The following is a 72,089-nucleotide window of genomic DNA, read 5'->3' on the forward strand; positions in this document are numbered from 1 at the left end:
TCCGCTGTGCATTATCTCGTACTAAGGATACTACTTGAGGCCATTAAGGACTTATATCATAAGGCGTTGCATTTGAGTCATTGAAGTTCATAGAGACTATTATTAAGTAAATGGCGGTTTAGGTCATTTGGATATTATGAAATGTCAGGCGAATATGTCAATTATGGATGTAACTATAGATTGCCTTTTAAGAATAAATGCAACGTTTGTAAGATGTATCATATAGAGGGCAAGTACCTCGCAATGTTATCAACTATTGTAATTCGTTTGTAATCAATATGGACAACGTCCGGATGATTAGTTTCGGATCCTTTCAGTTGGTATCAGAGCGTTGGTCTTAGCGAACCAGGCCTTGCATTAGTGTGTCTAACTAGTAGTTGTTAGGATACATTAAGTGAGTCTGGACTTTGACCGTGTCTGCCTGTCAAAAGTTTTGCTTATCAATCCTAGTCGGAAATCATCTGCTTATCATTCTTAGGGAACTGCCTGCTTATCATTCTTAAGTCTACACATGTCTTACTGCATTTAGTGCATCGATAGTGTATAGACAAAATTCATATCCTAGCGTATCTGTTACGATAGACATTGCCTGACGTATTTCAAAGATTCTCCGTAATTCATGGGATTTTGATATTATATATACATATGTAAATTATGTATTGAAGAGTACCAAACCCAACTCCTATAATCTATTCCAAACCAAAAATTCATTTCTCCGACCATACAAGATGGATTCTTCATCCAGCTCAAATTCCTCCGACTTCGATAGCTTCGCTGATATGGATTTCCATTCGAGCTCCGAGAACAGCGTTACCGGAATGGATCAACCAATTTCCCATCATCTATTCTGGATGAATTGGGGATGGGTTCGTAATATACTAAATTTCTGGAGGCAAGAAGAAGGTGATCCATTCCATCCACCAAATTGTCCTCTTAACGATGAACCTGAAGCACTTACCGGCGAACCTATTCGAAACACCATTTTCTCGCTCATTTCTAGAGTATCTCGTCATGATTACATACTATCCCATATTTCAAATCTTGTTCATTCGCTCGTTCCAACCGTCAATCATCCCGGTATAATAGAAGAAGTCAACGAACTCCGTGCTCGGGTAGTGGTTTTGGAGAATATGGTGCGAAGGTTACAAACACCAACAGCAGCACCAGCAGCATAATCCGTACTACCATCGTCAACGCCGACAGTACCTTTATCACCCCAATCACAACCGCGCCTTAAATCTCAACATCACAATCTGTATCTCGAATATCAACATCACACGACTCAATATCTGTACTTCGAGTATGATCTTCGTTCTATATATCGTTCTACATCGATTATCTTCGCTTTACGTATCGTATGCCGATTATGTAATTTCTAAAGTCTTAGAGATTATGTAATCTAGAATTAACGATAAATCAAATGAGTTTAATATCTTATTGACTCATTAAATCTATGATTATCTCTGAAGAAAATATATATGCAAGTATATTTTCATAAAGATAGTAATTAAAAATTCCTTCGTACAAACTATTAATGATGAAAATATTTTAACGGGTGGGTAGTACCTGAGGAATATTTAGAATTCACATTAATAAGTTATATTGTACATTCTTGAATCTGATTCAACGGTTATCTATTATCTTACTTACAACCACCGATATTCGTATCCGCTCACCCCAGAATAACCATTTTCAATCAAATTTCATATTCGGATTTTGACCTACCAGAATCCAACAAGTGGCATAAAGAAGAAAACATTGGACAAAATAAAAAAAAATTGTTAGAAACACACGATTTAACTAATTAAAAATCTATTAAGGATTCCACGCTAACTGTTCCGGCTAACTCTGGACAATTAAAATGAATTAAAATGTTGATTGTAACATATGAAGCTAAACAATTCTTCAAGCTTGCCACTTGATTTTATCTTAAACCTCATTCGTAACTTGACGATTACAATTCGCATTCAAATCCTTGCATGATTCCTGAAAACACCTCGACCGAGAAGTTGAACCCGCCGCACCTCGCCTACGGAATGAAGATTTATACATACAGTTATACACCTGAAGAACTCTCGAACCCAAATTCATAATTTAACACATAACGTATTGAATCCTTTGCCATTTATTAGCAAGAACAACCCTACAATTCCTTTTCAAGAAGTTAATTTTGTCACAGCTCCACTTCGACTTTTCAGTGAGATTATTTCTATTATAATCATGATATTTATACCTTGTCCTTTCGCCGTCATTACCGGAAAACCTTTTATATCCCTCGACAACATCAACAGGTGCACCAGCAGATCGTTATCCTTTTGGCGAAATCAACAATCAGTATTTTGAAAATCTCGCGGAACTTCTTCCATCATATCTATAATGTCTATCCCTAAGAATTTCATAATCTGAACGTGAAGTTTCTAAAAAACACCCGGGACTATGAAATAGTTCTTGAAATGCTAACGAAGCAGCAAAAACTGTAAACGACTTTAACGGTCAAAAGTTTGATGACAAAGAATAGTAAGGTGGTAAAGCTGGAAAAAAAAAGTTTGGAACTAGAAAACGGATGAAGCAAAGTATGAAAGAGGCTGTGGATAAATCACAGGGACTGAACCTGCTCTCAAAGAATACAAACGATTCCGTACCTGCTGAAACCGTCAGTAAGAACCCTACTCTTTATTCAAAACCTTGCCCGGATGATATTTTTCATCATCATCTTATCTTAGATATTATAAGATATCTTCATATCATTCGTTATACATATTTTTCATATTTCTGGAGATATTTTTACAACTATTCCTATCTGCGATCATTTATCTCTCCGTAACATCTGCGTTACAATATAAAAGAAACTGTGTTAATTTCTAAATTCTGAAACCTCTGAGATTAAAATATAAATGATTTGAAGTAGTGTTGGGAACTGATGCATGAATTAGAATAATATAATGAAACTTGATCAACTTCATTATATTACAGTAAGTCATGTTAAGTTTCTAATGGAATGTGATGATTCACAGTACCGTCATCATGTGCCATGTTACACGGCTCTTACATTCTATCAAGTCTCCAAACATATTAGAACGTATCACCTTGATAGTTCTATTTTTCCGGAATATTCGAGTAATTTAACGAATCAAGATAGTGCCATTACAATTTCATTCTAAAACCAATAGCTAGGTTCATTCCAAATTTCCTACCTACGAATTTCGGACCATTGTTCGCTTGGCTCGAGGACGGGAAGAAGAAACGAAGGGACAAAACCTCAGAATAGAAATAGGAATATAAACCACAGCAAATAAGAGAGAGCATTAACTGTGGATGACAATGATTTTAAGGGACGGGAGTAGGAACATCGAAATATAAGGGAAGGTATAAAACCTAACAACAACCCCGAAACTACAAACCGTGCATATCAATACGTATTGCAACGTAAAGGCACGGGAGAATTAAAAACATTATAATTCCAAGGAAAGGATAAAAGAGAATAGATTCTTCTGGTGATAGATGAAAAAGAAGAATAAAAGATATGAAAGTTAGAAATATAACAAGGATTAGAATGGGATGGAGCATATTAGCGAATGTCTTAAAGTAGGAACTAAAGAGAAAGAATAGAAGATGTGGGAAGAAAGAAAGGGAAGGAGGTAAATTTATAGTGAAATATTCGACAAAGAAATCAAAACAGATTGCCACGTTAAATCAAAGAAGATCCTGATCGCCGCAAAACTAAATCTTATTACATAAGATTTTCTTTAAAACCCTTAAATCCCGGAAATCGATCATAATCACGTCATCGGTTACAACAATTCTATATTTACTCATTTCACTCTTTTGTGATAGCTTCGCTCGTGCGTCTCACATAACCGAATCGTTTTATCTAAATCTTTCAATAATGATAAAATTTCATTATTACCTCATATTCGTCATGAAAACATTCCTATTGTTATTTATGACAACCTCTACCAAATTTCGAGGACGAAATTTCTTTAACGGGTGGGTACTGTAACGACCCGGAAATTTCCGACCAAATTTAAACTCTAATCTCTATATGGTTCCGACACGATAAGCAAAAACCCTAAAGTTGACCCGCACTTTTTCGATCGTTCTATACTTATAAGATTAATATTTACATAAATTAAACCTTACCAACATGATAAGCAATCCAAATTGTTGAGACTTATGTTTTCGAAAAGAGTTTTACACAACGTTTGACCGTCTAGTTTGACCGATGATATCACGAACTATACAATATATGATAATTATACGTTTGTGTATATATATGTATATATACATATTTAACATGATCTAAGAATGTTTTAATATCTCATTTTGTATTAATAACAATAAGTTATAAGTATATTTTGAAACTACTAACTTAAGTTTTCAAAACGATAACCATACGTAACGTTATTTGACTTAAATACTTATGACCTATAATGTTTATACATATATCGTATAAGTAATGTATTTAATCACTTTTAAAGACTTAAATACATAAAACAATATAAGTATATTTACAAAATATAGCTATATTTGAATCCTCGTTCTGTTTTCTCAAAGATTTCTATACGTATACCTAGGGTATATGTACCCGTATCATACGCAGCTTCTAGATGTATTTACTATTGGTATATACCAATAAAAATCTGCTCCTTAGCAGCCTTAAATGATTAAGAAACATGTGGAACCAACCATTTGTCAAGTAGCATGAATTATTTAGCAAGAAAACAAAGTTAGGTATCTTTTTTTTTCCTTTATAACCTAAAAACGTTTTTATGCATGCACACCATTTCTTCACCCCATTTTCTCATACTTACACTTCCATTTCTCTCTCAAAATACTCTTAACTTCATACTTGATCATCTCCAAGCATTTTCCCCATCATTTAGCTTCAAAAACCTTACTTAAACACCATTAGAAAACCATACAAAAACACTTCAAGAAATCCTTCCAAGAACACAAACTTACTTCCAATCTTTCATCCAATTCCATCACCCTTTTGGTTCTAGCTTTTTACTCCTCTTTTACAGCAACCTTATCCAAGGAACTTGAGGTAGTATCTATGTTCATAACCTTATTCGATTCATATATATATAGCTATCATATTTTGTGGTATACAATTTTAACAACAAGAACATAGTTTGAAAGTTTTCAAACTTGTTTGCAAACTAAATAGATCCTTCTAACTTAACTTTTAAAATACTTCAAGGCCTGTAATATAACTTAAATATATGCTAACTTAACAAGGTATAACTTGGTTTTTCAAAGAATATCTTAAAAACTGTTTTTACGACGTCGGAGTGTAACCGGGGACTGTTTTGGGTTGGATAATTAAAAACTATCTTAAACTTTGAATTGGAGGTTTATGTTCTGGAAAAATGATTTTTACTATAAATATGTTAACACATAAAAATTTCATGATTTAATTCAAAGTATAAGTATTTTTAGAAAAATGGTCATTAAGTGTTATTTTTTTGTAACAAAAATGTTTAACTTCATAAGTTTCACTAAAGTTTCACCTATGCCGTGTGATTTTGAATACAAACCAAGGTATTTTCAGTTCATAGTCTTAAAGAGGGACTCGATCCAAGGAGATGGCAAGTTGAATCAACGAAAACGGATTTGTAACGAAGAAACTATGACCGAAACAAAATTGGTTATCCTAGACTTGTTTAACTTCGGGATTAATTGGGAAAAATTAAATAAATCACATATTTCTAAGATAACATGATATTTTATATATATGTACTTATAATTCAATTTTATATGGTTCAGGATCACCCGTAAACAACACGAGAAGATTAATCATAAGATCCCATGTTTGTACGCAACACGTCATTTGACAACACCGGTACTTTATGTACGCAACACGTCATTTGACAACACCGGTACCGTGGGTCAAGATTAATCTCGACCAATACATATACGATTGGGTTTTATTTATTTCGTTGGGGGTTTTATTTATTTCATTGCGGGTATATTAAACATCTAAAAATGAACCATTAAAATTGAATTACTAACAACGAGCTGCTAACTACGGACTAAGGAATTATTCAAAGTATTAAAAGTATAACAAGTATATATATGTGACGTTTGTTTAAAAAGAAAAGGTATTGATATATTATATATGGATAGGTTCGTGATATCAACCGGAGACCAAGTCAAATTATATATATCTTCAAGACGAAAGTGAGTATATAGTCCCACTTTTAAACTCTAAATATTTCGGGATGAGAATACATGTATTTTATGTTTTACGTTATGGACACAAGTAACTGAAAAATATATTCTACGTTGAGTTGTACCACTGGCATACTTCCCTGTAGCTTGGTAACTAATATTTACAGCGGTATTGTAAACGCGAATCCTGTTGATAGATCTATCGGGCCTGACAACCCCAACCGGACTGGACGACCAGTATTCAACGGTTGCACAGTACTTCGTTTCGTGACTACACTTGGTACAGTGTAGTAAGATTTCATATTAAAGGGAATATGCGACGTGATTAATTGTTAAGTATGGTTACCAAGTGCTCAACCACTTAGAATATTTTTATTAAAATGTTTATATATGAAATCTTGTGGTCTATATTTATATCGCTGTCGACATTAAACCTATATCTCACCAACTTTATGTTGACATTTTAAAGCATGTTATTCTCAGGTATGAATTAAGTCTTCCGCTGTGCATTATCTCGTACTAAGGATACTACTTGAGGCCATTAAGGACTTATATCATAAGGCGTTGCATTTGAGTCATTGAAGTTCATAGAGACTATTATTAAGTAAATGGCGGTTTAGGTCATTTGGATATTATGAAATGTCAGGCGAATATGTCAATTATGGATGTAACTATAGATTGCCTTTTAAGAATAAATGCAACTTTTGTAAGATGTATCATATAGAGGGCAAGTACCTCGCAATGTTATCAACTATTGTAATTCGTTTGTAATCAATATGGACAACGTCCGGATGATTAGTTTCGGATCCTTTCACAATATGATATTAATCTCATTTGATTTACCGTTAGAGCTAGAATATATAACCTCTAAAACATTAGAAATTACATAATCGTCATGCAGAACGAAGATAAATGATGTTGAATGATTAGTAGAACAATTCATAGAACGATGATTAAGTTCGAGGTACATAATGAGATGTTGAGACGTGTGATGTTGAAACTTGGGTTGTTGGTGGTACTGGTGTTGATGTTGGTAGTACGGTTAGTGCCGGTGATATTGCTGAAGCTAGTACGTTTTGCACCATATTTTCCAAGGCTACAACTCAGGCGCGAAGCTCGTTAACTTTTTACTCCAGGATGATTGTCGGTAGGAACGAGCGAATGAATAAGGTTTAGAATCTGAGTTATGATATAGTCATGATGAGATACTCTGGAAATGAGAGAAAATGATGTTTCGAACAGGTTTGTCGGTAAGTGATTCAGGTTCTTCGCCAAGAGGTGAATTCGGTTGGTGGAAAGGATCGCCTTCTTCTCGTCTCCATTGATTAAGTTGACTACGAACCCATCAGATGAATTGGGGATGGTTGATTCATTCTGTTGACGCTGCCTCTGGAGCTTAGGTGAACATCCATGTCGAAATAGCTGTCGGGTTCCGAAGAACTTGAACTAGTGACGAGTCCCATTTCGTACTTTCGAATAAAGGATTTTTCAATATGAAATGATTTTTGGCTGTCGGATGGTATTCTAATTATATAGAATATCTATATATATAGAACAAAGATTTCGTAGATTACGGAGGAATTTAAGGCATATGTCAGGCAAATCTACAGTAATAGATACGCTAGGATATGAATTATCAGATACGCTAAGATATGAATTTTGTCTATACACTATTTATGCAATCAATGCAGTAAGATGTGTTTAGACTAGGAATGATAAGCAGGTAATTTCCTAAGGATGATAAGTAGATGATTTTCGACACGAAATGATAAGCAAAGCTTTTGACATGCAGACACGGTCGAAGTCCAGACTCACTAATGCATTTTAACAACTATCAGTTACACACACTAATGCAAGACCTGGTTTGCTAAGACCACCGCTCTGATACCAACTGAAAGGACCCATCCTAATCCATCTGGACGAATACATTACATTTGGTTACATCGCGAGGTACTTGACCTCTATATGATACATTATACAAACATTGCATTTGTTTTTAAAAGACAAACTTTCATTACATCGAAAGTTGACGGCATGCATACCATTTCATAATATTTCCAACTATAATTGACTTAGTATTAATTTTGATGAACTCGACGACTCGAATGCAACGTCTTTTGAAATATGTCATGAATGACTCCAAGTAATATCTCTAATATGAGCAAATGCACAACGGAAGATTTCTTTCATACCTGAGAATAAACATGCTTTAAAGTGTCAACCAAAAGGTTGGTGAGTTCATTAGTTTATCATAAACAATCATTTCCAATAATCTAATAGACCACAAGATACTCATATTTCGAAAACAATCTGTGCAGGTCTGCTCACTTATGTAAAATCATTAATACGATATATTAACACCTGGTAATCGACCTTAACAAGATGCATATAGAATATCCCCCGCATACCGACATTCCGCACGGTCATGCAAAAAGCATACAAACAGGCCACTCTTTAAAATATGATGGTTGTGTACACCTCACAAATAGATCATATCTTTTAAAGCTGGCGGTGTTATACCTATATCGAAGTACTAAAGCAGTTCAAATTCTCTGACTGGGGCTTGTTAGTGCGCATAGATCTATCTTTAGGATTCGCGTCAATTAGGGGTTCGGTTCCCTAATTCTTAGATTACCAGACTATAAAGGGGTGATATCCGGTGTACACGTAACTCAATCGTAGAATGTTTTTAAGTACTTGTGTTTATTTCATCAAACATTTATAAAAATAGCGCATGTATTCTCAGTCCCAAAAATATATATTGCAAAAACATTTAAAAATGGAGTAATGAAACTCACAATCCAATATTTTGTAGTAAAAATATTAATACGACGATACTGAACAATGCAAAGTTGGCCTCGGATTCACGAACCTATATCAATTATATATATTAATTCATAGAATCAAATAATTCTATCTATATAATATTTATATATTATTGTTGTGATTATATATAAAAATTTTACTAAATCTTAATTAAAGTATATATATTTTATTTACATTTTATATCTTAAATTATATGTTATCTATATTTATCTTGTATACTTTAAATAAATAATTTATAAAAATATTAATATAGTGGTAATAATAATATTAATGGTACTAGAAGTAAAAATGATAATAATAATAATAATAATAATAATAATAATATTGTTAAAAATAATAATATTAATGTTTAAAATAATAATAATCATACTTAATTGTTTAATAAAAATAATAATTTTGATAATAATAATAAAAATAATAATAATAATAATAATAATAATAATAATAGTAAAAATAATAATAATAATAATAATAATAATAATAATAATAATAATAATAATAATAATAATAATAATAATAATAATAATAATAATAATAATAATAATAATAATAATGATAATAGTGTTAAAGATGGTACTTTTAATTTTAATGATAATTCTAATAATAATCTTAATAATAATTCTAATACAAATGTTAATAATAATAATAATAATAATGATAATAGTAATAATATTAACAATAATAATATTCATATCAAATGTGATAATTATAACAATAATAACAGTAATTTTAATGATATTAGTAATAATAATAATAATATTAATAATATTAGTAACAATAAAATAAACATTATACCTTAAATAATAAGAGGATCTTGAAAGTCCATTAACATGTATAAGGAAGCCCAATTTCAATTAAATCTGGATTTAATTGGCCCAGATTGTATCAAACATATTAGCCAATGGTTTGTATGTGATAAACTCGTTCGGTCCAGACGAAAGAAGCAGCAACAACTTAATCGATTCTAGGTTTCTGGTTCAGCAATCGATCGATCAATCAGGAATAGAAGAGGGTAGCTGCAACAAATTTCGAACAAAGGAGCAACAGTCTTTAACAAGTGGTGTTCGATCCTCTGTTTCAATCGATGTATCCAACCATGGATCTATGTATGAAATTCGATTCACTTTTAATTTATTCGTATACTAGGGATCTGATTAGTTCCGATTGAATTGTTTATGCTAAATTTTATGTACATAATTACAATTTTGTTGCTTTTTGTTGAATTATAAAAATTGATTGAATTTTAGAGATTTTGTTGGTTTTATTATGTTCAAATGTTAATAGGGAGTAGCAGGTCTTCGATCATCACCAGTATTAGTTCGAATACTTAACCTGTAGGTGAGGGTATAATGGTGTTTATATATAGGTTCGTTATTTGAGTTAGAGATAAGGATATAGTAGCAACAAAATTGTAGGAAAAAATATAGTTTGTTTGTGAGGTACTCAAATGTTGCAGGTGTTTACAAGAACCATTTTAGCAACAACCACGATCTATAACAGCAGTAAACATTACTGATAACATAGAAACAACTGGACTGTAGCAGTAAAATGAAGAGGAGGAAAAATATAAAGTGCAGCAGCTTACAAGTATTTGATTGTTGTCAATGATGGTAGTTTATGGTGGTAGTAGGCAGGTGTTTGGTGATCGAAAACAATTTTGGTGGGTCTTTGAAGTCGAAACATAAACGGGTAATGGTATTGGGTATGATTTAAAAGTCAATGATGGTGGTGGTAACCGTGGTAATGGAGGTAGTACTATAGTGGTTTTATGTGATTCACTATTGGGTTTAGGTCATGGTAGTGGTGGTGTTAATGGTTGGTGGTTTAATGGGTCTGATTAGACAGGAAAACCGCAGTCTTCGAGTAGCAGGCAATTTGGGTTTGAACTTATTTGGACAGAAATAGTAACGAGTAGGTAGTACGTGATGGTTTTTGTAGGTTGACCATCATCCGAAGTATAAACAGAAAGTGATCAAGATGGGTTCCCTGTGTTAACACTAACAAAAAGGGTTCGAATTAGAATAAACAGACGAGCAGTAGTAGACATTTCTGCGTGGGTTTTGTCCTCGGTTAACCAACAGAAACAGAAAATAAGAGGTGAGTAGCAGTAGCCTGAGTGCTCGATTGGTGGTTTGTGGTGATGATAAGGTGTTAAGGATGGTTGTTCATGGTGGTTTCGATGGATGATTCTGAGTATGGGTTCGTAACTGAACAGAAGACATGATCGGTGCAATATGCAAGGGATGATGATGAAGTTGAAGCAAAAACAGAAAGAGTTATAGAGAGAGAAATGAAATGATGGTGATTATGGTTGTGTTAGTTCAATGTATCTCATTATGCATGTGTATTGTATAAAGAAAGGGTGGGTCTTTGTGATAAAGTGGTGAGGATGTCGGTACATTAAACACAAAGGAAGAACTAATATCAAACAAGTGGTTTTTGTGTTGGTTGATTTCATGTGCTTATGTATATATCATATATGTGCTCTGTAAAGTTAATTTAGAAGAAAGGAAAATAACAAAGACAGTTAGAGAATAATATGATAATAATTATTATTTCCATTCATTGAATCAATCAGAGAAAGAAACAAAAATGTGCCATCAAATTTATTAATGAAAAGAATTATTAGCAGCCATTAAGTTGTTTGATTGTGCCGTCAGTTTATACGGAGTATTAAAACTTAACTCAGGGTATTTAATTTTATTTTTAACAAATTTAAAATTGATAAAACTTAATTATGGACCAACGTTTAATTTCAACTTCTCATAATTTCGAGTTTAAACTCATTTCAGGTTGATCATGAAAATTGATCTGTCATTCGAGCTCAAGCCCAACTAAAATATACAAATTAATTAAAATTCAAAATAAGATAGTAAATGTATTTTCAACTAGTCTGAAGTTTACATAGTCTATTAATGAACTTTCATTTATTTTAAAAATCACATAAGTTTGAATCACTTATTCAAATACCAACGAATCGACAACAAGTATTACTATTATTTAATAATTTAATATACTTTATATAGATAGATTCATTTTAATAATAAACTTTATTATATCATTTATTATTTTATTATCTTAATTTCAACAATTAATAATTTATTAATATAATTATTTATATATACATATCGATTGTTCGCGAATCGTTAAAAATGAAGGGTAATTGCATATATGAAAGCAGTTAAAAAATTTTAAGACTCAACATTACAGAGTTTGCTTATCGTGTTGAAATCATATAAAGATTAAATTTAAATTTTGGTCGAAAATTTCCGGATCGTCATAAAGAAACTATCCAGGAGACTTGATGTTAGGGTCGTTTTAGGGTGATCTCGAGAATTTCAGCACAATCTGAAACCAAAGATTATGCGCCGCCAAATGGTACTCCATCTGGCAGTGCATATTAATGATTTAAAAAAGCGTGTTTAATGAAGTGACATTAGATTCAAATTTATATGTATTATACATAATTACTTTGCGAGTGAAATAATAGGCCTTAAAATAATATGTACCATGCTAAGTCATGCATACACAAAAGGAATAATATGAATGAAATTCAAAACGGTCAAAATATAAAAAGGCAAAATTGAAGGCTTTCGAGGTTCTGTTTCGAAAAATATTTGGGAGAAACCGCCAACGGAAGTTTGCCAACGGATAGATCCCTAAAAAATACACGATTTGAAAAAAACAGTGACTAAATCAGAGCTACGAGTCAAAAGATACGATAGATCGAATATTTTGGTAAAAGACACAAAACACCTAGCACCACGAACCGACAGTGGTGTTTGGTGTGATTTTGGAAGGAAAGATGTATTTTTCGGGATCTAGACCACTTCGAATGGAAAGTACGTTCAGAGAGTCTTGCTCGTTCGGCCGTTTTAGGGTGATCTTGACAATTTCAGCACAATCTGAAACCGAATGTTATGCGCTGCCGAATGGTACTCCATCTGGCGGCGCATACTAATGATTTATAAAAACCTGTTTAATGAAATGATATTAGATTCAAATTTATACCAATTTTACATAATTACATTGGGAGTGAAATAATAGGCCTTAAAATGATACATACCATGCTAAGTCATACATACACAAAACTAATAATAAGATATAAATTGAAAACTTTCAAAGAGAACATTAAAAATGAGTTAAATGTCTTTTTTCGGCACCCTGACGACCTCAATGTCAAGACACTATCCAGGAGTCTTGATGTTAGGGTTGTTTTAAGTTGATCTAGAGAATTTCAGCACAATCTGAATCCGAAGGTTATGCGCCGCCAAATGGTACTCCATCTGGCGGCGCATATTAATGAGATAAAAAAGCATGTTTAATGAAGTGGCATTAGATTCAAATTTATATGCGTTATATATAATTACATTGCTAGTGAAATAATAGGCCTTAAAACAATCTGTACCATGCTTAGTCATGCATACACACAAGGAATAATATGAATGAAATTCAAAACAGTCAAAATCGAAAAAGGCAAAATGGAAGGCTTTTGAGGTCTCGTTTCAAAAAATATTTGGGACAAACCGCCTATGGAAGTTTGCCAATGGATAGATCCCGAAAAAATACACGATTTAAAAAAAAAGTTGATTAAATCGGAGCTACGAGTCAAAATATATGATAGATCGAACATTTTGGCTAAAGACACAAAACACCAAGCACCACGAACCATCAGTGGTGTTTGGTGCGTGGTGCGATTTTGGGAGGAAATATGTATTTTTCGAGATCTAGACCACTTCGGATGGAAAGCACGTTCAGAGTGTCTTGCTCGTTAAGCCGTTTTAGGGGGATCTTGAGAATTTCAGCACAATCTGAAACCGAAGGTTATGCGCCGCCGAATGGTACTCCATCTGGCGGCACATACTAATGATTTAAATAAACGTGTTTAATGAAGTGACATTAGATTCAAATTGATACCCGTTATGCATAATTACATTGGGAGTGAAATAATAGGCCTTAAAACGATACATACCATGCTAAGTCATGCATACACAAAACTAATAATAAGATATAAATTGAAAACGTTCAAAGAGAACATTAAAAATGAGTAAAATGTCTTTTTCGGCATCCTGACGACCTCGATGTCAAGTCACTATCCAGGAGTCTTGATGTTAGGGTCGTTTTAGGGTGATCTCGAGAATTTCAGCACAATCTGAAAATGAAGGTTATGCGCCGCCAAATGGTACTCCATCTGGCGGCGCATATTAATGATTTAAAAAAGCGTGTTTAATGAAATGACATTAGATTTAAATTTATATTCATTATACATAATTACATTGCGAGTGAAATAATAGGCCTTAAAACAATATGTACATTGCTAAGTCATGCATACACAAAAGGAATAATATGAATGAAATTCAAAACGGTCAAAATCGAAAATAGTCAAAATTGAAGGCTTTCGATGTCTCATTTCGAAAAATATTTGCGACAAACCTCCTACGGCAGTTTACCAACGGATAGATCCAGAAAAAAATTACACGATTTGAAAAAAAATGGTGACTAAATCAGAGCTACGAGTCAAAAGGTAGGATAGATCGAACATTTTGGCCAAAGCATAAAACACCAAGCACCACGAACCGTCGGTGGTGTTTGATGCGTGGCGTATTTTGGCAAGCACGTTCAGAGAGTCTTGCTTGTTCGGCCGTTTTTGGGTGATATTGAGAATTTCAGCACAATCTGAAATCGAAGTTATGTGCTGCCAAATAGTACTCCATCTGGCGGCGCATACTAATGATTTAAAAAAACGAGTTTAATGAATTGACAATAGATTCAAATTTATACCTTTTATACATAATTATATTGCGAGTGAAACAATAGGCCTTAAAACGATACATATCATGCTAAGTCATGCATACAGAAAAATAATTATAAGATATAAATTGAAAACGTTTAAAGAGAACATTAAAAATGAGTAAAATGTCTTTTTCGGCATCCTGACGACCTCGATGTCAAGACACTATCCAGGAGTCTTGATATTATGGTCGTTTTAGAGTGATCTCTAGAATTTCAGCACAATCTGAAACCGAAGGTTATGCGCCGCCAAATGGTACTCCATCTGGTAGCGCATATAAATTATTTAAAAAGCCTGTTTAATGAAGTGACATTAGATTCAAATTTATATGCGTTATACATAATTACATTGCGAGTGACATAAAGGCCTTAAAACAATATGTATCATGCTAAGACATGCATACACAAAAATAATAATATGAATGAAATTCAAAACGGTCAAAATTGAAAAAAGCCAAATTGAAGGCTTTCGAGGTCTCGTTTCGAAAAATCTTTGGGACAAACTGCCTACGGCAGTTTGCCAACGGATAGATCCTGAAAAAAATACACAATTTGGAAAAAATGGTGACTAAATCGGAGTTACGAGTAAAAATATACGATAGATCGAACATTTTGGCCAAAGACACAAAACACCAAGCACCACGAACCGTCGGTTGTGTTTGCTGCGTGGTGGGATTTTGGGAGGAAATATGTCTTTTTCAGAATCTAGCCCCCTTCGAATAGCAAGCACGTCCAGAGAATCTTGCTCGTTCGACCATTTTAGGGTGATCTTGAGAATTTTTGCACAATCTCAAACCGAAGGTTATGCGCTGCCAAATGGTTCTCCATCTGACGGCGCATATTAATGATTAAAAAAATGTGTTTATTGAAGTGACATCAGATTCAAATTTATACCCGTTATACATAATTACATAGCAATTGAAATAATAGGCCTTAAAACGATATATACCATGTTAAGTCATGCATACACAAAACTAATAATAAGATATAAATTGAGAACGTTCAAAGAGAACATTAAAAATGAGTAAAATGACTTTTTCGGCATCCTGACAACCTCGAATATCAAGACACTATCCAGGAGTCTTGAGGTTAGCGTCGTCTTAAGGTGATCTAGAGAATTTCAGCACAATCTGAAACCGAAGGTTATGCCCCGCCAAATGGTACTCCATCTGGTGACGCATATTAATGATTTAAAACAGCGTGTTTAATGAAGTGACATTAGATTCAAATTTATAAGCGTTATACATAATTACATTGCGAGTGAAATAATAGGCCTTAAAACAATATGTACCATGCTAAGCCATGCATACACAAAACTAATAATAAGATATAAATTGAAAATGTTCTAAGAGAACATTAAAAATGAGTAAAATGTCTTTTTCGGTATCCTGACGACCTCGATGTCAAGACACTATCCAGGAGTCTTGATGTTAGGGTTGTTTTAGGGTGATCTCGGGAATTTCAGCACAATCTGAACTGAAGGTTATGGGCCGCCAAATGGTACTCCATCTGGCGGTGCATATTAATGATTTAAAAAAGCGTGTTTAATGAAATGACATTAGATTCAAATTTATATGCGTTATACATAATTACATTGCGAATGAAATAATAGTCCTTAAAACAATATATACCATGCTAAGTCATGCATACACAAAAGGAATAATATGAATGAAATTCAAAACGGTCAAAATCGAAAAAAGGCAAAATTGAAGGCTTTCGATGTCTCGTTTCGAAAAATATTTGCGAAAAACTGCCTACGACAGTTTACCAATGGATAGATGATGAAAAAAATTACAAGATCTGAAAAAAATGGTGTTTTGGCCAAAGCACAAAACACCAGGCACCACGAACCGTCGGTGGTGTTTGGTGCGTGGTGTGATTTTGGGAGGAAAGATGTCTTTTTTCGGAATCTAGACGACCTTGAATGGCAAGCACGTTCAGAGAGTCTTGCTTGTTCAGCCATTTTAGGGTGATATTGAGAATTTTAGCACAATCTGAAACCGAAGGTCATGCGCTGCCAAACAGTACTCCATCTGGCTACGCATACTAATGATTTAAAAAAACGTGTTTAATGAAGTGACATTAGATTCAAATGTATACCTTTTATACATAATTACATTGCGAATGAAACAATAGGCCTTAAAATGATACATACCATGCTAAGTCATGCATACATAAAAATAATTATAAGATATAAATTGAAAACGTTCAAAGAGAACATTAAAAATGAGTAAAATGTCTTTTTTCGGCATCCTGACGACCTTGATGTCAAGACACTATACAGGAGTCTTGATATTATGATCGTTTTAGAGTGATCTCGAGAATTTCAGCACAATCTGAAATCGAAGGTTAGGCGCCGCCAAATGGTACTCCATCTGGCAGCGCATATAAATTATTTAAAAAAGCCTGTTTAATGAAGTGACATTAGATTCAAATTTATATGCGTTATACATAATTACATTGCGAGTGAAATAATAGGCCTTAAAACAATATGTATCATGCTAAGTCATGCATACACAAAAAGAATAATATGAATGAAATTCAAAACGGTCAAAATTGAAAAAAAGCAAAATTGAAGGCTTTTGAGGTCTGGTTTCGAAAAATATTTGGGACACACTACCTACAGTAGTTTGCCAATGGATAGATCCCGAAAAAATACACGATTAGAAAAAAACGGTGACTAAATCGGAGCTACGCGTCAAAGATACGATAGATCGAACATTTTGGCCAAAGACACAAAACACCAAGCACCACGAACCGTCGATTGTGTTTGGTGCGTGGTGGGATTTTGGGAGGAAAGATGTCTTTTTCAGAATCTAGCCCACTTCGAATAGCAAGCACGTCCAGAGAGTCTTGCTCGTTCAACTATTTTAGTGTGATCTTGAGAATTTCATCACAATCTCAAACCGAAGGTTATGCACCGCCAAATGGTACTCCATCTGACAGCGCATATTAATGATTAAAAAACGTGTTTATTGAAGTGACATCAAATTCAAATTTATACCCGTTATACATAATTACATAGCGATTTAAACAATAGGCCTTAAAACGATATATACCATGTTAAGTCATGCATACACAAAACTAATAATAAGATATAAATTGAGAACGTTCAAAGAGAACATTAAAAATGAGTAAAATGACTTTTTTCGGCATCCTGACAACCACGAATATCAAGACACTATCCAGGAGTCTTGATGTTAGCGTCGTCTTAAGGTGATCTCGAGGATTTCAGCACAATCTGAAATCGAAGGTTATGCCCCGCCAAATGGTACTCCATCTGGCGACGCATATTAATGATTTAAAACAGCGTGTTTAATGAAGTGACATTAGATTCAAATTTATAAGCGTTATACATAATTACATTGTGAGTGAAATAATAGGCCTTAAAATAATATGTACCATGCTAAGCCATGCATACACAAATGGAATAATATGAATGAAATTCAAAACGGTCAAAATCGAAAAAAGACAAAACTCAAGGCTTTCGAGGTCTCGTTTCGAAAAATATTTTCGACAAATCGCCTACGGCAATTTGCCAACAGATAGATCCCGAAAAAATAAACGATTTGAAAAAAACGGTGACTAAATCAGAGCTACAAGTCAAAAGATACGATAGATCGAACATTTTGGCCAAAGCACAAAACTCTAAGCACCACGAACCGTCGGTTGTGTTTGGTGCGTGGTGCGATTTTGGGAGGAAAGATGTCTTTTTTGGAATCTAGACGACCTCGAATGGCAAGTACGTTCAGAGAGTCTTGCTCGTTCGGCCATTTTAGGGCGATATTAAGAATTTCAGCACAATTTGAAACCGAAAGTTATGCGCCGCCACATGGTACTCCATCTGGCGGTGCATACTAATGATTTAAAAAAACGTGTTTAATGAAGTGACATTAGATTCAAATTTATACCCGTTATACATAATTACATTAGAAGTGAAATAGTAGGCCTTAAAACGATATATACCATGCTTAGTCATGCATACACAAAACTAATAATAAGATATAAATTGAAAAATTTCAAAAAGAACATTAAAAATGAGAAAAACGTCTTTTTCGGCATCCTGACGACCTTGATGTCAAGACAATATCCATGAGTCTTGATGTTAGGGTCGTTTTAGGGTGATCTCAAGAATTTCAGATCAATCTAAAACCGAAGGTTATGCGCTGCCAAATGGTATTCCATCTGGCGGCGCATATTAATTATTTAAAAAACGTGTTTAATGGAGTGACATTAGATTCAAATTTATATGTGTTATACATATTTACATTGCGAGTAAAATAATAGGCCTTAAAACAATATGTATCATGCTAAGCCATGCATACACAAAAGGGATAATATGAATGAAATTCAAAACGGTCAAAATCGAAAAACGCAAACTTGAAGGCTTTCATGGTCTCGTTTTGAAAAAAATTTGAAACAAACATCCTGCGATAGTTTGCCAATGGATAGATCCCGAACAAATACACGATTTGAAAATAAGTGGCGACTAAATCGGAGATACGTGTCAAAAGATACGATAGATCGAACATTATGGCCAAAGACACAAAACACCAAGAACCCCGAAACGTCGGTGGTGTTTGGTGCAGGGTGCGATTTTGGGAGGAAATATGTCTTTTTAAGAATCTAGACCACATTGAATAGCATGCACGTCTAGAAAGTCTTGCTCGTTCGGCTGTTTTAGGGTGATCTTGAGAATTTCAGCATAATCTGAAATCGAAGGTTATGCGCCGCCAAATGGTACTCCATCTGGCGGTGCATATTAATGATTTAAAAAACGTCTTTAATGAAGTGACATTAGATTCAAATTTATACCCGTTATACATAATTACATTGCGAGTGAAATAATAGGCCTTAAAACGATATATACCATGCTAAGTCATGCATACACAAAACTAATTATAAGGTATAAATTGAACACGTTCAAAGAGAACATTAAAAATGAGTAAAATGTCTTTTTTCGGCATCCTGACGACCTCGATGTCAAGACACTATCCAGGATTCTTGATGTTATGGTCGTTTTAGAGTGATCTTGAGAATTTTAGCACAATCTGAAACCGAAGGTTATCGCCGCCAAATGGTACTCCATCTGGCAGCGCATATAAATTATTTAAATAATCCTGTTTAATGAAGTGACATTAGATTCAAATTTATATGCGTTATACATAATTACATTTCGAATGAAACAAAAGGCCTTAAAAAATATGTATTATAACGACCCGTCCTAATCTATCTGGACGAATACATTACATTTGGTTACATCGCGAGGTATTTGACCTCTATATGATACATTTTACAAACATTGCATTCGTTTTTAAAAGAAAAACTTTCATTACAATAAAAGTTAACGGCATGCCTATCATTTCATAATATAACCAGCTATAATTGACTTAATAATAATCTTGATGAACTCAACGACTCGAATGCAACGTCTTTTGAAATATGTCATGAATGACTCCAAGTAATGTCTTTAAAATGAGCAATTGCATAGCGGAAGGTTTTTTTCATACCTGAGAATAAACATGCTTTCAAGTGTCAATCAAAAGGTTGATGAGTTCATTAGTTTATCATAATCATTCATTTTTATCATTTTAATAGACCACAAGATTTTCATTTCCATTTCTCATAAATATACGTCTCATGCATAGAGACAAAAATCATTCATATGGATTGAACACCTGGTAACCGACATTAACAAGATGCATATAAGAATATCCCCATCATTCCGGGACATCCATCGGACATGATATAAAAACTCGAAGTACTAAAGCATCCACTACAACGGATGGGGTTTATTGGGCCCAATAGATCTATCTTTAGGATTCGCGTCTATTAGTAGACTGGTTTACTAATTCTTAGGTTACCAAGCAAAAAGGGGCATATTCGGCTTCGATCATTCAACCATATAATGTAGTTTCGATTACTTGTGTCTATTTCGTAAAACATTTATAAAAGCAGCGCATGTATTCTCAGTTCCAAAAATATATATTGCAAAAGCATTTAAAAAGGGAGTAATGAAACTCACTCTACAATATTTTGTAGTAAAAATATTCATACGACGAAACTGAACAATGCAAGGTTGGCCTCGGATTCACGAACCTATATCATTTATGTATATATTAACACATATAATAACAATTAAATAAGTTTTATATATATAAATATTAATATACTTAACAATTTGTATATCATATTAATAAATATTTTAATTATAACTATTTTATATGTTTTAGATAAATAATTAATATTCTTATTTCTATGATTATATTAAATTATGTTTATCTATTATATATAACTTAGTTAATATGTTATAATAATAACATTTTATTCTAATCCATATGTAATATTAGTATTGTTAGGATATATAAAAATATTTTTTTTATATAGAAAATCTTTATTTGATATATTAATTAATAATACTAATAATAATAATGATAAAAATAATAATATTAGTGTTAGAAATAATAATAAAAATGATAATAAAAATAATAATGATAAAAATAAGGATAATCCTAATAATAACAATAATGATAGTTTTAATAATAAAAATGATAATTTTGGTAAAAATGTTAGTTTCAATAATAATACTACTTACATTAATAATGAAAATAATATTAATAATAAACATGATAAAATTAATAATAATAATAATAATAATAATAATAATAATAATAATAATAATAATAATAATAATAATAATAATATAATAATAATAATAATAATAATAATAATAATAATAATAATAATAATAATAATAATAATAATAATAAATAAATAAATAAATAAATAATAACCAAAATAATAGAAATGCTACCTTAGTGAAACAAGCTTTAAAAAAATTAAACACCCCTGCCCGGGCTCGAACCCACGACCTCTCTTCAAACCCCAATACTCCAAACCAACGAACTATTGATATCTTTCTGTAATAATTGGTTCATTTAAATACCTAAACTATAATAACTGGTTATCATCTTCTAAACATCATCAAAATCTCCATTAACCTATTATCTAATCATCATCATCATCTAATCATCATACGCGTATCATCATTGATCATCATTTACAACATCAACAACGGGTTTCGTCATCTTCACCATATCCTCAACATCAGGACATCACGTTTTCTTTAACATCATCATCGTGCTCATCAAACATCATAATCATTATCATAATAATTATCATAATCGCCATCCATATTATCAAATTCATCACAATCACTATCATCATCACTATTATTTATCATCGGCATCTTCTCTACTCATCATCCTCACTAACACCGCCACTCATCTTCTTTCATAACATTATCATCTTCAAATAAGTAACATGTGGGATTTTGCTATGGATCAAGAATGAAAACATCCCAACCATTAAACATCACACGGCCCAATTAGATAGTTCAAATAAAAGTCACGGCCCAAAAACATAATCCGTTCAAACAGCCCAACAACTAATTTGTTTTCTCAACTCCAACTAGTACCGAAAGCAGGAAAAGGAACGAAGAAAGGAAAAAAATAAATAATTAAATCAATAACGGCCATCGTATTTCTTGGGTTATCATCTTTATACATCTTCATCCACACACAACACAACCATCATCGTAATTATCAATCATCATCTTTATTCGTTAACCCAGAAAATGAAACAGAAATTTATATAACGATTTGCAGCAGCTCGTGACAGAAATAGTTGCAGCAGTTCCTTTTTCGATTAGTTGCAGGTTTCGATAGGATGTGGGTTGTTAAATAAAATATAAACAGAAAACAGAAGTGGTGATGGAGAAAAAGAAGGAGAGAGAAAAAAAGTACTCGATGTTGGTGGTTGATATGGTGGTTTGAAGGTGACTTTGGGTGTTTATTTTTCCAGTTGATCAAAACAGAAACATGTAATCGAAACCATAGCCGTAGCAGATGGTGTTTGGTTTAGTCTTTGAGTTTGTTCACGAAGCAAGAAGCAAGAAAAATATGGTGGTTCATGGTGATGGTTTTCTAGTGGGTTTATGATGTAGTAACATTTATCTCATTGGTTTGTGAGGTTGTCGATTAGATGGGTTCTCAAATGCCAAAAATGAAGTGAGGGTACGTGTATATAGAAAAAGAGGAAGAGTTAGTGGAAGACAAAAAGAAAAAAAAGGTGTACTAATAATTATAATAATATAATGTAATTTAATAATAAAACTTAAATAATAAAAGGTGCATTTTCGAATAGTAAGCCGCCGGTTACTATCTATCGACATACAATCTTGAATTACGGATATTATATCGTGTCCATTGGTAAACAGTTGACGTATAAAAGTGTTCCTAAAAATCCCATATTTTTAGATTAAATGTATTTATTTATTTTGGTCATTATAGTATAAAATTCAATCATTAATTTAATAAATAAAAATTACATCAACTGTCCCTCTCATTTATAGGTGAAATATAAAAAATGTTAAAATTAAATAACTAGATCCTAAATACATTTTTAGTAAGCCTAAAATTTATAGAACTCATTTTCGGATCACCGTTTATTTCAAAAATTATATAAGTCTGAATTTAACTTGCTTAATATCAGTCGAAACATCAAACGAGTATTACAATCATTTAAAATTTATTTTTAATATACTTTATTTATATATAGAGATATATTTTAAATAATAATTATTATAATATCCTATTTTTATTTTAATAATTTTTAATAACAACAACATATAATACTTCAAATTATGATTTTGAATTATTATATATATATACATACTAACATATCTATTTACAATTAATTGTTCGTGAATCGTCGAGAGCAGTCGAAGGTCAATTGAATATATGAACATCGTTTCAAAATTTTTTAGACTCAACATTACATACTTTGCTTATCGTATCGAAATCATATAAAGATTAAGTTTAAATTTAGTCAGAAATTTTCGGGTCGTCACATGTATCATGCTAAGTCATGCATACATAAAAAAAATAATATGAATGAAATTCAAAACGGTCAAAATTGAAAAAAAGCAAAATTGAAGGCTTTCGATGTCTCGTTTCGAAAAATATTTGGGACAAACTGCCTACGGCAGTTTGCCAACGGATAGATCGCGAAAAAATACACGATTTGGAAAAAAACGGTGACTAAATTGGAGCTACGAGTCAAAAGATACGATAGATCGAATATTTTGGCCAAATACACAAAACACCAAGCACCACGAACCGTTGGTTGTGTTTGGTGCGTGGTGGGATTTTGGGAGGAAAAATGTCTTTTTCAGAATCTAGCCCACTTCAAATAGAAAGCACATCCAGAGAGTCTTGCTCGTTCGGCTGTTTTAGGGTGATCTTGAGAATTTCAGCACAATCTCAAACCGAAGGTTATGCGCCGCCAAATGGTACTCCATCTGACGGCGCATATTAATGATTAAAAAAACGTGTTTATTGAAGTGACATCAGATTCAAATTTATACCCGTTATACATAATTACATAGCGATTGAAATAATAGGCCTTAAAACGATATATACCATGTTAAGTCATGCATACACAAAACTAATAATAAGATATAAATTGAGAACGTTCAAAGAGAACATTAAAAATGAGTAAAATGAATTTTTTCGGCATCCTGACAACCTCGAATATCAAGACACTATCCAGGAGTCTTGATGTTAGCGTCGTCTTAAGGTGATCTCGAGAATTTCAGCACAATCTGAAACCGAAGGTTATGCCCCGCCAAATGGTACTCCATCTGGCGACGCATATTAATGATTTAAAACAGCGTGTTTAATGAAGTGACATTAGATTCAAATTTATAAGCGTTATACAGAATTACATTGCGAGTGAAATAATAGGCCTTAAAACAATATGTACCATGCTAAGCCATGCATACAAAAACTAATAATAAGATATAAATTGAAAATGTTCTAAGAGAACATTAAAAATGAGTAAAATGCCTTTTTCGGCATCCTGACGACCTCGATGTCAAGACACTATCCAGGAGTCTTGATGTTAAGCTCGTTTTAGGGTGATCTCAAAAATTTCAGCACAATCTAAAATTGAAGGTTATGGGCCGCCAAATGGTACTCCATCTGGCGGTGTATATTAATGATTTAGAAAAGCGTGTTTAATGAAATGACATTAGATTCAAATTTATATGCGTTATACATAATTACATTGCGAGTGAAATAATAGTCCTTAAAACAATATGTACCATGCTAAGTCATGCATACACAAAAGGAATAATATGAATGAAATTCAAAACGGTCAAAATCGAAAAAAGACAAAATTGAAGGCTTTCGATGTCTCATTTCGAAAAATATTTGTGACAAACAGCCTACGGCAGTTTACCAATGGATAGATCCAGAAAAAAATTAAACGATCTGAAAAAAATGGTGACTAAATCGGAGCTAAGAGTCAAAAGGTACTATTGATCGAACATTTTGGCCAAAGCACAAAACACCAAGCACCACGAATCGTCGGTGGTGTTTGGTGCATGGTGCGATTTTGGGAGGAAATATGTCTTTTTCGGAATCTAGACGACCTCGAATGGCAAGAACGTTCAGAGAGTCTTGCTTGTTCGGCCGGTTTAGGGTGATATTGAGAATTTCAGCACAATCTGAAACTGAAGGTTATGTGCTGCCAAATAATACTCCATCTGGCGGCGCATACTAATGATTTAAAAAAACATGTTTAATGTAGTGACATTAGATTCAAATTTATACCTTTTATACATAATTACATTGCGAGTGAAACAATAGGCCTTAAAACGATACATACCATGCTAAGTCATGCATACACAAAAATAATTATAAGATATAAATTGAAAGCATTCAAAGAGAACATTAAAAATGAGTAAAATGTCTTTTTCGGCATCCTGACGACCTCGATGTCAAGACAATATCCAGGAGTCATGATATTATGGTCATTTTAGAGTGATCTCGAGAATTTCAGCACAATCTGAAACCGAAGGATATGCGCCGCCAAATGGTACTCCATCTGGCATGGCATATAAATTATTTAAAAAAGCCTGTTTAATGAAGTGACATTAGATTCAAATTTATATGCGTTATCCATAATTACATTGCGAGTGAAATAATAGGCCTTAAAACAATATGTATCATGCTAAGTCATGCATACACAAAAAGAATAATATCAATGAAATTCAAAATGGTCAAAATTGAAAGAAGCAAAATTGAAGGCTTTTAAGGTCTCGTTTCGAAAAATATTTGGGACAAACTGCCTACGACAGTTTGCCAACGGATAGATCCCAAAAAAATACATGATTTGGAAAAAACGGTGACTAAATCGGAGCTACGAGTCAAAAGATACGATAGATCGAACATTTTGTCCAAAGACACAAAACACCAAGCACCACGAACCGTCGGTTGTGTTTGGTGCGTGGTGGGATTTTGGGAGGAAAGATGTCTTTTTCAGAATCTAGGCCACTTCGAATAGCAAGCACGTCCAGAGAGTCTTGCTCGTTCTGCTGTTTTAGGGTGATCTTGAGAATTTCAGCACAATCTCAAACCGAAGGTTATGCGCCGCCAAATAGTACTCCATCTGACGGCGCATATTAATGATTAAAAAAAACGTGTTTATTGAAGTGACATCAGATTCAAATTTATACCCGTTATACATAATTACATAGCGATTGAAATAATAGGCCTTAAAACGATATATACCATGTTAAGTCATGCATACACAAAACTAATAATAAGATATAAATTGAGAACGTTCAAAGAGAAAATTAAAAATGAGTAAAATGACTTTTTTCGGCATCCTGACAACCTCGAATATCAAGACACTATCCAGGAGTCTTGATGCTAGCGTCGTCTTAAGGTGATCTCGAGAATTTCAGCACAATCTGAAACCGTAGGTTATGCCCCGCCAAATGGTACTCCATCTGGCGACGCATACTAATGATTTAAAATAGCGTGTTTAATGAAGTGACATTAGATTCAAATTTATAAGCATTATACATAATTACATTGCGAGTGAAATAATAGGCCTTAAAATAATATGTACCATGCTAAGCCATGCATACACAAATGAAATAATATGAATGAAATTCAAAACGGTCAAAATCGAAAAAAGACAAAACTGAAGGCTTTCGAGGTCTCGTTTCAAAAAATATTTGATAGATCCCGAAAAAATACACTATTTGAAAAAAACGGTAACTAAATCAGAGCTACGAGTCAAAAGATACGATAGATCGAACATTTTGGCCAAAGCACAAAACACCAAGCACCAGGAACCGTCGGTGGTATTTGGTGCGTGGTCCGATTTTGGGAGGAAAGATGTTTTTTTCGGAATCTAGACGACCTTGAATGGCAAGCACGTTCAGAGAGTCTTGCTTGTTCGGCCGTTTTAGGGTGATATTGAGAATTTCAGCACAATCTGGAAACGAAGGTTATGTGCTGCCAAATAGTACTCCATCTGGCGGCGCATACTAATGATTTAAAAAAACATGTTTAATGAAGTGACATTAGATTCAAATTTATACCTTTTATACATAATTACAATGCGAGTGAAACAATAGGCCTTAAAACAATACATATCATGCTAAGTGATGCATACAGAAAAATAATTATAAGATATAAATTGAAAACGTTCAAAGAGAACATTAAAAATGAGAAAAATGTCATTTTTCGGCATCCTGATGACCTCGATGTCAAGACACTATCCAGGAGTCTTAATATTATGGTCGTTTTTGTAGTGACCCGAACTTTTTCATGTTTATATATATTAAATGAAATTGATATTTATATGATTAAGTGTTTCCAACATGTTAAGCAATCAAACTTGTTAAGACTTGATTAATTGAAATACGTTTTATATAGTCAATTGACCACCCAAGTTGACAGGTGATTCACGAACGTTAAAACTTGTAAAAACTATATGATGTCATATATATGGATATATATATATATATATATATATATATATATATATATATATATATATATATATATATATATATATATATATATATTTAACATGGTATTATGATAATTAAACATATCATTAAGTATATTAACAATGAACTACATATGTAAAAACAAGACTACTAACTTAATGATTTCGAAACGAGACATATATGTAACGATTATCGTTGTAACGACATTTAATTGTATATATATCATATTAAGATATATTAATATATCATAATATCATGATAATGTAATAATTTAACATCTCATTTGATATAATTAACAATGGGTTAACAACACTTAACAGGATCGTTAACCTAAAGGCTTCAAAACAACATTTACATGTAACGACTAACGATGACTTAACGACTCAGTTAAAATGTATATACATGTAGTGTTTTAATATGTATTTATACACTTTTGAAAGACTTCAAGACACTTATCAAAATACTTCTACTTACCAAAAATGCTTACAATTACATCCTCGTTCAGTTTCATCAACAATTCTACTCGTATGCACCCGTATTCGTACTCGTACAATACACAGCTTTTAGATGTATGTACTATTGGTATATGTGACAACCCGGAAATTTCCAACCAAATTTAAACTTTATCTTTATATTATTCTAACACGATAAGCAAAGTTTGTTAAGTTAAATCTCAAGAATTTTAAATTGTGTTCATACATTCATTATAACCTCGACCAAATTTCGACGATTCACGAACCGTTATATATAAATAAATATGTATATATATGTATATATATATTATAACTTGAGAATATTAATAAAGTATTAAACGTATAATACTTTACATGAACGTATTTGTTTCAATATGTTTATCGATGGAATTAGAAGATAATATCAAATGATTGATTTATCAGATACATTATGATATGATTACGGGTCTATGTTATGAGGTCCACTGTGATTTAAGAAATCTATTCTTTTTGACAACATTCGGAAAATGGTAAAGTGATTTATAAGTAAGAACGTGAAGTGTAAATAACTTAGATGTTGGATATCGACAAGTTAAGTAACTCGACATTTTTCATTAAGATGATTTCATACATTTATTTAACCTTTGAACTTTATCCCATGCTTCACCAATAAACTGTAATTTAAAAACTTGAAACCTATTATGAATATATATGATTCTACTTTTCTAAAACATTTTATGATATAACGATTTCCATTATTTTAACCTTTAAACAAAATGATTCTTAAAAATATATTTGGTTTTGGAAAACAAAATTATTATATTTATTTGATTTAGTTTCAAACATACAAAAACGTTTTCAGTTTAAAAAGAACTTTATTATTAAAACGTATATAACTTTTATAAATATCTAGAACCACTTTTGACAACTCATTACTTAACCAGTATGATAAAGATAACAATATTTATATTTTATTTTATTAAATATATATAAAGATTTAAATTAATATTATATATATTTATACGCATATTATACGTACATAGTTTTATACTTTTACTATACTTAAACTTTACCTTTACTTTATTTTTACTTTACTTTAACTTTAATAATTCATACTTTAATAATTCACTTTAATAATTCATACTTTAATAATTCACTTTAATAATTCATACTTTAATAATTCACTTTAATAATTCATACTTTAATAATTCACTTTAATAATTCATACTTTAATAATTCACTTTAATAATTCAAAAATCTATTATAAATAGAATTCAATAGGTTTCATTATTTCATAGAAACTTGAAAATATTTTTCTCTAAACTCTCTCAATCGATTTACATATATATATTTACTCCGTATTATTTCAAGATATTATTAGTATACATAAAATATTACGTCAGAGTGATGTCCGAGTGATTTCGAAATTGTTTTTCGAGTGGGATTGGATTAAGGAAATTATTGGTTATAGCTATGGAGGTTATTGGGTATGGTTCATGGGTATGCTCGTGAGGTCAATATAGTGTTTATCATCTCCGTTGCGTCTACGTACCTTTCCTGCAATATTGAATCTCAATATTGATACGTGAGTACTCATAATTTAACTTTTACATACTAATAGTGTATCCCTGACTAGTGCTCGAGTATATAGGATTATGCATGTTTATACTTTTGATATTGCCTTTAGTTAGGTTATGTTGAATCCTGAATTAGTTATATATGCGACTGAGATAACGTATAAGATATGCATGTCGTTGGAAAGCTATCAAAAAAATTAAGAACTTTTAATTTAAATATCGAATGATTTCGATGTACGGATTTGAAGTTATAGTCCATCGAATTTTTGTATTATTATTAAAAATGATTATTATTATCGTCGTTATTATCGTCGTTCTAGTTTTATCTTATTATTATTATTATTATCTTTATCAATAAAAGGATTTATCATTAAAAAAATTGTTATTTTTTTTTTATTATTACTATCGTTATTATCATTAAAGTTATAATTAGTTTTATTATTATTATCCAATTATTATTATTATTATTATTATTATTATTATTATTATTATTATTATTATTATTGGTATTATTATTATCATTATTAATATATATATATCATTATTTAAAAATGGTTATTGTTATTGTTAATATTATTATTACTATATTATCATTAAGATAATTATTAGTATTATCGTTAATAATGTTATAGTAACTATCATTATTAATATTAGTGTAATTAAAACAAATATTTGTAACACCTAATTATTTTGATTACTATTATTATCATTATTACGAACACGATATAAAAGACGATTAAAAGCAATTAAACAAAACGATTAGGAAATAATGGGTTAGAGTATCATGATGAAATTAAAATATTATAAGATATTGATTTAGATAAAATTATCGTTCTTATTATTTTTATCATTACTATTATTATTAAAATTATCGTTAGTATTAAAACTATCATTTTAACAAAAATTATCATTTTAATAAAAATGTCATTGTTACTATAAAATATCATTATTATTATAATTATTTTAAATAGAATTATTATTTTAAAGATAATACTAAAAATTATCGTAAATATTAAAGTTATCATAATTAGAATTACCGTTTTATCATAATGTCATCTTAGTAATTATAAATATTGATATTTTTATAATAATAATTATTATTACAAAATAATACAACTTTTACTTACTATCATTATAGATATTATTTTATCAAATAAATATTTGATACAAACATATTTTACTACGTGTAATAACTTACTTTAATAATACCTATCATATTATCTTTATAATATTAAATGAACCCTATAAATTTTATTACTTAATATATATAAAAGTATATTTTATTATATAAATATAATATAAAATTTTATTTATTAATAAATAAATTATATTATTTAGTCTAATAAATCTTTTAAAAATATTTAAAATTATAAAACGACGATATTTAAACTATATATTAATCATGTATAGATTTTTAGAAATTATTTTGAGTCAAATTTACTTTTTTTTTTACTTTTGCATATTAGTCTCGAGCATTAGGATTGTGGTACACTGTGACTTGACCCAATTTGTTAGACAAATATTGACCAACACATAAATATATATAATTAATTTAGGTTCGTGAATCCGAGGCCAACCTTGCACTTGTTCAATGACGTTATATGTATTGTTACTACGAAATACAGTATGGTGAGTTTCATTTGCCTTTTTACCCTTTATATTTTTGGGACTGAGAATACATGCGCTTTTATAAATGTTTGACGAAATAGACACAAGTAATTGAAACTACATTCTATGGTTGAATTATCGAAATCAAATATGCCCATTTTTATTAAAGTCTGGTAATCTAAGAATTAGGGAACAGACACCCTAATTGACGCGAATCCTAAAGATAGATCTATTGGGCCTAACAAACCCCATCCAAAGTACCGGATGCTTTAGTACTTCGAAATTATATCATATCCGAAGGAGGATCCCGGAATGATAGGGGATATTCTTATATGTATCTAGTTAATGTCGGTTACCAGGTGTTCACCATATGAATGATTATTTTTTGTCTCTATGCATGGGACGTATATTTATGAGAACTGGAAATGAAATTCTTGTGGTCTATTAAAATGATGGAAATAAATGATTATGATAAACTAATGAACTCACCAACCTTTTGGTTGACACTTTAAAGCATGTTTATTCTCAGGTGTTAAAGAAATCTTCCGCTGTGCATTTGCTCATTTTAAAGATATTACTTGGAGTCTTTCGTAGCATATTTCGAAGAACGTTGCATTCGAGTCATTGAGTTCATCAAAGATTATTATTAAATCAATTTATAGATGGATAGTGGATATTATGAAATGGTATGCATGCCTGTCAATTTTTGATGTAAAGAAAGATTGTCTTTTAAAAACGAATGCAATGTTTGTAAAATGTATCATATAGAGGTCAAATACCTCGCAATGTAATCAACTATTGTGAATCGTTTATAATGTATATGAACGGGTCCTTTCAGTTGGTATCAGAGCGGTGGTCTTAGCGAACCAGGTCTGCATTAGTGTGTCTAACTGATAAGTCGTTAGGATGCATTAGTGAGTCTGGACTTCGACCTTGTCTGCATGTCAAAAGTTTTGCTTATCATTTCTAGTCGGAAATCATCTGCTTATCATCCATAGGAAATTACCTGCTTATCATTATTAGTCTAGACACATCTTGCTACATTAATTGCATGAGTAGCGTATAGACAAAATTCAAATCTTAGCGTATCTGCTAAATCATATCTTATCGTATCTGTTACTTTAAACTTTCCCTGACATATACCGCAAATTCCTTCGTAATCTATGAAATCTTTTGATCTCTATATATAGATATCCTATGTAAATAGAATACCACCCGATAGCCGAAAAATCATTTTATATCGAAAATCCTTTATCCAATCGTACGAAATGGAATTTGTCATCAGTTCAAGTCACTCGGATTCCGAAATGGAATCTCACTCAAGCTCCGAAAGCAGTGTGACTGGAATGAATCAACCAATCAGTCATCACATATTCTGGATGAATTGGGGATGGGTTCGTAGCCTCCTCAATCATTGGAAATAAGAAGAAGGTGTAGTGACCCGAACTTTTCCATGTTTATATATATTAATTGAGATTGATATTTACATGATTAAACATTTCCAACATGTTAAGCAATCAAACTTGTTAAGACTTGATTAATTGAAATAGGTTTCATATAGACAATTGACTACCCAAGTTGACCGGTGATTCACGAACGTTAAAACTTGTAAAAACTATATGATGACATATATATGGTTATATATATAGTTAACATGATATTATGATAAGTAAACATATCATTAAGTATATTAACAATGAACTACATATGTAAAAACAAGACTACTAACTTAATGATTTTTAAACGAGACATATATGTAACGATTATCGTTGTAACGACATTTAAATGTATATATATCATATTAAGATATATTAATATATCATAATATCATGATAATATAATAATTTAACATCTCATTAGATATAATAAACAATGGGTTAACAACATTAATTGAGATCGTTAACTTAAAGGTTTCAAAACAACACTTACATGTAACGACTAACGATGACTTAACGACTCCGTTAAAATGTATATACATGTAGTGTATTTAGATGTATTAAAATACTTTTGGAAGACTTCAAGACATATATCGAAACACTCATACTTAACGAAAATGGTTACAGTTACTTTCCCATTCTTTTCTTTCATCAAGAATTCTAGTCGTATTCTTACCCGTATTATACACAGCTTCAAAACGTACTTACTATGGGTATATACCAATAGGAACTAGCATGGGATTCCACTCTTGATTATGTCATGTATGACTAATCAATTTTAACTTCTACCATGAGCTAGTCAACTAACTAGAACTCCTTTTAACCCCACTCACCACTCACCAATTAACACTCATCATTCACTCCATTTCACTTCCAATTCTCTTTCTAATTCTCTCTCAACACACCCACACTATTATGAACGTATTTTTCCAGTAGTTAATCATCATCTTCATCAAAAATCACTTCAAGAATCAAGCTATAATCATCATAGGAAGAACACTTCAAGAACACTCCAAAAATCCCTTCAAGTTTACTAATTTACTTCCAAGCTTTCTAATCCATTCCAAGTAATCATCTAAGATCAAGAAACCTTTGTTATATACAGTAGGTTATCTTTCTTATTCAAGGTAATATTCATATTCAAACTTTGATTCAATTTCTATAACTATAAACTATCTTAATTCGAGCAAAAATCTTACTTGAACTTGTTTTTGTGTCATGATCCTACTTCAAGAACTTTCAAGCCATCCAAGATCCTTTGAAGCTAGATCATTTCTTGTCACTTCCAGTAGGTTTACCTACTAAACTTGAGGTAGTAATGATGTTCATAACATCATTCGATTCATATATATAAAACTATCTTATTCGAAGGTTTAAACTCGTAATCACTAGAACATAGTTTAGTTAATTCTAAACTTGTTCGCAAACAAAAGTTAATCCTTCTAACTTGACTTTTAAAATTAACTAAACACATGTTCTATATCTATATGATATTCTAACTTAATGATTTAAAACCTGGAAACACGAAAAACACCGTAAAACCGGATTTACGCCGTCGTAGTAACACCGCGGGCTGTTTTGGGTTAGTTAATTAAAAACTATGATAAACTTTGATTTAAAAGTTGTTATTCTGAGAAAATGATTTTTATTATGAACATGAAACTATATCCAAAAATTATGGTTAAACTCAAAGTGGAAGTATGTTTTCTAAAATGGTCATCTAGACGTCGTTCTTTCGACTGAAATGGCAACCTTTACAAAAACGACTTGTAACTTATTTTTCCGACTATAAACCTATACTTTTTCTGTGTAGATTCATAAAATAAAGTTCAATATGAAACCATAGCAATTTGATTCATTCAAAACGGATTTAAAATGAAGAAGTTATGGGTAAAACAAGATTGGATAATTTTTATCATTTTAGCTACGTGAAAATTGGTAACAAATCTATTCCAACCATAACTTAATCAACTTGTATTGTATATTATGTAATCTTGAGATACCATAGACACGTATACAATGTTTCGACCTATCATGTCGAAACATCTATATATATTTCGGAACAACCATAGACACTCTATATGTGAATGTTGGAGTTAGCTATACAGGGTTGAGGTTGATTCCAAAATATATATAGTTTGAGTTGTGATCAATACTGAGATACGTATACACTGGGTCGTGGATTGATTCAAGATAATATTTATTGATTTATTTCTGTACATCTAACTGTGGACAACTAGTTGTAGGTTACTAACGAGGACAGCTGACTTAATAAACTTAAAACATCAAAATATATTAAAAGTGTTGTAAATATATTTTGAACATACTTTAATATATATGTATATATTGTTATAGGTTCGTGAATCAACAGTGGCCAAGTCTTACTTCTCGACGAAGTAAAAATCTGTGAAAGTGAGTTATAGTCCCACTTTTAAAATCTAATATTTTTGGGATGAGAATACATGCAGGTTTTATAAATGATTTACAAAATAGACACAAGTACGTGAAACTACATTCTATGGTTGAATTATCGAAATCGAATATGCCCCTTTTTATTAAGTCTGGTAATCTAAGAATTAGGGAACAGACACCCTAATTGACGCGAATCCTAAAGATAGATCTATTGGGCCTAACAAACCCCATCCAAAGTACCGGATGCTTTAGTACTTCGAAATTATATCATATCCGAAGGGTGTCCCGGAATGATGGGGATATTCTTATATATGCATCTTGTTATTGTCGGTTACCAGGTGTTCACCATATGAATGATTTTTATCTCTATGTATGGGATGTGTATTGAAATATGAAATCTTGTGGTCTATTATTATGATTTGGTATATATAGGTTAAACCTATAACTCACCAACATTTTTGTTGACGTTTTAAGCATGTTTATTCTCAGGTGATTATTAAGAGCTTCCGCTGTCGCATACTTAAATAAGGACGAGATTTGGAGTCCATGCTTGTATGATATTGTGTAAAAACTGCATTCAAGAAACTTATTTTGTTGTAACATATTTGTATTGTAAACCATTATGTAATGGTCGTGTGTAAACAGGATATTTTAGATTATCATTATTTGATAATCTACGTAAAGCTTTTTAAACCTTTATTGATGAAATAAAGGTTATGGTTTGTTTTAAAATGAATGCAGTCTTTGAAAAACGTCTCATATAGAGGTCAAAACCTCGCAACGAAATCAATTAATATGGAACGTTTTTAATCAATAAGAACGGGACATTTCAGTTGGTATCCGAGCGTTGGTCTTAGAGAACCAGAAAATTTGCATTAGTGTGTCTTATCGAGTTTGTTAGGATGCATTAGTGATTCTGGACTTCGACCGTGTTTTCTTTAAAAATGATTGCTTAACATTTTTGTTGGAAACTATATATTTTTAACATATGAATATTATGTGATATATTAATCTCTTAACGTGTTTGATATTATGTGATAGATGTCTACCTCTAGAACAAGTCCCATTGACTCACCTAATAATAATGAAGAGTCAAATGTAAATTGGAATGATTCGTGGACTGATTCACAAGTTCCCGAAGAGGAACCGGAAGAAGAGTCGGAACCGGAAGAAGAATCGGAACCGGTGGGGGAAATAATAAAACGGTTAAGTAAAAGAGAATCCTCAACCAACCGACCAAGGTTAATTATGGTCAATGGTGTTTCCGCCAAGGAAGCAAAATATTGGGAGGATTACCAATTCTCCGATGAATCGGATTCCGACGAGAATTCCGATGATGTTATAGAAATTACCCCAACTGAATTTAAAAAGGCAAAAGAAAATAATAAGGGAAAGGGCATAAAAATAGAGAAATCTAATTCCAACCCCGATGAACTTTATATGTATCGTCAACCCCCGAAGTCCTTAAGTTGTAACAATGACCCGGGAACCTCTAAACCACCAGGTTTTTCTAAACCAATGTGGAAAATTACGGCTCGTATTAGGGGAACATCATATATCCCTAGAAACTTGGCAAAACGAACCAAAACCGAAGAAGAAGAAACAAGCGAGTCGGAATAAGATAGTTGTATTCGTGTGGTGTAATATATGTAATATAGTGTGCTTATGCTTTATGATATATGTAAAAATTGCTTGTATTAATAAGTATTTTTTTTTTATGAATCTAACTCTTGTCTATTTTACAGTATAAAAACACAAAATGGATAGACAACCCAATATTTTAAGAGACCTACCCGGAGACATGATTGATGAAATCTTGTCTAGAGTCGGTCAGAATTCCTCGGCACAACTATTTAAGGCGAGATCAGTTTGTAAGACATTCGAAGAACGTTCCAAGAATGATTTGGTTTATAAAAGGCTTTCGTTCGGAAGATGGGGGATATCACATTGGGAAATCCATAAGTTACGATGTGTTTACTTTGACGCATATATTGCGGGGAACCCAAATGCTATTTTACGCAACGGGTTAAGAAATTATTTTGACTCAGTATATCCAAATATAGGACTTCGTGATTTAGAAAAAGCGGCTAACATGCAACATAAAGAAGCATGTTATGCTTACGGGTTAGTAATGTTCGCTTCTCACCAAAGTGAGAACAAGAACATCGGGCTACAACTATTAAACAAAACGTTCCCTCAAGTGACGGAGTCGGTAATTGGGGTAAGAAATGAGGTTTTTAGGTTATTACGAGACTGTTGGTCATTACGTAACCCTCGTCCCTTTGACGACGTTACAACACGCTGTCTTATCAACGGCCATAACGGTTATGTTCCACAAGACCAAGGATGGGAAGTAGTCCTAGTAAAACCAGAATGCATGACTTGTTTCTGGACGTATGAATTACGTGTCTTTATTGCCTTTGCTGAACGACTTGTGTACTAGCTAGAATTATCTTCACAACTATCTTGTATCAAAGTTATTGTGTGCTATATTTCATGCTTTATGTAAAATAAGCGGTATTGTAAGTTTGTAAAATATTGTATAAAAGTTTGAACGCGAAATATTATTATAATCAGTTTTTCATATAGAATTGTAGTAGTTGAATTGTATATTAGCTACTAAGTATGAACTTAACGGGTAGGTACTACCCGAATTTAAACTTATAAAACGCTAATATGAAGAAAAAGCTTTTATAAATGAGTTCATATTATGCTACGAAATACTATTAACTAATCTTAATATTCTGTATGATTAACTTGTTCCATTTGACTATTTTGAAGGAAATGGCACCGACTACTCGACACACCGTGAATATGAATGAAGAGGAATTCCGTACTTTTCTAGCTTCAAACATAGCCGCAGTACAGGCTGCGCTATATACCAACAATAACCTTGGATCTGGCAGTACAGGAAATCGTGTAGGATGCACCTACAAAGAATTCACTGCCTGCAAACCTTTGGAATTTGATGGAACCGAAGGACCGATCGGATTGAAACGGTGGACCGAGAAGGTTGAATCGGTGTTTGCCATAAGTAAGTGTACTGAAGAGGACAAAGTGAAGTACGCTACGCATACCTTCACAGGTTCTGTGTTAACATGGTGGAATACCTATCTAGAGCAAGTGGGACAAGATGATGCGTACGCACTACCGTGGTCAGCATTCAAGCACTTGATGAATGAGAAGTACCGTCCCAGAACCGAGGTCAATAAGCTCAAGACAGAACTTAGAGGGTTACGAACCCAAGGCTTTGATATTACCACGTACGAAAGACGATTCACAGAATTGTGCCTATTGTGTCCGGGAGCGTTCGAAGATGAAGAAGAGAAGATCGACGCGTTTGTGAAAGGATTACCGGAAAGAATCCAAGAAGATATAAGTTCACACGAGCCCGCCTCCATACAACAGGCATGTAGAATGGCTCACAAACTAGTGAACCAGATTGAAGAAAGAATTAAAGAACAGACTGCTGAAGAGGCCAATGTGAAGCAAGTCAAAAGAAAGTGGGAGGAAAACGGTGATAAGAATCGCCAATACAGCAACAACAGCAATTACAACAATAATCGCAACAATTATCCCAACAATCGCAACTACAACAAACGGCCCAACAACAACAACAACAACAACAGCAACTACAACAATCATCCTAACAACAATAATAACCGCAACAACAACAACAATCAGAAGCAGCTATGCCAAAGGTGTGAAAAGAATCACTCGGGGTTCTGCACCAAATTTTGCAACAAGTGTAAAAGAAATGGTCATAGCGCGGCGAAGTGTGAGGTCTACGGACCAGGGGTTAATAGAACGAAAGGAACAAATGGTGTCGGAACGAGTAATGGCGGAGCAAGTAGTGTCGGAGCAAGTTATGCCAATGTAGTTTGTTATAAATGTGGAAAACCTGGCCACATTATTAGAAATTGCCCGAACCAGGAGAACACGAATGGACAAGGTCGTGGAAGAGTTTTCAATATTAATGCGGCAGAGGCACAGGAAGACCCGGAGCTTGTTACGGGTACGTTTCTTATTGACAATAAATCTGCTTACGTTTTATTTGATTCGGGTGCGGATAGAAGCTATATGAGTAGAGATTTTTGTGCTAAATTAAGTTGTCCATTGACACCTTTGGATAGTAAATTTTTACTCGAATTAGCAAATGGTAAATTAATTTCAGCAGATAATATATGTCGGAATCGAGAAATTAAACTGGTTAGCGAAACATTTAAGATTGATTTGATACCAGTAGAGTTAGGGAGTTTTGATGTGATAATCGGTATGGACTGGTTGAAAGAAGTGAAAGCAGAGATCGTCTGTTACAAAAATGCAATTCGCATTATACGAGAAAAAGGAAAACCCTTAATGGTGTACGGAGAAAAGGGCAACACGAAGCTACATCTTATTAGTAATTTGAAGGCACAAAAACTAATAAGAAAAGGTTGCTATGCTGTTCTAGCACACGTCGAGAAAGTACAAACTGAAGAAAAGAGCATCAATGATGTTCCCATTGCAAAAGAATTTCCCGATGTATTTCCGAAAGAATTACCGGGATTACCCCCACATCGATCCGTTGAATTTCAAATAGATCTTGTACCAGGAGCTGCACCAATAGCTCGTGCTCCTTACAGACTTGCACCCAGCGAGATGAAAGAACTGCAAAGCCAATTACAAGAACTTTTAGAGCGTGGTTTCATTCGACCAAGCACATCACCGTGGGGAGCTCCTGTTTTGTTTGTCAAGAAGAAAGATGGTACATTCAGGTTGTGTATCGACTACCGAGAGTTAAACAAACTTACCATCAAGAACCGCTACCCACTACCGAGAATCGACGACTTATTTGATCAACTACAAGGCTCGTCTGTTTATTCAAAGATTGACTTACGTTCCGGGTATCATCAAATGCGGGTGAAAGAAGATGATATTCCAAAGACTGCTTTCAGAACACGTTACGGTCATTACGAGTTTATGGTCATGCCGTTTGGTTTAACTAATGCACCAGCTGTGTTCATGGACCTTATGAACCGAGTGTGTGGACCATACCTTGACAAGTTTGTCATCGTTTTCATTGATGACATACTTATTTACTCAAAGAATGACCAAGAACACGGTGAACATTTGAGAAAGGTGTTAGAAGTATTGAGGAAGGAAGAATTGTACGCTAAGTTTTCAAAGTGTGCATTTTGGTTGGAAGAAGTTCAATTCCTCGGTCACATAGTGAACAAAGAAGGTATTAAGGTGGATCCAGCAAAGATAGAAACTGTTGAAAAGTGGGAAACACCGAAAACTCCGAAACACGTACGCCAGTTTTTAGGACTAGCTGGTTACTACAGAAGGTTCATCCAAGACTTTTCCAGAATAGCAAAACCCTTGACTGCATTAACGCATAAAGGGAAGAAATTTGAATGGAATGATGAACAAGAGAAAGCGTTTCAGTTATTGAAGAAAAAGCTAACTACGGCACCTATATTGTCATTGCCTGAAGGGAATGATGATTTTGTGATTTATTGTGACGCATCAAAGCAAGGTCTCGGTTGTGTATTAATGCAACGAACGAAGGTGATTGCTTATGCGTCTAGACAATTGAAGATTCACGAACAAAATTATACGACGCATGATTTGGAATTAGGTGCGGTTGTTTTTGCATTAAAGACTTGGAGGCACTACTTATATGGGGTCAAAAGTATTATATATACCGACCACAAAAGTCTTCAACACATATTTAATCAGAAACAACTGAATATGAGGCAGCGTAGGTGGATTGAATTATTGAATGATTACGACTTTGAGATTCGTTACCACCCGGGAAAGGCAAATGTGGTAGCCGATGCCTTGAGCAGGAAGGACAGAGAACCCATTCGAGTAAAATCTATGAATATAATGATTCATAATAACCTTACTACTCAAATAAAGGAGGCGTAACAAGGAGTTTTAAAAGAAGGAAATTTAAAGGATGAAATACCCAAAGGATCGGAGAAGCATCTTAATATTCGGGAAGACGGAACCCGGTATAGGGCTGAAAGGATTTGGGTACCAAAATTTGGAGATATGAGAGAAATGGTACTTAGAGAAGCTCATAAAACCAGATACTCAATACATCCTGGAACGGGGAAGATGTACAAGGATCTCAAGAAACATTTTTGGTGGCCGGGTATGAAAGCCGATGTTGCTAAATATGTAGGAGAATGTTTGACGTGTTCTAAGGTCAAAGCTGAGCATCAGAAACCATCAGGTCTACTTCAACAACCCGAAATCCCGGAATGGAAATGGGAAAACATTACCATGGATTTCATCACTAAATTGCCAAGGACTGCAAGTGGTTTTGATACTATTTGGGTAATAGTTGATCGTCTCACCAAATCAGCACACTTCCTGCCAATAAGAGAAGATGACAAGATGGAGAAGTTAGCACGACTGTATTTGAAGGAAGTCGTCTCCAGACATGGAATACCAATCTCTATTATCTCTGATAGGGATGGCAGATTTATTTCAAGATTCTGGCAGACATTACAGCAAGCATTAGGAACTCGTCTAGACATGAGTACTGCCTATCATCCACAAACCGATGGGCAGAGCGAAAGGACGATACAAACGTTTGAAGACATGCTACGAGCATGTGTTATTGATTTCGGAAACAGTTGGGATCGACATCTACCGTTAGCAGAATTTTCCTACAACAACAGCTACCATTCAAGCATTGAGATGGCGCCGTTTGAAGCACTTTATGGTAGAAAGTGCAGGTCTCCGATTTGTTGGAGTGAAGTGGGGGATAGACAGATTACGGGTCCGGAGATTATACAAGAAACTACCGAGAAGATCATCCAAATTCAACAACGGTTGAAAACTGCCCAAAGTCGACAAAAGAGCTACGCTGACATTAAAAGAAAAGATATAGAATTTGAAATTGGAGAGATGGTCATGCTTAAAGTTGCACCTTGGAAAGGCGTTGTTCGATTTGGTAAACGAGGGAAATTAAATCCAAGGTATATTGGACCATTCAAGATTATTGATCGTGTCGGACCAGTAGCTTACCGACTAGAGTTACCTCAACAACTCGCGGCTGTACATAACACTTTCCACGTCTCGAATTTGAAAAAATGTTTTGCTAAAGAAGATCTCACTATTCCGTTAGATGAAATCCAAATCAACGAAAAACTTCAATTCATCGAAGAACCCGTCGAAATAATGGATCGTGAGGTTAAAAGACTTAAGCAAAACAAGATACCAATTGTTAAGGTTCGATGGAATGCTCGTAGAGGACCCGAGTTCACCTGGGAGCGTGAAGATCAGATGAAGAAGAAATACCCGCATCTATTTCCAGAAGATTCGTCAACACCTTCAACAGCTTAAAATTTCGGGACGAAATTTATTTAACGGGTAGGTACTGTAGTGACCCGAACTTTTCCATGTTTATATATATTAATTGAGATTGATATTTACATGATTAAACGTTTCCAACATGTTAAGCAATCAAACTTGTTAAGACTTGATTAATTGAAATAGGTTTCATATAGACAATTGACTACCCAAGTTGACCGGTGATTCACGAACGTTAAAACTTGTAAAAACTATATGATGACATATATATGGTTATATATATAGTTAACATGATATTATGATAAGTAAACATATCATTAAGTATATTAACAATGAACTACATATGTAAAAACAAGACTACTAACTTAATGATTTTTAAACGAGACATATATGTAACGATTATCGTTGTAACGACATTTAAATGTATATATATCATATTAAGATATATTAATATATCATAATATCATGATAATATAATAATTTAACATCTCATTAGATATAATAAACAATGGGTTAACAACATTAATTGAGATCGTTAACTTAAAGGTTTCAAAACAACACTTACATGTAACGACTAACGATGACTTAACGACTCCGTTAAAATGTATATACATGTAGTGTATTTAGATGTATTAAAATACTTTTGGAAGACTTCAAGACATATATCGAAACACTCATACTTAACGAAAATGGTTACAGTTACTTTCCCATTCTTTTCTTTCATCAAGAATTCTAGTCGTATTCTTACCCGTATTATACACAGCTTCAAAACGTACTTACTATGGGTATATACCAATAGGAACTAGCATGGGATTCCACTCTTGATTATGTCATGTATGACTAATCAATTTTAACTTCTACCATGAGCTAGTCAACTAACTAGAACTCCTTTTAACCCCACTCACCACTCACCAATTAACACTCATCATTCACTCCATTTCACTTCCAATTCTCTTTCTAATTCTCTCTCAACACACCCACACTATTATGAACGTATTTTTCCAGTAGTTAATCATCATCTTCATCAAAAATCACTTCAAGAATCAAGCTATAATCATCATAGGAAGAACACTTCAAGAACACTCCAAAAATCCCTTCAAGTTTACTAATTTACTTCCAAGCTTTCTAATCCATTCCAAGTAATCATCTAAGATCAAGAAACCTTTGTTATATACAGTAGGTTATCTTTCTTATTCAAGGTAATATTCATATTCAAACTTTGATTCAATTTCTATAACTATAAACTATCTTAATTCGAGCAAAAATCTTACTTGAACTTGTTTTTGTGTCATGATCCTACTTCAAGAACTTTCAAGCCATCCAAGATCCTTTGAAGCTAGATCATTTCTTGTCACTTCCAGTAGGTTTACCTACTAAACTTGAGGTAGTAATGATGTTCATAACATCATTCGATTCATATATATAAAACTATCTTATTCGAAGGTTTAAACTCGTAATCACTAGAACATAGTTTAGTTAATTCTAAACTTGTTCGCAAACAAAAGTTAATCCTTCTAACTTGACTTTTAAAATTAACTAAACACATGTTCTATATCTATATGATATGCTAACTTAATGATTTAAAACCTGGAAACACGAAAAACACCGTAAAACCGGATTTACGCCGTCGTAGTAACACCGCGGGCTGTTTTGGGTTAGTTAATTAAAAACTATGATAAACTTTGATTTAAAAGTTGTTATTCTGAGAAAATGATTTTTATTATGAACATGAAACTATATCCAAAAATTATGGTTAAACTCAAAGTGGAAGTATGTTTTCTAAAATGGTCATCTAGACGTCGTTCTTTCGACTGAAATGGCAACCTTTACAAAAACGACTTGTAACTTATTTTTCCGACTATAAACCTATACTTTTTCTGTGTAGATTCATAAAATAAAGTTCAATATGAAACCATAGCAATTTGATTCATTCAAAACGGATTTAAAATGAAGAAGTTATGGGTAAAACAAGATTGGATAATTTTTATCATTTTAGCTACGTGAAAATTGGTAACAAATCTATTCCAACCATAACTTAATCAACTTGTATTGTATATTATGTAATCTTGAGATACCATAGACACGTATACAATGTTTCGACCTATCATGTCGACACATCTATATATATTTCGGAACAACCATAGACACTCTATATGTGAATGTTGGAGTTAGCTATACAGGGTTGAGGTTGATTCCAAAATATATATAGTTTGAGTTGTGATCAATACTGAGATACGTATACACTGGGTCGTGGATTGATTCAAGATAATATTTATTGATTTATTTCTGTACATCTAACTGTGGACAACTAGTTGTAGGTTACTAACGAGGACAGCTGACTTAATAAACTTAAAACATCAAAATATATTAAAAGTGTTGTAAATATATTTTGAACATACTTTAATATATATGTATATATTGTTATAGGTTCGTGAATCAACAGTGGCCAAGTCTTACTTCTCGACGAAGTAAAAATCTGTGAAAGTGAGTTATAGTCCCACTTTTAAAATCTAATATTTTTGGGATGAGAATACATGCAGGTTTTATAAATGATTTACAAAATAGACACAAGTACGTGAAACTACATTCTATGGTTGAATTATCGAAATCGAATATGCCCCTTTTTATTAAGTCTGGTAATCTAAGAATTAGGGAACAGACACCCTAATTGACGCGAATCCTAAAGATAGATCTATTGGGCCTAACAAACCCCATCCAAAGTACCGGATGCTTTAGTACTTCGAAATTATATCATATCCGAAGGGTGTCCCGGAATGATGGGGATATTCTTATATATGCATCTTGTTATTGTCGGTTACCAGGTGTTCACCATATGAATGATTTTTATCTCTATGTATGGGATGTGTATTGAAATATGAAATCTTGTGGTCTATTATTATGATTTGGTATATATAGGTTAAACCTATAACTCACCAACATTTTTGTTGACGTTTTAAGCATGTTTATTCTCAGGTGATTATTAAGAGCTTCCGCTGTCGCATACTTAAATAAGGACGAGATTTGGAGTCCATGCTTGTATGATATTGTGTAAAAACTGCATTCAAGAAACTTATTTTGTTGTAACATATTTGTATTGTAAACCATTATGTAATGGTCGTGTGTAAACAGGATATTTTAGATTATCATTATTTGATAATCTACGTAAAGCTTTTTAAACCTTTATTGATGAAATAAAGGTTATGGTTTGTTTTAAAATGAATGCAGTCTTTGAAAAACGTCTCATATAGAGGTCAAAACCTCGCAACGAAATCAATTAATATGGAACGTTTTTAATCAATAAGAACGGGACATTTCAGAAGGCGATCCTTTCCATCCACCACATTACCCTCTTGGCGAAGAACCTGAAGCACTTACCGGCGAACCTGTTCGAGACACCATTTTCTCTTTCATTTCCAGGGTATCTCGTCACGATTATATACTACATCAAATTCTAGATTTTATTTATCCGCTCGTTCCGACCGACAATCATCCTGGAATAATAGAAGAAGTCAACGAACTTCGCGCTCGGGTAGTGGCTTTGGAGAATATGGTGCAGAGATTACAAACACCAGCAGCAGCACCAGCAGCATAACCAGTACCACCATCATCAACGCCAACAGTACCATTACCACCTCCAACCACAACCGCGTTGTAAACCTCAACTTCACAATCTGTCCCACTAGCATCAACGTCATCCGCACCATAGATACCAAGGAGTACCAACAACAATAACTGACGAAGTATTAATTCATAACTTCATTGGAGAAACATTCCGCGGCGATTATATAATCTCTAAAGTCTTAGAGATTATCTAATCTAGCCCTAACCATAAATCAGTTAAGCGAACCAAAATGATAGAAGGAAGAGTAGAAATCCTGACAAAAATGGTGTGTGATTAACAAGTTAAACTTGTTTTACCAATAGCATCAACAGTACCGTCAACGTCACCAGCATCGTCAGTACAGTCAACATCAGAATCAACAACACCTATAATATCACAAACTCCGTCAGTTCAAGAATCACTGTGGACATCATTACGAATCAATAACGTGTATATTGTATCAACAAGTTATGAATAATTAACTCATTCCCTCTGAAGAAATTATATATATATATATATATATATATATTTTGAAATAAAAAATAAATCTTTCCGTGCTAAGCTATCGTGTGTGAATCTTAACTACTCGGTTAATTCATATTACAAATATGCAATAATGTACGTCCCTCGCCCGCGACTTAACCATCGTTAACTACAATCTCTGTCTCAATTCAACAAATTCCAATTCCTAATAAATCAAGTATATATTTGATTTTACACTTCATCATTGATGTAACCGAAACTTTTCAGATAACATCATTCGTACTTTGTGAAGTTCACGAGAATTTAACGAAAACCAACATCACATCTCAACAAATAACGAAGTATTGATTCATAATTTCAATATTATTGAAGAAATACTTATGTAACCTCTAAAGCCTTCAAGGAATTATCCAATTCTAGTTCCAACCGTAAATCGAATGAGTTTAATTTAGTATTAACTCATTAAAATCTATGTTACATCTGAGGAGAATATATACATATATATTTTCATAAAGACTGTAATAAAATTCTTATGTACAAAGTATTAATTGTGAAATTTTTTTTAACGGGTAGGTAATACCCGAGAGATATATATAAATTCACAATTAATATGTTACATTCTTCGAATCAGATTAAACAAATTATCAATTATACTTCCTACTTTCACAATAATATACATTCTTTCATAGAAATCAAAACAACCATACTCATTCAAACCCAATTACATATTCTGATTTTAAAATCTCAGAATTCAATTCGAGATATAACAGGTACCATCACTTTTAGATTTCTACATCTTTCAAAGCTATACTTTGACTTCAAAAGTGTGTTAGAACATCAAATGTATACAAACAATTACAATCTGTGTTCAAACCCTTCGAAAATCTCTGAAGACACTTCAAATAATAAGCAATCGAGATGATGATCCAACCACATATTACCCACAGTTATGTACTTAAAAAGCTCTCGAAACCAAAGTCATAAGTCAACACATATCTGTGTCAGATCTTTTGGCATTTGTTAGCAAAAAAAATAACCTTGCAATTCCTTTGCAAAGTAGCAAATTATATCACAGCTCCAGCAAGACAACTTCGATTTTTTCATTCGGAGTAGCCTTACCATAATTTTGATATATGTGATTACCCTTTTATTACCGGAGAACCTTTCATATTCCACCACATTAGCAATAAACTTACCAACAACTTCACTGATCTTGGGCATTCCGAAGAATCTTTATATTTATCGAAACCTCATCATTTACTCATCTGCCTCTTGTAACGAGAATTGCCATACGAATCATTGGGAATTAGCAATCAGTATTTTGAAATCTCACAGCATGTTGATGCCAACAGTTATACATAACGTCTATTTCCAAGGCTTACATACTTCGAATGTGAAGTTTCTGAAAAACACTCTGAACCGCGAACTAGTTCTCAAAATGCTGATGAAGCAACAAAAACTGTAAACGACCTTAGCAGTAAAAAGTTTGATGATAAAGATTAGTGTATTAACAAAGCTCAGAAATAGAGAAGTTTTGGAACTGGAAAACGGATTGAGCAAAGTATGAAGGAGGCTGTGGAAAAATGACAAAGACTGAACCTGCCTTCAAAGAATCCAAATGATTCAGTGTCTGCTGAAGTCATTAACGAATACCTTGCTCCTCACACTAAACCCTTACAGACAATATTCTTCATCATCCTCTGATATTAGAAATTCTAAGATATCATCGTATCTTTCATTATAAATATCCTCCATATTTCTGAAGATATTTCCATAACTATTCTTATCTGGAATCATTTATCTCTTTGCGCTATCTGTATTACATCAAAAAGGAAACTGTTTAGTTCCTATACTCTGTAAACCTTTGAGTTTAAAATATGAATGTTTTTAAAGTAGTGTTGGAAACTGAAGCATGAATTAGTATAATATAATGACACTTGATCAACATGATTATATTACAGTAATTCATGTTGAGTTTCTAAATGGAACGTGATGATTCAGAGATCATAACATCATCATGTGCCATGTTATACGACTCTTGTATTCTATTTAAATTCTAAAATATCAAGAAAATATTTCTTGATGATTCGGCCTTTTTCAAGGTATTCTAGTAATTTAACAAGTCAAGATCGTGCCATCACAATTTCCTTTCTAGAACATTAACAATGTTCATTCCGAAATTCATATCTGTGAATTCTGGACCATTACAAGCGGTGCTTAATCGCAAGAAGAAGAAACTAAAGGACAAAACTCCGAAATAGAAATTGGGGTATAAATTGCAGCAAATGAAAGAGAGCATTAACTGTGGATGACAATGATTATAGAAGATAGAAACAGAGACTTTGAAATATAAGGGAAGATATAAAGCCCAACGACAAACCAAAAATTATAAACCATATATATCGATGCATATAGCAATATAAAGACACGGGAGAACTAGAAACACTATAAGCCCAAGAGTATAGTAGAAGTAAATAGATTCTTCCGGCGGTAAATGAAAAAGAAGAATGACCGATATGAAAGTTATAAGTATATCGAGAATCAGAACTGGATGGAGCATATTGATGAACACTTTAAAATATGAGTTGAGGGGGAAAGAATAGAAGGTGATGAAACATGACTAGGAACTTAGAAATCAACAGATTTAACTCACACAATGACGGAATAAGTGAATCAAACCCTCTAATAAATAGGTTAAGCTTTTTGGGATTAATTTAGTCATACCATAACTAAATCAAGTGTGATTAAATCAACATCTAGAGCTATTATTCACCACCTGGGTGATTTGGGTTGAGAGAGAATCGGAAGAGCTCACCAGATCTGAGTGTGTGTAACAAATGAGAGGCTTAACCTAAAATGAAGAACATAAGACTTTATATACCCCTGCTGTTGACTTACCCGTACGATTCATCCATCACACATACGAGTTGGCTTCATCAGCCGTACGGGTGATCACTCACTCGTGTCTTCTCATTTAGGTTGTAATTGTGACTTAGCTCAGTATCAACTGTGCGTATGAGCCTATCAGCCGTACGAGTGAGGCTTCACTCGGACATAGTCAAACATCTAAATCTCGTTCCTGCAGTTGCTGTAACCACATACAAACAGGGATAGGATAATAACGAACGATCATGGTGGCCTGTAAACTGTTGTACCTGCAATGGACGTGGGTAGAAGTCTAGGGACTTGCATAAAATGCATCAACGGAAGGTGTGAGTTGTAAGAAAACGAAGGAGGTGAATTTATAAGAAAATCTCTGACAGAACAATTAAAATGGACGATCGCATTTAAAGCGGATCCTAATTCCTTTTGTTACCCGAGAATCAAATCTTATTACAAAGATTTTCTTCAAATCCCTTAAAATCTGAAAATCAATCATATCTACGTCAAATGATAAGATGAATCTACACTTACTCATTTCACTCTTCTATGTTAGCTTCATTCATACTCTTCATATAAACGGATTGTTTATCCAAATTATTCGCTGATGATAAAACTCTAATTTTCAGCCCGTATGCATCATGAAAACATACTTATTATCATTCATGACCTTTCCACTCAAATTTCGGGACGAAATTTCTTTAACGGGTAGGTACTGTGACAACCCGGAAATTTCCAACCAAATTTAAACTTTATCTTTATATTATTCTGACACGATAAGCAAAGTTTGTTAAGTTAAATCTCAAGAATTTTAAATTGTGTTCATACATTCATTATAACCTCGACCAAATTTCGACGATTCACGAACCGTTATATATAAATAAATATATATATATATATGTATATATATATTATAACTTGAGAATATTAATAAAGTATTAAACGTATAATACTTTACATGAACGTATTTGTTTCAATATGTTTATCGATGGAATTAGAAGATAATATCAAATGATTGATTTATCAATACATTATGATATGATTACGGGTCTATGTTATGAGGTCCACTATGATTTAAGAAATCTATTCTTTTTGACAACATTCGGAAAATGGTAAAGTGATTTATAAGTAAGAACGTGAAGTGTAAATAACTTAGATGTTGGATATCGACAAGTTAAGTAACTCGACATTTTTCATTAAGATGATTTCATACATTTATTTAACCTTTGAACTTTATCCCATGCTTCACCAACAAACTGTAATTTAAAAACTTGAAACCTATTATGAATATATATGATTCTACTTTTCTAAAACATTTTATGATATAACGATTTCCATTATTTTAACCTTTAAACAAAATGATTCTTAAAAATATATTTGGTTTTGGAAAACAAAATTATTATATTTATTTGATTTAGTTTCAAACATACAAAAACGTTTTCATTTTAAAAAGAACTTTATTATTAAAACGTATATAACTTTTATAAATATCTAGAACTACTTTTGACAACTCATTACTTAACCAGTATGATAAAGATAACGATATTTATATTTTATTTTATTAAATATATATAAAGATTTAAATTAATATTATATATATTTATACGCGTATTATACGTACATAGTTTTATACTTTTACTATACTTAAACTTTACCTTTACTTTATTTTTACTTTACTTTAACTTTAATAATTCATACTTTAATAATTCACTTTAATAATTCATACTTTAATAATTCACTTTAATAATTCATACTTTAATAATTCACTTTAATAATTCAAAAATCTATTATAAATAGAATTCAATAGGTTTCATTATTTCATAGAAACTTGAAAATATTTTTCTCTAAACTCTCTCAATCGATTTACATATATATATTTACTCCGTATTATTTCAAGATATTATTAGTATACATAAAATATTACGTCAGAGTGCTGTCCGAGTGATTTTGAAATTGTTTTTCGAGTGGGATTGGATTAAGGAAATTATGTGTTATAGCTATAGAGGTGATTGGGTATGGTTCATGGGTATGCTCGTGAGGTAAATATAGTGTTTATCATCTCCGTTGCGTCTACTACCTTTCCTGCAATATTGAATCTCAATATTGATACGTGAGTACTCATAATTTAACTTTTACATACTAATAGTGTATCCCTGACTAGTGCTCGAGTATATAGGATTATGCATGTTTATACTTTTGATATTGCCTTTAGTTAGGTTATGTTGAATCCTGAATTAGTTATATATGCGACTGAGATAACGTATAAGATATGCATGTCGTTGGAAAGCTAGCAAAAAAATTAAGAACTTTTAATTTAAATATCGAATGATTTCGATGTACGGATTTGAAGTTATAGTCCATCGAATTTTTGTATTATTATTAAAAATGATTATTATTATCGTCGTTATTATCGTCGTTCTAGTTTTATCTTATTATTATTATTATTATTATTATTATTATCTTTATCAATAAAAGGATTTATCATTAAAAAAATTGTTATTTTTTTTTATTATTACTATCGTTATTATCGTTAAAGTTATAATTAGTTTTATTATTATTATCCAATTATTATTATTATTATTATTATTATTATTATTATTATTATTATTATTATTATTATTATTATTATTATTGGTATTATTATTATTATTATCATTATTAATATATATATATCATTATTTAAAAATGGTTATTGTTATTGTTAATATTGTTATTACTATATTATCATTAAGATAATTATTAGTATTATCGTTAATAATGTTATAGTAACTATCATTATTAATATTAGTGTAATTAAAACAAATATTTGTAACACCTAATTATTTTGATTACTATTATTATCATTATTACGAACACGATATAAAAGACGATTAAAAGCAATTAAACAAAACGATTAGGAAATAATGGGTTAGAGTATCATGATGAAATTAAAATATTATAAGATATTGATTTAGATAAAATTATCGTTCTTATTATTTTTATCATTACTATTATTATTAAAATTATCGTTAGTATTAAAACTATCATTTTAACAAAAATTATCATTTTAATAGAAATGTCATTGTTATTATAAAATATCATTATTATTATAATTATTTTAAATAGAATTATTATTTTAAAGGTAATACTAAAAATTATCGTAAATATTAAAGTTATCATAATTAGAATTATCGTTTTATCATAATGTCATCTTAGTAATTATAAATATTGATATTTTTATAATAATAATTATTATTATAAAATAATACAACTTTTACTTACTATCATTATAGATATTATTTTATCAAATAAATATTTGATACAAACATATTTTACTACGTGTAATAACTTACTTTAATAATACCTATCATATTATCTTTATAATATTAAATGAACCCTATAAATTTTATTACTTAATATATATAAAAGTATATTTTATTATATAAATATAATATAAAATTTTATTTATTAATAAATAAATTATATTATTTACTCTAATAAATCTTTTAAAAATATTTAAAATTATAAAACGACGATATTTAAACTATATATTAATCATGTATAGATTTTTGGAAATTATTTTGAATCAAATTTACTTTTTTTTTTACTTTTGCATATTAGTCTCGAGCATTAGGATTGTGGTACACTGTGACTTGACCCAATTTGTTAGACAAATATTGACCAACACATAAATATATATAATTAATTTAGGTTCGTGAATCCGAGGCCAACCTTGCACTTGTTCAATAACGTTATATGTATTTTTACTATGAAATACAGTATGGTGAGTTTCATTTGCCTTTTTACCCTTTATATTTTTGGAACTGAGAATACATGCGCTTTTATAAATGTTTGACGAAATAGACACAAGTAATTGAAACTACATTCTATGGTTGAATTATCGAAATCGAATATGCCCATTTTTATTAAAGTCTGGTAATCTAAGAATTAGGGAACAGACACCCTAATTGACGCGAATCCTAAAGATAGATCTATTGGGCCTAACAAACCCCATCCAAAGTACCGGATGCTTTAGTACTTCGAAATTATATCATGTCCGAAGGAGGATCCCAGAATGATAGGGGATATTCTTATATGTATCTAGTTAATGTCGGTTACCAGGTGTTCACCATATGAATGATTATTTTTTGTCTCTATGCATGGGACGTATATTTATGAGAACTGGAAATGAAATTCTTGTGGTCTATTAAAATGATGGAAATAAATGATTATGATAAACTAATGAACTCACCAACCTTTTGGTTGACACTTTAAAGCATGTTTATTCTCAGGTGTTAAAGAAATCTTCCGCTGTGCATTTGCACATTTTAAAGATATTACTTGGAGTCTTTCATAGCATATTTCGAAGAACGTTGCATTCGAGTCATTGAGTTCATCAAAGATTATTATTAAATCAATTTATAGTTGGATAGTGGATATTATGAAATGGTATGCATGCCTGTCAATTTTTGATGTAAAGAAAGATTGTCTTTTAAAAACGAATGCAATGTTTGTAAAATGTATCATATAGAGGTCAAATACCTCGCAATGTAATCAACTATTGTGAATCATTTATAATGTATATGAACGGGTCCTTTCAGTATATACACTCCAATGATCAGCCCTTAGCAGCCCATGTGAGTCACCTAACACATGTGGGAACCATCATTTGGCAACTAGCATGAAATATCTCATAAAATTACAAAAATATTAGTAATCATTCATGACTTATTTACATGTAAACAAAATTACACATCCTTTATATCTAATCCATATACCAACGACCAAAAACACCTACAGACACTTTCATTCATCAATTTTCTTCATCAAATTGATCTCTTTCATATTCTATCTTCAAGTTCTAAGTGTTCTTCATAAATTCTATAAGTTTTAGTTTCATAAAATCAAGAATACTTCCAAGTTTGCTAGCTTACTTCCAATCTTGTAAAGTGATCATCCAACCTCAAGAAATCTTTCTTATTTACAGTAAGATATCTTTTTAATACAAGGTAATACTCATATTCAAACTTTGATTCAATTTCTATAACTATAACAATCTTATTTCGAGTGGAAATCTTACTTTAACTTGTTTTCGTGTCATGATTCTGCTTCAAGAACTTTCAAGCCATCCAAGGATCCTTTGAAGCTAGATATATTTTTTTTCATTTCCAGTAGGTTTATCCACAAAACCTAAGGTAGTAATGATGTTCATAACATCATTCGATTCATATATATAAAACTACCTTATTCGAAGGTTTAAACTTGTAATCACTAGAACATAGTTTAGTTAATTCTAAACTTGTTCGCAAACAAAAGTTAATCCTTCTAACTTGACTTTTAAAATCATCTAAACACATGTTCTATATCTATATGATATGCTAACTTAATGATTTAAAACCTGAAAACACGAAAAACACCGTAAAACCGGATATACGCCGTCGTAGTAACATCGCGGGCTGTTTTGGGTTAGTTAATAAAAAACTATGATAAACTTTGATTTAAAAGTTGTTATTTTGAGAAAATGATTTTTCTTATGAACATGAAACTATATCCAAAAATCATGATTAAACTCAAAGTGGAAATATGTTTTCCAAAATGGTCATCTAGACGTCGTTCTTTCGACTGAAATGACTACCTATACAAAAACAACTTGTAACCTGTATTTCCGACTATAAACTTATACTTTTTATGTATATATTCATAAACTTAAGTTCAATATGAAACCATAGCAATTGGATTCACTCAAAACGGATTTCAAACGAAGAAGTTATGGGTAAAACAAGATTGGATATTTTTACTTGTTGTAGCTACGTGAAAATTGTTAACAAATCTATACAAATCATATCCTAGCTAACTTATATTATATTATACATGTATTCTAATATATTATGTAATCTTGGGATACCATAGACACGTATGCAAATATTTTGACATATCATATCGACCCATCTATATATATTATTTGGAACAACCATAGACACTCTATATGCAGTAATGTTGGAGTTATCTATACAGGGTTGAGGTTGATTCCAAAAATATATATACTTTGAGTTGTGATCTAGCCTGAGACGTGTATACACTGGGTAGTGTATTGGGTCAAGATAATATATATCAATTTATTTCTGTACATCTAACTATGGACAACTAGTTGTAGGTTACTAAAGAGAACAGCTGACTGAAAATATTTAAAACATTAAAACGTATTAAAAAATTTTGTTAATATATTTTGAACATACTTTGATATATATTTACATATTTGTTTTAGGTTCGTGAATCGACCAGTGGCAAAGTCTTACTTCCCGACGAAGAAAAAATCTGTGAAAGTGAGGTATAGTCCCACTTTTAAAATCTAATATTTTGGGATGAGAATACATGCAGCTTTATAAATGTTTTACAAAATAGACACAAGTACGCAAAACTACATTCTATGGTTGGATTATTAAACCGAATATCGCCCTTCAAGTCTGGTAGCCTAAGAATTAGGGAAATGACCCCTAATTGACGCGAATCCTAAAGATAGATCTATTGGGCTTAACAACCCCCATTCAGGTTATGGATGGTTTAGTACTTCGAGATTATTATACAGACGTGAGGTTCTGTTTTGGGGATATTCTATGCATTAAGTTAACGTCGGTTACCAAGTGTTCAACACATGAATGATTTTTATCTCTATGCAGTTTGCGAAATGTCTGATAAGAGATGTGTTATAAAAATGAAATCTTGTGGTCTATTATTATGATTTAATAATATGTAGGTTAAACCTATAGCTCACCAACAATTTTATTGACGTTTTAAGCATGTTTATTCTCAGATGATTATTAAGAGCTTCCGCTGTTGCATAGTAAATTAAGGACAAGATTTGGAGTCCATGCTTGTATAATATTTTTTAAAAACTGCATTCGAAGACTTATGTTGATGTGTAATATTATTGTAAACCATTATGTAATGGTCGTGTGAAAAACGCTATATTTTAGATTATCATTATTTGATAATCGTCGTAATATTTTAAAGGTTATGGTTTGTCTTAAAATCGAATGCAGTCATTGAAAAACGTCTCATATAGAGGTCAAAACCTCGCGACGAAATCAATTAATATGGAACGTTTATAATCAATATGAACGGGACATTTCCGTTGGTATCCGAGCGTTAGTCTTAGAGAACCAGAAATTTGCATTAGTGTGTCTTATCAAGTTTGTTAGGATACATTAGTGAGTCTGGACTCCGACCATTTTTTCTTTAAAAACGATTGCTTAATACTTTTGTTGGAAACTATATATTATTAACATGTAAATATTATGTGATATATTAACCTCTTAATGTGTTTGATATTGTGTGATAGATGTCTACCACTAGTACAAATCCCATCGACTCACCTAATAATAATGAAGAGTCGAATATAATTTGGGAAGATTCACAAATTCCCGAAGAGGAACATGAAGAAGAGGAACCGGAAGAAGAGGAACCGGAAGAAGGGGAACCGAAAGAAGAGGAACTGGAAGAAGAGGAATCAGAAGAGGAGGAACCGGAAGAAGAAGAAGAGGTTCCGGATGAAGAAATATTGATACCTATAGTAAATCGATTAAATAAAAGAAAATCTTCAACCAACGGACCAAAGTTAATAATGGTCAATGGTGTTTCTGCCGATGAAGCAAAATATTGGGAAGATTATCAATTTTCTGATGAATCGGATCCCTATGAGGATTCCGATGATGTTATAGAAATTACCTCGACCCAATTTAATAAAGCCAAAGAAAATAATAAGGGAAAAGGTATAAAAATAGAGAAACCCGATTCCAACCCCGATGAACTTTATTTGTATCGGCAACATCCGTATTTTCTAAAATGTAACAATGACCCGGGAACCTCTAAACCACCAGGTTTTTCTAAACCATTGTGGAAAACGACAGCTCATATTAGGGGAGCATCATATATCCCTAGGAAATTAGCAAAACGAACCAAGTCCGAAGAAGAAGAAATGAGTGAGTCGGATTAAAGAGTTGTAATCATGTTTTGTAATATATGTAATATACTGTGCTTGTACTTTTATGTTATATGTAAAAATTACTTGTATTATTTGTTAATTATCTTTTACGAATCTAATTCTTGTCTATTTTACAGTATAAAAACAAAATGGACGTTAAGGGTAGACAATCGAATATTTTAGAACACCTACCAGAGGATATGATTGAGGAAATCTTGTCTAGAGTCGGTCAGAATTCATCAACACATTTAGTTATGGTGAAATTAACTTGTCAAACATTTGAAAGACTTTCCAGAAATGCCTTAGTTTATAAAAGTCTTTCCTTTGATAGGTGGGGTATATCACATTGGGGAGACCGTAAGTTACGCCGTATTTTCTTTAAAGCGTTAAATGCGGGGAACCCAAATGCAATTTTACTCTACGGGTTAAGAACCTATTTTGACTCAACATATCCCAACATAGGATTTCGTGAGTTAGAAAGAGCTTCTAACATGCAACATAAAGAAGCATGTTATGCTTACGGGTTAATAATGTTCGCTTCTCATCAAATTGAGAAAAAGAACATTGGGTTGCAACTTTTAAATAAAACATTCTCACAAGTGATGGACTCGGTAGTTGAGATGAGAAACAAGGTTTTTAGATTATTACGGGGCTGTTGGACATTACGAAACCCTCGACCTTTTGACGACATTACAACATGCTATCTTGTCAACGGTCACAACGGTTATGTTCCACAAGACCAAGGATGGGAAGTAGTCATAGTAAAACCAGAATGCATGACTTGTTTCTGGACGTATGAATTACGTGTCTTTATTGCCTTTGTTGAACGACTTGCGTATTAACTAGAATTGTCTTCGCAACTGTTTTGTATCAGAGTTTTTATGTGCTATATTTCATGCTATATGTAAAATAGCGATATTGTAAGTTTGCAAAATATTGTATAAAAGTTTGAATGTGAAATATTATTATAATCAGTTTTCATATAGAATTGTAGTAGTTAAATTGTATGTTAGCTACTAAGTATGAACTTAACGGGTAGGTATTACCCGAATTAAAACTTATAAAATGCTAATATGAAGAAAAAGCTTTTATAAATGAGTTCATATTATGCTACGGAATACTATTGACTACTCTTAATATTCTATATGATTAACTTAATTCTTTTGGCTATTTTTGAAGGAAATGGCACCGACTACTCGTCAGAACTTGAACATGAGTGAGGAAGACTTCCGTGCTTTCCTTGCAGCAAATATAGCCGCAGTACAGGCTGTAATACAAAACAACAATAACTCAGGGTCTAGCAGTGGAGTTAACTCTACAGGAAACCGTGTAGGATGCTCCTACAAGGCTTTCACTGCCTGTAAACCTCTGGAATTCGATGGAACTGAAGGACCAGTCGGACTAAAACGATGGACCGAAAAGGTCGAATCTGTGTTTGCTATAAGCTAATGTACTGAGGAAGATAAGGTAAAGTACGCCACGCATACCTTCACATGTACTGCGTTAACATGGTGGAATACCTATCTCGAACATGTGGGACAAGATGCTGCTTACGCACTACCGTGGTCAGCATTCAAACACTTAGTGAACGAGCAGTACCGTCCCAGAAACGACATCAATAAGCTCAATGTAGAGCTTAGAGGGTTGCGAACACAAGGGTTTGATATTACCACGTACGAACGATGATTCACAGAGTTGTGCCTATTTTGTCCGGGAGCGTTCGAAGATGAAGAAGAGAAAAATCGACGCATTTGTAAAAGGGTTACCGGAAAGGATCCAAGATGATATAAGTTCATACGAGCCCGCCTCCATAGAAAAGGAAACTCGAATGGCTCATAAACTTATAAATCAAATTGAGGAAAGGATTAAAGAACAGGCGGCCAAAGAAGCCAATACGAAACAAGTCAAGAGGAAATGGGAAGAAACCAGTGACAAGGGTCACAATTTCAATAATCAACCCAACAATCATAACTACAATCGCACCAATTTTCGCAACAACAAACGCAACAACAACAACCACCCCAGCAACAACTACAACAACCGTTTCAACAACAATAACAACCGCAACAACAACAATCCCAACAATAACAACAAGAGGCAGAAATTCTGCCAGAGATGTGAAGGATACCATCCAACTGGGCTCTGTACAGCAGTGTGTACTAAGTGTAATAGAAAGGGCCATGGTGCGACAAAGTGCGAAATCTATGGATCAATGGCTAAGGGAACAAATAATGCTGGAACAAGTTATGCAGACATTACCTGTTTCGGATGCGGGAAGAAGGGCCATTAAAAAAATATATGTCCAAATCAGGGGGATAATAATGGGAAAGGCCGAGGAAGAGTCTTCAACATTAATGCGGTTGAAGCGCAGGAAGACCCGGAGCTTGTTACGGGCACGTTTCTTATTGACAATACATCTGCTTATGTTTTATTTGATTCGGGTGCGGATAGAAGCTATATGAGTAAGGATTTCTGTTCTAAATTAAGTTGTCCATTGACGGCTTTGGATAATAAGTTTATACTAGAATTAGCAAACGGTAAATTAATTGCAGCAGATAATATATGTCAGAATCGAGAAATTAAACTTGTTAGCGAAACATTTAAGATTGATTTGATACCAGTAGAGTTAGGGAGTTTTGATGTGATAATCGGCATGGATTGGTTGAAAGAGGTGAAAGCAGAGATCATATGTTACAAAAATGCAATTCGCATTGTACGAGAAGAAGGAAAACCCTTAATGGTGTACGAAGAAAAGAGCAACGCGAAGCTAAATCTTATTAGTAATTTGAAGGCACAAAAGCTAATAAGAAAGGGTTGCTATGCTGTTCTAGCACACGTCGAGAAAGTACAACTGAAGAAAAGAGCATCAATGATGTTCTCGTCGTAATAGAATTTCCCGATGTATTTCCGAAAGAATTACCGGGATTACCTCCACACCGATCTGTTGAATTTCAAATAGATCTTGTACTGGGAGCTGCACCAATAGCTCGTGCTCCATACAGACTTGCAACCAGCGAAATGAAGGAACTTCAAAGCCAATTACAAGAACTTCTAGAGCGTGGTTTCATACGACCAAGTACATCACCATGGGGAACTCCTGTTTTGTTTGTCAAAAAGAAGGATGGCACATTCAGGTTGTGTATTGACTACCGAGAGTTGAACAAACTTACCATCAAGAACCGTTACCCACTACCGAGAATCGATGACTTATTTGATCAATTACAAGGCTCGTCAGTTTATTCGAAGATTGATTTACGTTCTGGGTATCATCAAATGCGGGTGAAGGAGGACTATATTCCGAAGACTAATTTCAGAACGCGTTACGGTCATTACGAGTTTATGGTTATGCCATTTGGATTGACTAACACACCAGCTGTGTTCATGGACCTCATGAACCGTGTGTGTGGGCCATATCTCGACAAGTTTGTCATTATTTTTATTGATGACATACTTATCTACTCAAAGAATGATCAAGAGCACGAAGAACATTTGAGAAAAGTGCTAGAGTTGTTGAGGAAAGAAAAACTGTACGCTAAGTTTTCAAAGTGTGCATTTTGGTTGGAAGAAGTTCAATTCCTCGGTCACATAGTGAACAAAGAAGGTATTCAGGTGGATCCGAAAAAGATTGAGACCGTTTAAAAGTGGGAAACCCCTAAACTCCGAAGCATATACGCCAATTTTTAGGACTGGCTGGTTACTACAGAAGATTCATTCAAGATTTTTCCAAAATAGCAAAACCCTTGACTGCATTAACGCATAAAGGGAAGAAATTTGAATGGAAGGATGAACAAGAAAAAGTGTTTCAATTGTTAAAGAAAAAGTTAACTACGACACCTATATTGTCATTGCCTGAAGGGAATGATGATTTTGTGATATATTGTGATGCCTCAAAGCAAGGCCTCGGTTGTGTATTAATGCAACGAACGAAGGTAATTACTTATGCGTCTAGACAATTGAAGATTCATGAGCAAAATTATACGACACACGATTTGGAATTAGGCGCTGTTGTTTTTGCATTAAAGACTTGGAGGCACTACTTATATGGGGTCAAAAGTATTATATATACAGACCACAAAAGTCTTCAATATATATTTAATCAGAAACAACTGAACATGAGGCAGCGCAGGTGGATTGAATTGTTGAATGATTATGACTTTGAGATTCGTTACCACCCGGGGAAGGCGAATGTGGTAGCCGATGGTTTGAGTAGAAAGGACAGAGAACCCATTCGAGTAAAAGCTATGAATATAATGATTCACAATAACATTACTACTCAAATAAAGGAGGCGCAACAAGGAGTTTTAAAAGAGAAAAATTTAAAGGATGAAATACCCAAAGGATCGGAGAAGCATCTTAATATTTGGGAAGACGGAACTCGGTATAGGGCTGAAAGAATTTGGGTACCAAAATTTGGAGATATGAGAGAAATGGTACTTAGAGAAGCTCATAAAACCAGATACTCAATACATCCTGGAACGGGGAAGATGTACAAAGATCTTAAGAAACATTTTTAGTGGCCATGTATGAAAGCCGATGTTGCTAAATACGTAAGGGAATGTTTGATGTGTTCTAAGGTCAAAGCTGAGCATCAGAAACCATCAGGTCTACTTCAACAACCCGAAATCCCGGAATAGAAATGGGAAAACATTACCCTGGATTTCATCACTAAATTGCCAAGGACTGCAAGTGGTTTTGATACTATTTGGGTAATATTGATCATCTCACCAAATCAGCACACTTCCTGCCAATAAGAGAAGATGACAAGATGGAGAAGTTAGCACGACTGTATTTGAAGGAAGTCGTCTCCAGACATGGAATACCAATCTCTATTATCTCTGATAGGGATGGCAGATTTGTTTCAAGGTTTTGGCAGACATTACAACAAGCATTGAGAACTCATCTAGACATAAGTACTGCATATCATCCACAAACCGATGGGCAGAGCGAAAGGACGATACAGACTCTTGAAGACATGCTACGAGCATGTGTTATTGATTTTGGAAATGGTTGGGATCGACATCTACCATTAGCAGAATTTTCCTACAACAACAGTTGCCACTCGAGTATCGAAATGGCACCGTTCGAAGCACTTTATGGTAGAAAGTGCAGATCTCCAATTTGTTGGAATGAATTGGGGGATATACAGATTACGGGTCCGGAGATAATCCAAGAAACTACAGAGAAAATCATCCACATTCAACAACGGTTGAAAACCGTTCAGAGTCAACAAAAGAGCTACGCGGACCTTAAAAGGAAAGATATAGAATTTGAAATTGGGGAGATGGTCATGCTTAAGGTTTCGCCTTAGAAAGGCGTTGTTCGATTTGTTAAACAGGGGAAACTAAATCCAAGATACATTGGACCATTCAAGATTTTAGATCGTGTCGGACTAGTAGCCTACCGACTAGAATTACCTCAACAACTCGCCAATGTACATAATACCTTTCACGTCTCGAATCTGGAGAAGTGCTTAGCTAAAGAAGATCTCACTATTCCTTTAGACGAAATTAAAATCAATGAAAAACTACAATTCATTGAAGAACCCATCGAGATAATGGATCGTGAGGTTAAAAGGCTCAAGCAAAACAAGATACCAATTGTTAAGGTTCGATGGAATGCTCATAGAGGACCCGAGTTCACCTGGGAATGAGAAGATCAGATGAAGAAGAAATACCCGCACTTATTTCCAGAAGATACGTCAACACCTCCAACTGCTTAAAATTTCGGGACGAAATTTATTTAACGGGTAGGTACTATAGTGACCCGAACTTTTCCATGTTTATATATATTAAATAAAATTGATATTTATATGATTAAGTGTTTCCAACATGTTAAGCAATCAAACTTGTTAAGACTTGATTAATTGAAATAGGTTTTATATAGACAATTGACCACCCAAGTTGACCGGTGATTCACGAAAGTTAAAACTTGTAAAAACTATATGATGTCATATATATGGATATATATATATATATATATATATATATATATATATATATATATATATATATATATATATATATATATATATATATATATATATATATATATATATATATATAGTTAACATGGTATTATGATAAGTAAACATATCATTAAGTATATTAACAATGAACTATATATGTAAAAACAAGACTACTAACTTAATGATTTCGAAACGAGACATATATGTAACGATTATCGTTGTAACGACATTTAATTGTATATATATCATATTAAGATATATTAATATATCATAATATCATGATAATGTAATAACTTAACATCTCATTTGATATAATAAACAATGGGTTAACAACACTTAACAGGATCGTTAACCTAAAGGCTTCAAAACAACATTTACATGTAACGACTAACAATGACTTAACGACTCAGTTAAAATGTATATACATGTAGTGTTTTAATATGTATTTATACACTTTTGAAAGACTTCAAGACACTTATCAAAATACTTCTACTTAACAAAAATGCTTACAATTACATCCTCGTTCAGTTTCATCAACAATTCTACTCGTATGCACCCGTATTCGTACTCGTACAATACACAACTTTTAGATGTATGTACTATTGGTATATATACTCTAATGATCAGCTCTTAGTAGCCCATGTGAGTCACCTAACAGATGTGGGAACCATCATTTGGAAACTAGCATGAAATATCTCATAAAATTACAAAAATATTAGTAATCATTCATGACTTATTTACATGTAAACAAAATTACACATCCTTTATATCTAATCCATATACCAATGACCAAAAACACCTACAAACACTTTCATTCATCAATTTTCTTCATCAAATTGATCTCTCTCAAGTTCTATCTTCAAGTTCTAAGTGTTCTTCATAAATTCTAAAAGTTCTAGTTTCATAAAATCAAGAATACTTCCAAGTTTGCTAGCTTACTTCCAATCTTGTAAAGTGATCATCCAACCTCAAGAAATCTTTCTTATTTACAGTAAGATATCTTTCTAATACAAAGTAATACTCATATTCAAACTTTGATTCAATTTCTATAACTATAACAATCTTATTTCGAGTGGAAATCTTACTTGAACTTGTTTTCGTGTCATGATTCTGCTTCAAGAACTTTCAAGCGATCCAAGGATCCTTTGAAGCTAGATATATTTTTCTCATTTCTAGTAGGTTTATCCACAAAACCTGAGATAGTAATGATGTTCATAACATCATTCGATTCATATATATAAAACTACCTTATTCGAAGGTTTAAACTTGTAATCACTAGAACATAGTTTAGTTAATTCTAAACTTGTTCGCAAACAAAAGTTAATCCTTCTAACTTGACTTTTAAAATAAACTAAACACATGTTATATATCTATATAATATGCTAACTTAATGATTTAAAACCTGAAAACACGAAAAACACCGTAAAATGGATATACGCCGTCGTAGTAACATCGCGGGCTGTTTTGGGTTAGTTAATTAAAAACTAGGATAAACTTTGATTTAAAAGTTGTTCTTATGGGAAAATGATTTTTCTTATGAACATGAAACTATATCCAAAAATCATGATTAAACTCAAAGTGGAATTATGTTTTCCAAAATGGTCATCTAGACGTCGTTCTTTCGACTGAAATGACTACCTTTACAAAAATGACTTGTAACCTGTATTTCCGGCTATAAAAATATACTTTTTCAGTATATAGATTCATAAACTTAAGTTCAATATGAAACCATAGCAATTGGATTCACTCAAAACGGATTTAAAACGAAGAAGTTATGGGTAAAACAAGATTGGATATTTTTACTTGTTGTAGCTACGTGAAAATTGGTAACAAATCTATACAAATCATATCCTAGCTAACTTATATTGTATTATACATGTATTCTAATATATTATGTAATCTTGGGATACCATAGACACGTATGCAAATGTTTTGACATATCATATCAACCCATCTATATATATTATTTGGAACAACCATAGACACTCTATATGCAGTAATGTTAGAGTTAGCTATACAGGGTTGAGGTTGATTCCAAAAATATATATACTTTGAGTTGTGATCTAGCCTGAGACGTGTATACACTGGGTCGTGGATTGGGTCAAGATAATATATATCAATTTATTTCTGTACATCTAACTATGGATAACTAGTTGTAGGTTACTAACGAGGACAGCTGACTGAAAATATTTAAAACATTAAAACGTATTAAAAAATGTTGCAAATATATTTTGAACATACTTTGATATATATGTACATATTTGTTATAGTTTCGTGAATCGACCAGTGGCCAAGTCTTACTTCCCGACGAAGTAAAAATCTGTGAAAGTGCGTTATAGTCCCACTTTTAAAATCTAATATTTTGGGATGAGAATACATGCAGCTTTATAAATGTTTTACAAAATAGACACAAGTACGCAAAACTACATTCTATGGTTGGATTATTAAACCGAATATCGCCCTTCAAGTCTGGTAGCCTAAGAATTAGGGAAATGGCCCCTAATTGACGCGAATCCTAAAGATAGATCTATTGGGCATAACAACCCCCATTCAGGTTATGGATGGTTTAGTACTTCGAGATTATTATACAGACGTGAGGTTCTGTTTTGGGGATATTCTATGCGTTAAGTTAACGTCGGTTACCAGGTGTTCAACACATGAATGATTTTTATCTCTATGCAGTTTGCGAAATGCCTGATAACAGATGTGTTATAAAAATGAAATCTTGTGGTCTATTATTATGATTTTATAATATGTAGGTTAAACCTATAGCTCACCAACAATTTTATTGACGTTTTAAGCATGTTTATTCTCAGATGATTATTAAGAGCTTCCGCTGTTGCATACTAAATTAAGGACAAGATTTGGAGTCCATGCTTTTATAATATTGTTTAAAAATTGCATTCGAAGACTTATGTTGATGTGTAATATTATTGTAAACCATATGTAATGGTCGTGTGAAAAAACGCTATATTTTAGATTATCATTATTTGATAGTCGTCGTAATATTTTAAAGGTTATGGTTTGTTTTAAAATCGAATGCAGTCTTTGAAAAACGTCTCATATAGAGGTCAAAACCTCGCGATGAAATCAATTAATATGGAACGTTTATAATCAATATGAACGGGACATTTCAGTTTTAGAGTGATCTCGAGAACTTCAGCACAATCTGAAACCGAAGGTTATGCGCCGCCAAATGGTACTCCATCTGGCAGCGCATATAAAATATTTAAAAAGCATGTTTAATGAAGTGACATTAAATTAAAATTTATATGCGTTATATATAATTACATTGTGAGTGAAATAAAAGGCCTTAAAACAATATGTATCATGCTAAGTCATGCACACACAAAAAGAATAATATGAATGAAATTCAAAACGGTCAAAATTGGAAAAAAAGCAAAATTGAAGGCTTTCGAGGTCTCGTTTCGAAAAATATTTGGGACAAACTGCCTATGGCAGTTTTCCAACGGATAGATCCCGAAAAAATACATGATTTGGAAAAAAACGGTGACTAAATCGGAGCTACGAGTCAAAAGATACGATAGATCGAACATTTTGGCTAAAGACTCAAAACACCAAGCACCACGAACTGTCGGTTGTGTTTGGTGCGTGGTGGGATTTTGGGAGGAAAGATGTCTTTTTCAGAATCTAGCCCACTTTGAATAGCAAGCACGTCCAGAGAGTCTTGCTCATTCGGCCGTTTTAGGGTGATCTTGAGAAATTCAGCACAATCTCAAACCGAAGGTTATGCGCCGCCAAATGGTACTCCATCTGACGGCGCATATTAATGATTAAAAAAAATGTGTTTATTGAAGTGACATCAGATTCAAATTTATACCCATTATAAATAATTACATAGCGATTGAAATAATAGGCCTTAAAACGATGTATACCATGTTAAGTCATGCATACACAAAACTAATAATAAGATATAAATTGAGAACGTTCAATAGAGAACATTAAAAATGAGTAAAATGACTTTTTTGGCATCCTGACAACCTCGAATATCAAGACACTATACAGGAGTCTTGATGTTAGCGTCGTCTTAAGGTGATCTCGAAAATTTCAGCACAATCTGAAACCGAAGGTTATGCCCCGCCAAATGGTACTCCATCTGGCGACGCATATTAATGATTTAAAACAGCGTGTTTAATGAAGTGACATTAGATTCAAATTTATAAGCGTTATACATAATTACATTGCGAGTGAAATAATATGTCTTAAAAAAATATGTACCATGCTAAGCCATGCATACACAAAACTAATAATAAGATATAAATTGAAAATGTTCTAAGAGAACATAAAAAATGAGTAAAATGTCTTTTTCGGCATCCTGACGACCTCGATGTCAAGACACTATCCAGGAGTCTTGATGTTAGGGTCGTTTTAGGGTGATCTCGAGAATTTCAGCACAATCTGAAACTGAAGGTTATGGGCCGCCAAATGGTACTCCATCTGGCGGCGCATATTAATGATTTAAAAAGTGTGTTTAATGAAATGACATTAGATTCAAATTTATATGCGTTATACATAATTACATTGCGAGTGAAATAATAGTCCTTAAAACAATATGTACCATGGTAAGTCATGCATACACAAAAGGAATAATATGAATGAAATTCAAAATGGTCAAAATCGAAAAAAGGCAAAATTGAAGGCTTTCGATGTCTCGTTTCGAAAAATATTTGCGACAAAACGCCTACGGCAGTTTACCAATGGATAGATCCAGAAAAAAATTACACAATCTGAAAAAATGGTGACTAAATCGGAGCTACGAGTCAAAAGGTACGATAGATCGAACATTTTGGCCAAAGCATAAAACACCAAGCACCACGAACCGTCGGTGGTGTTTGGTGCGTGGTGCGATTTTGGGAGGAAAGATGTCTTTTTAGAAATCTAGACGACCTCGAATGGCAAGCAAGTTCAAAGAGTCTTGCTTGTTCGGCCGTTTTAGGGTCATATTGAGAATTTCAGCACAGTCTGAAACCGAAGGTTATGTGCTGCCAAATAGTACTCCATCTGGCGGCGCATACTAATGATTTAAAAAAACGTGTTTAATGAAGTGACATTATATTCAAATTTATACCTTTTATACATAATTACATTGTGAGTGAAACAATAGGCCTTAAAACGATACATACCATGCTAAGTCATGCATACAGAAAAATAATTATAAGATATAAATTGAAAACGTTCAAAGAGAGCATTAAAAATGAGTAAAATGTCTTTTTTCGGCATCCTGATGACCTCGATGTCAAGACACTATCCAGGAGTCTTGATATTATGGTCGTTTTAGAGTGATCTCAAGAATTTCAGCACAATCTGAAACCGAAGGTTACGCGCCGCCAAATGGTACTCCATCTGGCAGCGCATATAAATTATTTAAAAAAGCTTGTTTAATGAAGTGACATTAAATTCAAATTTATATGCATTATACATAATTACATTGCAAGTGAAATAATAGGCCTTAAAACAATATGTATCATGCTAAGTCATGCATACACAAAAAGAATAATATGAATGAAATTCAAAACTGTCAAAATTGAAAAAAGCAAAATTGAAGGCTTTTGAGGTCTCGTTTCAAAAAATATTTGGGACAAACTGCCTACGGCAGTTTTCCAACGGATAGATCCAGAAAAAATACACGATTTGGAAAAAATGGTGACCAAATCAAAGCCATGATTCAAAAGATACGATAGATCGAACATTTTGGCCAATGCCACACAAAACATCAAGCACCACGAACCATCAGTTGTGTTTGGTGCGTGGTGGGATTTTGGGAGGAAAGATGTCTTTTTCAGAATCTAGCCCACTTCGAATAGAAAGCACGTCCAGAGAGTCTTGCTCGTTCGGCTGTTTTAGGGTGATCTTGAGAATTTCAGCACAATCTCAAACTGAAGGTTATGCGCCGCCAAATGGTACTCCATCTGACGGCGCATATTAATGATTAAAAAAACGTGTTTATTGAAGTGACATAAGATTCAAATTTATACCCGTTATACACAATTACATAGCGATTGAAATAATAGGCCTTAAAACGATATATACCATGTTAAGTCATGCATACACAAAACTAATAATAAGATATAAATTGAGAACGTTCAAAGAGAACATTAAAAATGAGTAAAATGACTTTTTTCGGCATCCTGACAACCTTGAATATCAAGACACTATCCAGGTGTCTTGATGTTAGTGTCTTCTTAAGGTGATCTCGAGAATTTCAGCACAATCTGAAACCGAACGTTATGCCCCGCCAAATGGTACTCCATCTGGCGACGCATATTAATGATTTAAAACAACGTGTTTAATGAAGTGACATTAGATTCAAATTTATAAGCATTATACATAATTACATTGTGAGTGAAATAATAGGCCTTAAAACAATGTGTACCATGCTAAGCCATGCATACACAAATGGAATAATATGAATGAAATTCAAAACGGTCAAAAACGAAAAAAGGCAAAACTGAAGGCTTTCGAGGTCTCGTTTCGAAAAATATTAGATCCCGAAAAAATACACGATTTAAAAAAAAACGGTGACTAAATCAGAGCTACGAGTAAAAAGATACGATATATACAAAACACCAAGCACCACGAACCGTCGGTGGTGTTTGGGGCGTGGTGCGATTTTGGGAGGAAAGATGTCTTTTTCGGAATCTAGACGACCTCGAATGGCAACCACGCTCAGAGAGTCTTGCTCGTTCGGCCGTTTTAGGGTGATATTAAGAATTTCAGCACAATTTGAAACCGAAAGTTATGCGCCGCCACATGGTACTTCATCTGGCGGCGCATATTAATGATTTAAAAAAACGTGTTTAATGAAGTAACATTAGATTCAAATTTATACCCGTTATACATAATTACATTGGGAGTAAATAATAGGCCTTAAAACGATATATACCATGCTTAGTCATGCATACACAAAACTAATAATAAGATATAAATTGAAAAAGTTCAAAAAGAACATTAAAAATGAGAAAAACTTCTTTTTCGGCATCCTGACGACCTTGATGTCAAGACAATATCCATGAGTCTTGATGTTAGGTTCGTTTTAGGGTGATCTCAAGAATTTAAGCACAATCTGAAACCGAAGGTTATGCGCTGCCAAATGGTATTCCATCTGGTGGCGCATATTAATTATTTAAAAAATGTGTTTAATGGAGTGACATTAGATTCAAATTTATATGTGTTATACATATTTACATTGCAAGTAAAATAATAGGACTTAAAACAATATGTACCATGCTAAGCCATGCATACACAAAAGGAATAATATGAATGAAATTCAAAACGGTTAAAATCGAAAAACGCAAAATTGAAGGCTTTCGAGGTCTTGTTTTGAAAAAAATTTAGAACAAACATCTTGCGATAGTTTGCCAACGGATAGATCAAGAAAAAATACACGATTTGAATAAAAAGTGGTGACTAAATCGGAGGTACGTGTCAAAAGATACGATAGATCGAACATTATGGCCAAAGACACAAAACAACAAGAACCCCGAACCGTCGGTCGTGTTTGGTGCATGATGCGGTTTTGGGAGGAAGGATGTCTTTTTAAGAATCTAGACCACATTGAATATCACGCACATCCAGAAAGTCTTGCTCGTTCGGCCGTTTTAGGGTGATCTTGAGAATTTCAGCACAATCTGAAACCGAATATTATGCGCCGCCAAATGGTACTCCATCTGGCGGCGCAAATAATGATTTAAAAAACGTGTTTAATGAAGTGACATTAGATTCAAATTTATACCCGTCATAAATAATTACATTGCGATTGAAATAATAGGCCTTAATACGATATATACCATGCTAAGTCATGCATACACAAAACTAATAATAAGATATAAATTAAAAACGTTCAAAGAGAACATTAAAAATGAGTAAAATGTCTTTTTTCGGAATCCTGACAACCTTGAATGTCAAGACACTACCAGGAGTCTTGATGTTAGTGTCGTCTTAAGGTGATCTCGAGAATTTCAGCACAATCTGAAACCGAAGGTTATGCCCCGCCAAATTGTACTCCATCCGGCGACGCACTTTAATGATTTAAAAAAGCGTGTTTAATGAAGTGATATTAGATTCAAATTTATATGCATTATACATAATTACATTGCGAGTGAATTAATAAGCCTTAAAACAATATGTACCATGCTAAGTCATGCATACACAAAAGGAATAATATGAATGAAATTCAAAACGGTCAAAATCAAAAAAAGGCAAAATTGATGGCTTTCGAGGTCTCATTTCGAAAAATATTTGGGACAAACTGCCTACGGCAATTTGCTAACGGATAGGTCCCCAAAAAAATACACGATTTGAAAAAAAAAACGGTGACTAAATCGGAGCTACGAGTCAAAAGATAAGATCGATCGAACATTTTGGCCAAATCACAAAACACCAAACACCACGAATCGTCAGTGGTGTTTGGTGCGATTTTGCGAGGAAAGATGTCTTTTTTGGAATCTAAACGACCTCGAATGGCAAGCACGTTGAGAGAGTCTTTCTCGTTCAGCCGTTTTAGGGTGATATTGAGAATTTCAGCACAATCTAAAACCGAAGGTTATGCGCCGCCAAATGGTACTGCATCTGGCGACGCATACTAATGATTTAAAAAACGTGTTTAATTAAGTGACATTAGATTCAAATTTATACCCGTTATACATAATTATATTGGGAGTGAAATAATAGGCCTTAAAATGACACATACAATGCTAAGTCATGTATACACAAAAATAATTAT

Source organism: Rutidosis leptorrhynchoides, chromosome 9 (genome assembly GCF_046630445.1).
Source record: "Rutidosis leptorrhynchoides isolate AG116_Rl617_1_P2 chromosome 9, CSIRO_AGI_Rlap_v1, whole genome shotgun sequence".
NCBI classification, from domain to species: Eukaryota; Viridiplantae; Streptophyta; class Magnoliopsida; order Asterales; family Asteraceae; genus Rutidosis; species Rutidosis leptorrhynchoides.